This window comes from Polyodon spathula, chromosome 5 (genome assembly GCF_017654505.1).
Source record: "Polyodon spathula isolate WHYD16114869_AA chromosome 5, ASM1765450v1, whole genome shotgun sequence".
NCBI lineage: Eukaryota > Metazoa > Chordata > Actinopteri > Acipenseriformes > Polyodontidae > Polyodon > Polyodon spathula.
In genome coordinates, this window is record NC_054538.1 from 32,946,803 (window position 1) to 33,018,891 (window position 72,089).

General features: G+C 38.0%; 2 protein-coding genes across 7 annotated transcripts in view; one reads left to right on the forward strand and one right to left on the reverse strand.

Annotated features, from left to right (window-relative positions):
• The first annotated feature begins 49,109 nt into the window (after positions 1 to 49,109).
• On the forward strand, positions 49,110 to 60,209 carry LOC121315861 (TATA box-binding protein-like 1). Of its 3 annotated transcripts, none has more exons than XM_041250389.1 (8): positions 49,110 to 49,216; positions 49,895 to 50,152; positions 51,287 to 51,472; positions 56,302 to 56,384; positions 57,226 to 57,289; positions 58,584 to 58,687; positions 58,781 to 58,875; positions 59,187 to 60,209. In XM_041250389.1, the coding sequence occupies exons 3-8, from the start codon at positions 51,338 to 51,340 to the stop codon at positions 59,264 to 59,266; spliced, it is 561 nt and encodes a 186-aa protein (XP_041106323.1). In that variant the 5' UTR covers positions 49,110 to 49,216; positions 49,895 to 50,152; positions 51,287 to 51,337; the 3' UTR covers positions 59,267 to 60,209. The 3 variants fall into 3 exon arrangements, with proteins under 3 accessions (XP_041106323.1, XP_041106324.1, XP_041106325.1); XM_041250390.1 differs by having other exon boundaries at positions 51,292 to 51,472; XM_041250391.1 differs by lacking the exon at positions 49,110 to 49,216 and adding an exon at positions 49,230 to 49,349.
• A 10,935-nt stretch (positions 60,210 to 71,144) lies between these two features.
• The window catches only part of LOC121315862 (serine/threonine-protein kinase Sgk1), a 7,297-nt gene continuing 6,352 nt past the window's right edge, over positions 71,145 to 72,089 (reverse strand). For all 4 annotated transcript variants that reach the window (XM_041250395.1, XM_041250394.1, XM_041250393.1 and 1 more), the window contains exon 11: positions 71,145 to 72,089. This exon is cut by the window's right edge and continues 90 nt beyond it. In XM_041250395.1, coding sequence (XP_041106329.1) covers positions 72,012 to 72,089 — 78 coding nt within the window. In that variant the 3' untranslated portion in view covers positions 71,145 to 72,011.

Sequence of the window (72,089 nt, forward strand, 5' to 3'; positions counted from 1 at the left end):
ATGGTGGGGGGTTGGGGGGGGGGGGGGGGGGTGGAAGGGGGGAGAAATGTGGAAAGGTCCAAGGGGGGGGGGGGGGGGGGGGGGGGGGGGGGGGGGGGGGGGGGGGTGGGGGGGGGGGGGGGGGGGGGGGGGGGGGGGGGGGGGGGGGGGGTGAATACTTTTGAGAGCCATATAACTGGTAAAATAATTAATTGTTCCTGGCAGTGGACTGTCTCTGTTTAGTGCATGCAAGAACTTGCAGAATGGATACAACTGTGTTGTGAATTGTAATAAAATGCATTTCAGAGCAAAACATTGAATGACATTTTAACTTTCATAGCTTTCATGCCTCGTCAAGCCCAAATAATGCATCTTCATTTTGTAATAAGTTGCGATGGTTATACACCTTGAGAGAGTTGCGGTTGATTTTGTGTTAATTCATGTAAATTTATACATTTCTGCAGCGCTGTGATAATTGCAGTTTCTCTGCAACTCTTTTAAATTTCACTCGCTTGCGTTTTTATGCAGAATATTTGCAACGCAAGCACAGTTGCGAGAAAGATGAGAAAATTTCCAAGACCTTTGAATATTTGCACCGGAGTGCTTTACTGTGTTACTCCTTTTTTCAAACCATCAGTACAGTTTCCTGCTTTGTTGCAACATAAAATGATTTTAATTTTTGAGACATAGTTACACAGTGCACATTTTTTATTAAGAGTTGTCTTCACTGTGGAGATGGGTCAGAACGCCTCGTCCCACAAAGCGGAGATAGGTGTGTTGCATGCCCAGGCACCATATGCAGAGTAGGTGTTTGTCTTCTGGAGGGAGTATCCTCCCACAGTATGTGCAAGGGTGGAATTTGGACATATCTTGACATGCTGGAGTAAAGCAACGAGGCACGGAGCATCCTCTCACCGAGGGAGTCGAAGCATTAAGGCACTGTGGCTCTGAACACCGAAGGCGCCGAAGCTCAGAGGCTCTGAGGCACCAAGGGCACTAGGGCACTGAAGCAGAGTACGTCTAAGCACTGTTGGTTGAAAACCCTTAAGCCCTGAGGTGTTGGGGGCACCGAGAGCACAACGGGCAATGAGGGCACAGAGGGCTTAGATGCCGGGAGCGTTAATTACTAGGGGTCTGAAGCACCAAGGTATCAAGGCTCTGAGGGCACCATGGGCAACAAGAGCACCAATGCAGGGATTGTCTAATCACCAAGGAACCGAAGCATCAAGGCACGAGTCTCTGAAATAAGCCGGCGCTGTCAGCTCAACAGCTGGCTACAGCACAACAGGGTCCTGGTGGAGGAATCGCGGGTCTCCTTTTCTTTTTTTTTTTTTTAACTGCGAGGCAGTACAAGAAAGAAAAATACACACACACACTCACACACACTCACACACAACAAGGAGCTGTGGGGGTAGAAAAGTCTCTGCGCTAAGGGAAATATGATTTTTTTTTTAAAGCTGCAAATAGCAAAGGAAAAAACACAAAGCACCAAGCGCTGTAAAGTTAGAAAAACAGACTACAATCGCAAGTGATGTAGCTGTTGAAAAAAGGCATTAGACATAAAACAGTACAAGAAACAATTGTGCTGCTGACAACTTTCTCCATCCTTTAAAATTGCCCCTCTGTGACAGTGAGAGAAAGAATTTGAGATGTAAGTCTATCTCTCGACCAGGATGGGCGCTAGATAAAGTTGGTAGTATGCCTTCTCCAAGATTGGTCAACTCGATGGTAGGACGAAACCTTAAGTCAGGCATATCAGGGAAAGGGTGTAGCTGCATGACTGAGGAACAACTCCACTGTGATCAGCTGTGGTGCGGGTGGTGATTGGATAGGGCATGGCACCGCACTGATTACACGGAAAAGTTTTACAGAACAAAGGGGACACAGCTACATGAGTACAGCTTCTTACACTGAATGCTAATGCAGCTGGAATATTTTATAACTTGGAGCGCAGGTGGACTACCATACTTGAAAACTATGTTTATTTTGTGTTTGAACTGTTTATTTTGGGACTGCAACCCTGTTTGTGTGCACCCCTCGTACTATTGCTGGTAGAGGGGTCGAAATCTAGTTAAAAAGCCCTTATTTTGAACTGGACACCTTCCATACACCACTCACCTTCCTGACACCCATCCAAAAAAAAAAAAAAAAAACTACCAGGGAGTGAAATTCAGTCCCTCCCCTATCCATTGATATGTTTCCAACCTGTTCGGCAAAGTATGGTGGCCCAGTAAGTCAATAAAATGAAGCACTTTTTTTTATCGTGTTTACCCAATCATGGTCCCAGAAAGACACTTGACTACGATTGCGTATACAAGATCATGGTCTCTTAAAGGGTTGGTGATTCATTATTTTTGTGCTTATGAGAGGTCCCAGCATCTTGTACCAGCATGGTCCAGAAATCACATACATGAAATAACCAGAGACTCCAGTTCACCCAGCAATCACTTTATGTAGTAACTAAGGATTGTAGATGTTGTTTTTATTATTGTCATTAAAGTCTATTACTTAACATAAGCATATGTCAAGATTCTCAAAGATATTTATTCTAAGTCATAATTTGCGTAAAAAAAAAAAAAAACACCATTTGCAATTTTAAAAAAATGCCAGTCAACTTCCGACTACTCACAGACTTCTAAATGAAATGTCTATATTGTTTATTTCTGATTTGTTAACTTTTGGGTGAATTTTACGATCTGAAAAAAAAAAAAAATGCTAATAATATTTTGGAGTAAGTAGCTATGAGAATTTAGCCCATGCTGTCAATAATAAGCAAAATAGGCAACAGTAGCCAGGTGAAATATTTTGTACAGTTGTTATAAAGTTACAATTAGATGTTGTTATTTTAGGTGTCTGTGTTTGCTTTAATATATTGTATAAGAGAACTTTTAAGATGGAGCTGTTCAAAATTATTGATAGGCACAGACACATGCTTGGGACTGTTTATTGCTGACTGACAGAAAGTTCTACTTAAATCCTATCTTAATCTGAACTTGCTAACCTAATCAGATGTAACCAGACCCTCTGGCTTAACATACCCAAATAAACCTTACACACCTTTCTAATAATAATAAAAAAAATAATAATTACATTCCAAATTCCAAGCATGTAAGTGATAGCAGACAATGGAAACAAGTAGACCAACTGGAATCTGCACAGTGTACCAGAAAATGTATTTATAGGCTTAACTGTGTTGTACATGAGGAGACAGGACTGATCAAAGAATGACCACTGGGATTTGAGTGTAAACCTTCCCAGCTTTCCCACAGGGCTATGCACATGCAGCCACAGGAAGGAAAACGGTGTAGAAAACAGCAGGAGGATCTTCAAGGAGGTGTTGAAGAGGTTTGTAGTGATGATGAGTCTGCTTTCATTGCCAACAGTTCCCTGGGGACCAAACAGAGGCTCTGAATGTCCATCCAGCTCTGTGCCCTCTTGTGCTGCCTGTAAAGGGACCATGAAAGTTCCTGTCAGGACAGGAAGAATATTTGTTAGCCAATTAGAGGCCATTAACATACCGTTCCGTGCTCCTGCCCCTCCCACTCCCCAGATTCTAAAGCTTGTGCTTCATTGTATAGGTATTTAAAACCTGCTAAACATTTGAGTGTTGCTGTGTAGTAGTTATGGCCAGTTCCAATTAACGAAAAAGACCTACCTATAATCTGCAGGTACCAATTCAGATTTTTTTTTTTTTTTTTTACTATTATTATGAATTCTGTCATCTTAAGTCAATAAGTTGAATTTCAAACTTGTGCAAATTAAATACCAAGATCAAGGTCCACTCTTGTAAATGTAAAAATTATATATTTGATTGTGATATCCAAGATATGAAAAAACAAAACCAGCATAATTAATTTCTATTTCAGTATTCTGTACAAGCCTTGTGCTGGTTCTGAAGCTTCTGAGTCTGTGGTGTGACATGTACACCTCTCCCATTTATAGTCTCCTTATAAAAAGGTGACCCAAAGGGTGTACAGATACTGTACCCATAATTTGATATTCATCTACGCTAACTTTGTCTTTCTTTAAAATATTTAAGTCCTTCAAAATGACTATATTGTGTGGAAATACACTTAGTTTTTATTTTGACTTTACTGGTCCTAATCCCATTATTCTAAACAAAAACCCCACAGTATTTTACTTCAAACTCACTGATTTTATAGTTGATGAGTGTGAATTAAATTCTCTGTCAACCAAAATTGACTTTTTAAAGGTATTTTCAAAACACTTGTTGCATAATTGCAATATTGTTAGGACTGACTGTGTGTAACTCAGAAAAAAAGTACTTGCCAGTAGTCCACTTGGTCAGTTTATTTCCTTGTACACTTAACCAGCCCTAACGCTATTGCTTAATAAAACAATAGTGAGCGTCCCTCTTAATTCACAGGCATTCCAGTACAGAATCTGGATATGCTGTAATTAATCCAACATAAAGGATTAAACTTTTTAATCCTCATTACAACTCCAGCCTCCACTGAACAGAACTGGACATTAATTCTGTATTTATCTTTGATATCATTATTTAATAAATCAAAATGACAAGATTGTGTTGAAGAAACTGCTGTATTATATTCACGTTACTGGTTTCTGGTCCTTTTTGCTAGCATTCCAATGATAATAAGGCAATAGCATGTAGCTATTTTAGTTTCTTAAGGACTCCTTGTTTTCTAGGACATAACACACTCCTTTTCTTTCTTTTTTTTTAATATATTGGCTACATTTGTTATCAACAAACACAATCTTTAGTCCTTTATTTTTTAAAACATTCACAAACTAAATTAAAGATGTTTGTCACAAGATAATGAATGGTATTGGATGGATATCTGGTACAGAACAAGTTTCAGAGGGTTTGTTTAAATGAATGATCATATTCGGATCAATGTTGGACAGGACACTTCCTGCAGTGGGAGCACACGTGCCCAGATGGTGTGTTCAATCTTAGATTTAGTTGTTATTTTTCCTACATTGATGAAAGGTTCTGAGGAAGTTTTTTTTTTGTTTGTTTTAATAAGGTAAATCTCATAAGAAAGTAAGTGTTTGATTTGATCGTCCGATACCTCAGTTCGAAAATTAACTGTACTAGAGAATCCACCAAGATTGCGATAAAATAAAATGGGGGAAGCATTTTTTAAATAGCAGTCGATAAATGCCAGGTACTGTATACATTCCGTAGCACTCTTGTATATAAATAAAAGTTGTTGTTTGGTATGGATATATTATTTATGTGTAATCATTCTATATTGTTGCATGCTTAGATCATTATTTATTTTGTATAGAGATTTCTTAACACATCTAATTTTTTTTTTTCACAAGTTCATGAGGTACAGTAGTAATCCTGGTAAATAACAAAACAGAAACAACAATAGAGGAATGATAAAAAAAAAATTTAAAAAAAATTCACACATATTAGGATGTTAAACTGAAGAACAACAATATTTTTTTGTGATGGGTTGAACATTGTTTTTCAAAAGTAACATATATTTTTCAAATTTAAATTGTAAATTGTATATTCAGTCATTTGTTAAAGGTTCGTATTCCAGTTATATTTATTTTTTAAAGATAATGCTGTAATTTACAAAATAATTACATCCTGATATATTAGCATATCAGTTTTAAAACAACATCACAAGGATTACACATAAAACTTTATAATTGTATCACTTGTAGAGCGCATTCAGACACTATTCTCCAAGGTGAAGAAAATAAGCCATCAAAAGTTTAGGGTTGAAACTTTCAAACTTCATTACAGTCTTCAATAGATTTCAAAACAAATCAAGAACTACATAAAGAATTTGGTTATTTTTGGTCTGTGCAGCATAAATGAAACAGACAAATGTTTCTGTCAGAATGTCAAATGCCTATGGGCCTAAATTGACTTTCTTCCAGGAAACCTTGAAGTTAGTTGAGATTTATGCTACTTTCATTGTCATCTATTAAAATATTCAAAACGTCTGTTTGTATAAAGGTTGACTCGGGCCCTTTCAAGCTTTTATGGTGCACAACTTATATCATTAGGAGTCTATCTTAAAGGGCCAACTTGTTCTCAAACCAGAAAGCCAAACACAGCTGAGATGCAAATCCCATTGACAAATGAAGACTGTGGACAAAGATCAGAGATAACGTATAACAAATGGAATTTCCAAACACCCTTTCTCAACACACATGCACCTGATAAATGAAACATTTTCAAGTAGAGATGAAAGGGACTTAATCAAGACTCATTTACGCACAATTTAACATTGATGATAACTGGCAAATTAGTCATGTTTTAAGCACAGAATATTCCATACTTCACATTTTAAATAATGAATACAAATTCCAGGCTACCACATAAGTGGACTTCTTCTCAAAGCATTTACCCCAGTCTGTGGCACCCCATTGTAATTAGGACAAAAGTCAGGGTTTATCAGTATTATTATTATATATATATATATATATATATAATATATATATATATATATATATATATATATATATATATATATATATATATATATATATATATAGATAAAATTATACATTCCACATAGAGGTGTGCTGAGTAACAAATATAAGTAAGTATCCGTAACAAGCATGATGATTTTTCAGAGAAGGAGTAATACATGAGTACACAGCTTATTACTCATACTCATTTTTTGAGGTTTATCCTTGCCCATATACTACCAGCATTCAAACTGTAACTTTTTGACAACAAACTAATTTTAAAAGGATGCTAAAACACTGTCTGGTCGCATAATGAGTGCCAGATATTTGTTTTTATAGCTTATTTAGATCCTTGCTGGTCTGCTATTGTTACAGTCCCACTCTATAGTGGATCCTCTTCTGTTGCACCGACCAAAGGGAGATTTGTTACGTTTATTTAAATAAGTCAGTTTTGATATATTAAATACAGTTGGTGTGACCAGAGCTCTCTCTCTCTATCAGCAAAACCAACGTTCCTCGGGTATTTGTGTCAAGGATGGCACAGACACTTTGGCGTATGGTGGAAAGCAACCAGTGCAATTTATTTACAGTAAACAAACAGTCTTTTTTTTAATATTCCAGGTACAATGTGTAGGAGCTGCTTGTTAATTTCCATTAACCAAAACAAACAAACAAAACAAAAGAATAATACCAGCCACTTCTCACTCTCACTTCGCTAGGTTTCAGACTGTGATGATTAAAACAGTCAGTGAGTCAATAAAAGGCTGATGACCAGGCCTAAGCAAAGGCCTAGTGACATTCTCTGTCACAGTTGTTTTTGTTGTTGTTTTTTTATTAAATAATCTTTTAATAGTTGAACAAAAAAAATCACTCTTTAAATAAATGATGTGTTGAAACATTTTTGCATAAAACACATTATCTATGAAATAAATGTTGGTTGATTTACAGGAACCCTGCCTACTTGTGTGTTTTGATAGTGGGACACATCATGTGCTTTAATACTTGCTTCTATAAATGACCAAACTAAGAATGATTCATGAAAAAGACACATAGCTTTAATGCAATTATCCATTTATTAAATTGCAAGTGTTAATAAACAGAATAGATATTCAATAGGGATGCTTGTGTGCATCCACCATATCCAACATCTATTGCATTAATTTTAAATAGATTTTATTTATTTTTATGCTCCAACATCCATCAAACACATATATGGGTAATTGTATATATTCTTATGTTGTTTTTACATTCCAGTGACCTGAATGGTCTGATAACTGTTATTAGAATGATAGTGGTTTGGATTATAAACACAACCTTCAAATAAGAATGTTATCCTAGGTTTTGAATGCATTTACAGCCAATTTACCTCAATCAACAGCCAATTTGCTTATAAACAACACATTACTTCTTGGCTACAAATGAATCAGTTTAGAAATACCACGTTGAACAAGAAACACATTGGATTAAATTTGCTTGTTTTCATTTCACATGTGTTCCATCTCAGAACTGTACATCAACCGCAGATAAAATCTCGGATTTTAATGATTTTAATTATTTGCTGGTCTTACCAAATGTAATTCTATTTAACACTATATTAAGTTTGTTACCAGGAGAGTATTTTTTTTTATTATTCACCTGTAGGTAAAAAAAATCTGCAGAAATTACTACTGAAATTTGGCAAGTTACTGCATATAAGTAGTCTTTAGAGCCTTTTGTGGGTGGGAGGTTTAAAAATGTGTATTTTAACCCTTAGCGGTTCATTTATTCAGCGCTTGTCTTGCACGTCCAGTCCAATTTATTTTCACACGTGCTGTTTATTTTACATGCACTGTTTAATTTTTTTTTCAGAATAAAACAGGTTTAAAAGGCACTGCATAGCAAAGAACACTCAGTACTGCATCTCCAGCCAAGCCCCACCCCTTGTTCACTGTATTATACGCCTTATGCTTGACGTCTTTTTGAGATGCTGTTGGACAGGGTCCGACATCAGATTGGAAAGGGTTAATATAAAAAAGTACTTTTAAAAATGAATGCTATGCATGCACAGTTGGTAACCGCTTTTGTGTATTTCTGACTGGACCTGTAACAATACAATCATTTATGAACACTCTCCAGTTTGAACAACAGCTCCCAAAATGCAGAACGAATGGCTGATCATAACTAACACTTCAAGCTTTTCAGAAGCGTAACAAAGCATCATATTGTTGTTAGGGAAATGTATGTATTCTAATATAATTCTATATTTTTCTTGTATGTGCTGAGTTAATCCTGCATTCTTTCTCTCATCTCCTCTCACTCAACTTAAAATGGAAGCTTCAAAAGAAACAAAGAAAGCAGTCTGCCTATCTACTAGCCAGGGCCAAGAAGAAATGAACACGATTGTGTTGATTCGATAAGGATACCAGGCCAAGTGGCTCAAGAAAGTGCGTCTGTTTTTCTAAATGGTCAGACTCTGATAAAATGGCTGTATCTAGCCCAGGTGTTAATATGTCTATTGAAATTTATGAGTAACTCTAAGTGGATTAGAGAATGTCTTTAAATTAGCTTTGCCAGTCAGCAAACCTTTAAAGTGTTTAGATGAGTATACATAGTTTTCATAAAACTTTCTAAATACAAGATTGACACTAACATTGTGTTCATAAATTTCTTAAGCTAACAATACCAAACACTATACACATTGTGATGATTGTTGTCTGTCAAATTGTATTTTGATAACTGTTGGTATGATATTAAGGATTGAAAATATTTGTTTTGTGCCTTACAATGACATTTGGCACATATATGATTAAATCTGTAAAGAATAAGTTACAATTTAAAACGAACAAATAGTACTTTATAACCAAATATAATTTGTGTTACTCAGGCTCTGAGTAGCCATATATAATAAGGTATGGAGCTATTCATCTTTTTGTGGGCAACATGAATATGGAGGTTTTATAGAGACAGGAAGGAGCACAGTGGAGTTATTAATAAAAGAAACTTTTCTTAAGTTACCTTTTAAGGAGATATTTGATGGACAGCCTTATCCAAGGCATGGACAAGAATTCTTTGAAGATCAAGGACACACCTTTTTCTAAGGACAACTGCCAATGAGGTTACATTTTGGGTCAATCCCAAATGATTGGCTGGTGTCTCAGAACACCCATCTCATGCCAATTTTAAAAGACTGGAAATCGAATGATTTCTGGGTCTTGATTTTTCCATCCATTCAAGTTCTATTCTGGACCTATTCTTTGAAGAATAGGTCTAGGAGTTTTTGTTGACTCAGAAATGTCTTCATCTAGGCAATGTGGGGAAGCTATAAAAAAGGCTAACAAGATGCTCGGATACATTGTGAAAAGTGTTGAATTTAAATCAAGGGAAGTAATGTTAAAACTGTACAATGCACTTGTAAGACCTCATCTTGAATATTGTGTGCAGTTCTGGTCACCTCGCTATAAAAAAGATATTGCTGCTCTAGAAAGAGTGCAAAGAAGAGCGACCAGAATTATTCCGGGCTTAAAAGGCATGTCATATGCAGACAGGCTAAAAGAATTGAATCTGTTCAGTCTTGAACAAAGAAGACTACGTGGCGACCTAATTCAAGCATTCAAAATTCTAAAAGGTATTGACAGTGTCGACCCAAGGGACTTTTTCAGCCTGAAAAAAGAAACAAGGACCAGGGGTCACAAATGGAGTTTAGAAAAAGGGGCATTCAGAACAGAAAATAGGAGACACTTTTTTACACAGAGAATTGTGAGGGTCTGGAATCAACTCCCCAGTAATGTTGTTGAAGCTGACACCCTCGGATCCTTCAAGAAGCTGCTTGATGAGATTTTGGGATCAATAAGCTACTAACAACCAAACGAGCAAGATGGGCCGAATGGCCTCCTCTCGTTTGTAAACTTTCTTATGTTCTTATGTTCTTATCTATATATCTGGAAGCTACAGAAGATGCCTTGTTGGGGAAAACCTTCTTCAACTTAAGATCTTCGATCTGCCTTGGAACAAAACTTTGAATTGAACTGCAACCGAAAGACAATATCTTTGAAGAGGATTAACTGCAATTGACTTTCTACGTGGGATTTTAAAAGAAAAATCTTCACACATTGGTCTTGGAAATCTAACAATTTGCAACGAAATTCCAGGACTCTTAAAATCAAGTTTTGCACATTAATGGACTCTTTTTACAACTGGGCTTGCAAAACTTTGAAACATTCCTGCCTTAAAACCTTTCTTCAAGCTCCACAAGGGTAAATATATAATTCTTAACCTATCAAGAGTTGCCTATAGCTATTAGATTTAGAATATCTATTATGTGTTGTCTTTGCTTATCCATGTGTGCTAGATAATAAAATTAGTTAAAAATCATTATTTCTTAAATTGTCTGTGTTTTGTTTGAAACAAGGTGCACTTTTACAGAAAGTAATCATTCATGATTTAATCAATTCAAATTAAGCCAGAACTGTGAATTACTATTGGAGTAATGCATTGCTGTAGTTTAGAGCATAATTGGTGAACTATAGTGACTAAGTTCTTTAATAGTAATTTGTGAGGAAATCACGTTGTGATATGACCTTAGATGTAAAAACATAAATATACACAACATTGTACTGTATAGAGCAAGTAAATACATAATAAAAATCAAGTCAGTCAGTGATAGAAGGTGAACGAGTATTTAAAACCTACATGTACACTTAGGCTGAGAGACTTTCTGCCATAGCAGCTATAAATAATGGGGAAACATTTACATTACATTATTTACATTACATTAGGCTTACAAAAATCAAAAACACTCACCCATATAACCAAAAAAGCCAGAAGAACTTCCAAAGAAATCATTTTTGTTTATTTGTAATGTAAAATAAATAGCTATGCACTTTTATGCTCTAGTGTAAAAAACATGTAATGTATAGAATTAAAAAAATATCTTGATTAGCTGTTATAAAACAAAAACATGGAAATGCCACACGGAGGAGCCTACCGAGGGTCCGCTGCTGCCATCGCCTCCCGAGGGTCCGCTGCTGCCATCGCCTCCCGAGGGTCCGCTGCTGCCATCGCCTCCCGAGGGTCCGCTGCTGCCATCGCCTACCGAGGGTCCGCTGCTGCCATCGCCTCCCGAGGGTCCGCTGCTGCCATCGCCTCCCGAGGGTCCGCTGCTGCCATCGCCTCCCGAGGGTCCGCTGCTGCCATCGCCTCCCGAGGGTCCGCTGCTGCCATCGCCTCCCGAGGGTCCGCTGCTGCCATCGCCTCCCGAGGGTCCGCTGCTGCCATCGCCTCCCGAGGGTCCGCTGCTGCCGTCGCCTCCCGAGGGTCCGCTGCTGCCATCGCCTCCCGAGGGTCCGCTGCTGCCATCGCCTCCCGAGGGTCCGCTGCTGCCATCGCCTCCCGAGGGTCCGCTGCTGCCATCGCCTCCCGAGGGTCCGCTTCTGCCATCGCCTACCGAGGGTCCGCTGCTGCCATCGCCTCCCGAGGGTCCGCTGCTGCCATCGCCTCCCGAGGGTCCGCTGCTGCCATCGCATCCCGAGGGTCCGCTGCTGCCGTCGCCTGGGGTCTCCAGCATTGCTTCACCTGGGGTCGCCAGCTCTGCTTCACCTGGGGTCGCCAGCTCTGCTTCACCTGGAGTCACCAGCACTGCTTTGCCTGGGGTCGCCAGCTCTGCTTCGCCTGGGGTCGTCAGCTCTGCTTCACCTGGGGTTGCCAGCTCTGCTTCGTCTGGGGTCGCCAGCTCTGCTTCGCCTGGGGTCGCCAGCTCTGCTTTGCCTGGGGTCGCCAGCACTGCTTTGCCTGGGGTCACCAGCACTCCTTCGCCTGCGGTCGCCAGCACTGCTTCACCTGGGGTCATTGCCAGTCCTGCACGGCAGCAGGAAATTGGGTGGCCAGAGCCCCACAAAGGGAAGCTGCCGGCCATGAAGAAGGGGGGGAGAGTAGGAGACCAGCTCCCCCCACAGCATTTTCGCTGCCGGAAATAGTGGCCGGGGCCTAGAAAAGAGAGCTGCCGGCCATAAAGAAGGGGGGAAGGTGAGGAGATCACCAACAACACAGCTCTGACTACCACCCCTGTGCCACATGTCTGGACCTTTGGTCACTGGGCTTGACTCCCAGGTCGAGGCATCACCTGGCACAGGAGGTCACCTGGTCTCCTCCTCTGCTCCCCCTGGTAGCCCAGACGTTGCTCCACTGTCGCCTGGGCTCACACCTCTGCCTGGGGCTGCAGCCGACAGGTCGCTCGCCTGCTCTCTCGATGCCCTATCCATAGCACCTGGGTCACCTGTCGCCAGGTCTCGGTCCCGCCAAGAGGGCGCCGGACCTTGGACTAACCTTCTCTCAAGTATGGGAGGATAAGGACAATAGGGGACTTGAGGGAGGGTAAATGGCTTTAAGGGGGGGGGGGGTAGCCATGGTTAGCAGCGTAGATGGGAAGCCATATTAAAAAAAAAAAACCTGTGCAGAATGCAACGGAGGGATTATCAGATAATTGATAGTTAGTTAATCCCTCGGTCACTAATATAAAAATCTGCAGCTCTCGGCACTCGAGATGGGTGTTCGAGAGGAGGAACGAGAGTGAGAGGGGAGAGAAAATGAAATGAAGAAAACAAACAGGATCAGTGACAGCTGTTTTGCCCAGCCTGACCTATATGGTTTTGTGTGCGAGATTTGTTTTTGTTTGCCTTTTTATTTTTGTGCTCTGTGAGCAACGTCTTTTTGTTTAAATAGTTTGTTTTGTTATTTTTGTCTTTAATAAAAAAGATTTTTTTTTGCCCTGCAGTACTTGCCTGTGTGTTTTGGTTCCTTTATTCTGGCCTGACGTCACTACAATGTCATTTCTGTCACACCTCCTTAAAAAAAAATACTTAGGCCTTAGGCTAGACATTTTCAGAGATTCAGAATCACAATCAAATATACGCCGCAACTGGAAGTAGACTACAGGGTCCACTTGGATTAAACCGACAGAACCTGAACACACCACGGATGTTTTCTGAGAATGGAATGCTGAGGTAAACGCTTAGCAACACAAACTAGTCATGTGTGTAGGGCCAGATTTTTTCATAAAGACTGTAATAAGCCAATTCACACATTTCAGTAGCTGACGTCATATTTTTATGTCCCTGACCCTGGGTGAAAAACAAAACAATGTGTTGGGATGCAGTGTTTTACTTAGATCTCTTAGAACAGTGTGGTCTCCATTGCACATGTGTATGACTTTAGAAATTGAAACTGTAGTAGATTCAGGTTAAAAAAAAGAAGGAAATTCAGTAATAAAACTTTGTTAAAATAATGTTAAGGTTGCAGTTCAAATTCACAAAAGTCGGGAAATGGAACGTTAAGGCATGAAAACTTAACTCATCCCTATTATGCCTATGTGTCACATCAGATACGATGTCATACATGACATCAGTAATGACCAATCACATGATATTCAAACTTGTCTGTGCTTACTGCTGTTACTTCCAATGCAAAACCAGGTGCACTTGCCACTATGCAAATACTGAAGTGCAACATGGCATTGCCACATTTATCCAAGACCATTGGTTTCCAAAATGCATTTCAATATGTATCTCACTCTATTTTTTTTTTCTATTTTTTTTTTTCTAGAACAGTGCCATGGAGAATGAGGACCAAACTCTGCTGTTTTGTCTTGTTATTGTCATATGAGTTCCTAACAACAGTTGACTGCATAATATTCTGCAGACCAACAAACACACCCAGGTAATGTTCTTCTGGTCAGTTTTGGTGATTGTATTTTAGTAGTATTATTTGCACTTCCTGCAAACTATACTGTATTTTAATATTAATATGTCATTGTAAACCTGTGCAGTACTGCCCTGTAACACCTATAAGTCCCCTTGGATAAAGACGTCTGCCAAATAAATAATAATATGAAAAGCGTTGTTGGTCAGGATATAATAAGATTCTTTTGATGCTGGGTGCTTAATGTGACTCCCCCCAAGCCCTCTACTTTTTTTCTGCCTCCTCATTTTATTTGGCCATAATGTTATATTTATTGAAAGTTTGAATAGTTTACAAAGATTTAGTTAAAATATGTATAGAGAAAAATGAAATAATGTGAGTAATTGCTGATGTTTACCTTTCCATCGCTTCTGCTCTTGAGTCGTGCATTGCGCTGTTTACAACTATTTCAATACCAGCCTTCAAAAGGAGCATTTTTTGGCAGCTATGAAGGAAGTAGAAAGTCATTTGACTTGACACCTGGTGACAATAAACTTGGATAAAGTCATCTGACAAATAGATAGATTACACTGTGTAACAAATTATTATTTTTTTTTTGTTCCTGGGTAGTAAATGTTATTTCCTAATTGCTTATGCCTCAAAAGTATAGAACATGGCTATTATTCCCCACAAACTTTGCTTTTGTGACCAGGACAGTGATATTTCAAAATATCACTATTTCCAATGGGAAAACGGGCAAATGTGTGTCTTTTCGTTCACATAAAGTCAGAAAAAACAACACATGAATCCAAATTAACATGTATTTATACTAAAGTAATACAAAGATGACTACAAAAGATTTAGAAGTGAGTAGTTTTTCGAGATTTACAATTATACTGTAAATACGGTATAATTGTAAATCTCGAAAAACTACTCACTTCTAAATCTTTTGTAGTCATCTTTGTATTACTTTAGTATAAATACATGTTAATTTGGATTCATATGTTGTTTTTTTCTGACTTTATGTGAACGAAAAGACACACATTTGCCCGTTTTCCCATTGGAAATAGTGATATTTTGAAATATCACTGTCCTGGTCACAAAAGCAAAGTTTGTGGGGAATAATAGCCATTTTCTATACTTTTGAGGCATAAGCAATTAGGAAATAACACTTACTACCCAGGAACAAAAATTGTGTTACATAGTGTATTATTATTATTATTATTATTATTATTATTATTATTATTATTATTATTATTATTATAATAATAATAATAATAATAATAATATGAAAAGCTTTGTCAGTCAGGATATAATAAGATTCTACTGCTGCGGGGCTTAATGGGACCCCTGAGTCCTCTGCCTTTTTTCTGCCTCCCCATTTTTTATTTATTTTTTGGCCACCAGCCAAAAGTGTCTGAAGATGGTCTGTTCATGTAAGTGGTACAATAAGCAAACATGTGAGCAGTGTTTAGCCAGCTGTTGTGGTGAGGCACCAGGAGGTTTCCATCTGTGGACAGACTAGTGATCCCAGTGTACCAACAGCTCTAGAAAGGCCTGCATGGGTCCTCTTACTACGGTAGCAATAGGTCTGTGAGACAGCAATTAGAAATAATAAAATTAAGATAAAACAGTCAAAAAGTCCAATAAACATGTCAGTAGAAAAAACTAAAATCTTCTCACCACAGAGATACGTACTGCAACATTTACTGTAACACATAACGACTTGGGGATGGTGATATTGTGGTGTATGATTATTGGTGTAAAAATGTCCACAAGAACTTGTCTGTGTTTCTGTCTGGCTTCGAGACTTGAAACATTAATTCTCAAACAGCTGCACTAAAACTAAAACTATAACATGGGGATAACGCAGTTCATGGTAAGTGGTTTTATACAGAACTGTAAACCCATAAGAGATATACCACATGACAGACGAGACACAGCAAAACAGACTAATTAAAAAAAAGCCGCCCGCATTATTGTTAAGGTGAACTACACCACTGCTAACCATAAAGTCGCCCTTCAGCCACTACTTTCTGCCGTCTTGGAATCCACAGTAACAACTGACCTGCTCCCTTGCAATATTTATAGTTAAGGATAAACACGTTCATTAACAGTTACACGTGAAATGCGGGTTTCCATGCGGAACTGGGCGTGGATTTTCCAGTGTGTTTTGTCATTTACACGAGTAAATGAGATTTACCCTATCCCTCTCTTTGGCCGTTTTTTTGGCCATAAACCTGATTTAGTAATTCTTCACGTGTAAGTTGACCTGCATGGAAACCCCATGAATGTCTTTAACTGATCAACTCAACATCTTAATGTGTGTGTTATACTTAGTTATTAAAAAGATTTGAGATAATGTATTTATCACTAAGGTTCTTAACATAATTCGGTGCCGCCTTTAGCTAGTAGTTGATTGATATTACACTGTAGAATCAACTATAGGTAAGGGATACCGTGCAACCTGTTATAAAAATAGTAAATTCAGTGTGTTCACTTTAAGAACTAACTTTGACAAAGAGGAAGTCTTTTCCAACTATGTAATCTCTGGATGACTGATAGTTCCACTCACAGAACTATATAGAGAGAGCAGAGAGACAAGATGGAGGATTGAGTGAACGTTATTAAAATGTGTGCTATTTAATAAATGACCAGTTCAGTTTCTTTTTAATAAAAGAAAACCTGCTGCCATTTCAGAAACTTGATTAAAGTGTTTTGTACATTAAACTGGAGTTTTTATTGTTGTTTTTGTATGCTTCGCTTTTAGAAATAAAGGACTGCAGACATACTTTTTAACTCTTTCAGGATCAAACATTTTTGGCTATATTTGACTCTCTTCCTATAAAAAATACACTACAAATCTAATATTTACAGTAGCATCTTGGAAACAGTGTCCTTTTTTTCAGGACACTCCAGGGAACATTATAAAGTACTTCACAAAACATACAAACGTTTCACAATTTCTTCGATACACTATCGTTTGTTTGGTTTTTTTTTATGTTAAGTATTTTTTGTTATTATGTTTTGTTGAAAATTTTAATTACAAGGCATTGTTTCACCTGAGTGACTGTAGTGACATAATACACATGTATTCTCTTCTTTATAAGCAATAATGGACATTACTCTTGATTATTTTCTCAAAATAAATATTTATGAAGAAAATAATAGTTATTCATTCCATTATTATCAGTCATAAGGAAAAAAAAAAACATAGCTGATAAATTTAGTTCGTGAAATAGTTTATGCTTATATCCATTAGTTTCTCTCATACTATAATCCCATCTCAGCTTTCCTCACTTGGAGTGAAGCACTCCTTTTGATGGACACTGACTCCGCCCACTCATTGGCCCATCAGTATCCCATTGCATTCACACACAGGCACACACAAATAAACTGACAGGCTGGCAGGCTGCTCAAGTAAAAAGGGAGTGTGACACAACAGCACACAAACATCACACCAACACAGTAAATTCCCAACCCTGTCCCCAGTCCATTATTAAGTCCATATTTTCGCTTGTATTGCGGCTGCCTCGCCTTACAATATGAATACAAGGTAGGTAGAAATGTATCGGAACCCTAGAGGTCTCGCTTGCTCCCGCGACAGACACATACAAAAAAAAGATCTTTACGTACTTATTTGCAACTGGCAGAATAAGTAACACATATTCAAAAAGGCATTAAACTTTATGGTGTGCAATAATTGCAATTAGTGTGCATATTTACTATTGCAATTTTATTCATTATAATATGTGATTATGGTAATGCATGCTGATGTATTTAAATGAGCTTCCAGCTCAGAATAATGAGATGAGCTTTATTCACATAGTATTTACTAAAGGATGTTAATTTTAGCGAGTGCATTGAAGTGGTAAATTATTACTGCATCTGGAAACCAGAATTTTACCAGACTTTATTTTGGCCTGAAAACTAGTGATGTACAGTTTGTTCTTTTTACTGACTCACTTCGTTTGATTCATTCAGTTTGTTCGTTTGATTCACTGATTCATCATCGTGAAATAAAAACATCTTGCTGAATTACTTGGTTATGAAAATTTGTTTGAATGAAAAAAAAAATTAATATATTTATATATTTATACACACACACACACACACACACACACACACACACACACACACACACAGTATATGTAGCTCTAATGTACATGAAAAATTTAAATGTCTATATAAATTGTATGTAGGCCAATATATTTAAATATACTACTTTACACAAAAAAACATTACCCCCACTGCAAGATTCTTAATCCATAAATATGCAGGCATGGTTTCAATCAATTAATCAACATATTACTTAATTTATTTTATAGTACAGAAATACAACTAGAAGCAGCTTTCCTATAACACTGACATAAAACCTCAATATCACAAATGTTACCTAATGGGGGAAACAGAACAGTAAAAAAAAAAAAAAAAGTTCTATATAATGCTGTTTTAATATTTAACTTATATTCCAAAATATAATGTTTTTAACAGTACTGAAAAAAATTATTCAATCAATTTTTATTATCACTTTTCAATCTTTATTTTATATCACGCCTTTCATAATGGACCACCGTCACGAAGCGCTAACAACAAGAAAATCCATAATACTTTAAAAGCAGAGAAATGCATAATAGATGATATACAGTTAAAAAAAAACTGCATAATATATTAAATACAGTACATAGTGCAGAATGCATGATAGTAACATAATATGTGAAATAGTAGCAGCAACACAGCAGCTAATAGCAGATATCAGGCTTAAAGAGAATGGAAAGCAAAAGAGAACAGGTGGGTTTTAGAGTAGATTTAAAGCAAGAAACGATGGGAGCATCACACACCAAAGGGAGAGTGTTCCAAAGAGTCAGAGCCATGAAGCTAAAACTTCTCCAAGTGTGGTGCACTTTTGCTTGTGGATAACAAGCAGGCCAGAGTCGGAGGACCTCAGCTTGCAGGCAGGGACATAGCGGGTCAGCAGGTTGAGGAGGTACTCGGGACCTGTGTGATGAAGGGCATTGTAGATGAGCAGGAGAGTTTTGAAAATAATCCTGAACTTTACAGGTAGCCAGTGCAGCTGGGCAAGATGGGGGGGGGGGGGGGGGGGGGGGGGGGGGGGGGTGATGTGCTGACATTTTTTACATCTGGTAACGATCCTAGCAGCAGCATTTTGAACTAGGTTCATGGTGCATGCTGGGAGACCACCATATAGAGTTGCAGTAGTCGCGTTGAGAGGAGACAAATGCATGACAAAGTATCTCCGCATCTTGGAGGGAAAGGTAGGGGCAGAACTTGGAGAGGTTTCGAAGATGGTAGTAGGAAGATTTGACCACGGAGAAGATGTGGCCATCAAAGAAGAGGTTGCTGTCAAGAAGTACACCAAGGTGGAAGGCAGCAGCAGACAGTTTCTGAGATTCAGGGCAGCTATATTTAGATTCTTAAGTTGAGTTTTAGATCCCACTAGAAGTAGTTCAGATTTGCTTGTGTTCAGTTGAAGAAAATTGGCAGACATCCAGGCCTTGATGTTTTTGAATGCAAGTCAAGAGCCGGACCATGACAGAGGGGCTACCAGAGTTGAGTTTTAAGTAGAGCTGGGTGTCGTCAGTATAGGAGTGAAACATGAGGCTGTGTTGGCGGATGAGGTGACCCAAGGGAAGCATGTAGATATTGAAGAGAAGGGGCCCAAGAACAGATCCTTGGGGGAAACCACAGGTGACTGGGTTTGCAACACCACTGCATCCAGCATAGAAAACAGACTGTGTGCATCCTGATAGGTAAGAGGACATCTAGGAGAGACAGGTTCCAGAGATTCCAACATACTTCTGAAGGCGGTCAAACAGAATGCCATGATCTATGGTGTCAAAAGCAGCCTATACTGACAAGTTGTGAAAATTCAAATAGTAAACAGTATCACTATGAAATGTACCTTTTTATGACTTTGTCTGGACTCTTGGCACTTCTTTTCTGGCACACTTGATGACAATGCTCTAATTCTAATGTTCTAATTCTGCAACTTTTCCACATAATGCCTGTTGATGCAGAATCCAGTGTAAGAAAATTGGTACTTTTGCATTTCTTTTTTTCCAGCACTTTGCTAGCCAGTCCACTCTTTTGTCCAGTCATATATGATGCACCCTCTGTTGTAATCCCAGTGATTTCCATTACATGAGAGTAGATGTTAAAACTTCATGCTGATTTGAACTTGGCTCTCGCCAAGATAAGCACCAACTAAGACGTAGCTTTACAGTAAACTAATGTGATCCATCTGCATCTCCATCCATTTGCATTTCTTTCCATCTGATGATGTAGATATCCTTCTGTCTGGTGTTGATGGCTGAAGTGTAATGCTGGCTCCAGGGATAAGGTTATGTTGCCTCCCGAGTGCATCAGCACACACAACGGCTAAGATGCTGGCTCCAGTGATCAGCCACAGTGTGCTCTCCCCAGTGGATCAGCATGACAACCGTCTGGATTGGGCTAAGTAGGGTACATCTCTGAGGTCTTCAAGTGAATACCTTCCATGCTCTGTGTTTCGTTGACTAGCCCACGACACCTCAAGAGTTTCTTCAACTCAAAATACATTGCTTTGTGCAGCATGTCCTAGTGACGTTGTATGTTATAATCTTTCATAACTGCAACCGTTGCACTTCAAGTCAGACATATTTTGGCTTGCCATCACAATTATTCATTGAACAAATAATCACCTGGCTAATGATTTAGGAATTTTCTGTGTTCCACCTCCACCTTTCGCTTCTGTGACATCTCCAACTACTTTTTGGCTACTGATTTCAAATTTTACACAAGCCTTCGCTTTGCTATTCTAATCAAAATGTTTTGTGCTGCTACATGTCTGCATGAGGAAATGGATCCTGTGTGCTATTTGATTGGCTATTTTACTACTTCTGTGAGCTGTGATTGGCTTAATGGGAATGCCACTCATAAAATGCAGACTGCACATGTTGAATATGCATGTTATATTCAATAGGAGGGTTGTTTTAAAGAATAATTCCAAAATGATACAGTACATTAATGCAATTTTAGAAACAAATAGGCGGGTCATTAAAAATTAAAAGGTTAAAAGGTAAGCAGTGCAGTTTCACTTTACATTGCCTCTGCCTGTCCCCTGCTGAGTGCTGTATCTGTTGATCGCTCATTTTCGGTCAATGTAAGCCACCTCCACCTTCACAGTAAGCTACTGACCAAAAGATATGCCTGGACTGCTGGGGCGTTTGATGTCACAGAGGTCGTGGGTAATTCTCTGACATTATCGTGCACATTGAATTATCGCTCATAATAAATGTAGTGTGCACGGTATCGTATGTAAATTAGGAAAATACTACGCACGTACATTAATGTGTTCTCTGTTAGTAAATGGGGCAGTACATTTTGATTTATCACTACTTCACGTGCGCACTAACTCCAGTTGTAGTGTACTTTTTTGGTGTGTAAATTGCAGGTTATTAAATAGGTTACAGTGAAAAAGAAAAAGAGGTTGAAATAGCGTACCTATCAGTGGTTAAAGCCTGGTTTCCATACGCACTAATAAATTATCACTTTAATGCACATACCAAAATTAACATCCTTTAGTAAATATCACGTAAATACAGCTCATCTCATTATTCTGAGCTGGATGCTCATTTAAATACATCAGCATGCATTACCATAAAAACTGCATATTCATTCTGATTACCATAGCATGAAGCACTAAATTTAGTGCGCTCCATAATATGCCAAGTATGGCACGCAAGAATAAATAAAATTGCAATAAGTAAATACGGAAATCAGTAAGTGCACACTAATGGCAATTACGGTGCACCATAAAGTTTAGTGCCCTTTTGTAAATAAGGCCCTTTGACTAAAACCAGATATAACACTTTGTTTCTGACAATTTTCAGATCTCTCAATTACAATGTTTATAACATAATAAAGCTAGGTTCAAACTTAAGAGTAAACACACTTGTTAACAAAACATTTCATTGATTTGTTATTGTTGTTGCATTAAAGAATACCACATATTGGTTTTGGAGGTGTGTATATCTAAATGTTATACTTTATTTGTAATTTATAAATATAAAAGAAATGTACAGTTTAAGACAGATTAACCAGTTTTGCGATTATTCAGAGAAGTCTGTGGTGAAAGTCCTAAGAAAGTACTTTTCAGTCATGGAGAAGCACTGATGTAGCTCTGTTCCTTTTGCCTGGTTGCCATTATTAAATTATTTATTTTTTTATTCATTTCATTTGACCTTGTGTTATTTGGGCTAAACTCACCTGAGACATCAGTATCCTATGTTGGCATTGTTGGAGCTGCAGACAACTTAGAGGGAATGTGTTAAACATATGTATTTTTTTAAATATACATATTTTATATTATCAACTATTATTATTAATTATTATCTCTGTTTTTTTTTAAGTTCTTGTGAACCGCTCTGAACAACTAGAACTAAAGTTAATTTAAACAAAGCTTATTGAGCTCTATGATTCCTCTTGATAGGAGTAAATAGTATTTAATTAATTTTTTAGCTTGTTTGCACATTAGTTATGCAAAGTCAAAAACATCCAAAATCTTTTCCCCCAACATTATGAGTTGCGGAATTTCTATTTTTTTAAATTTCCCACTTGCAGGTGAACTTGCACAACCATTCACAATGCTTTATAAAAATTAGCAAGGGTTTTGTTTTCCCTCGCAAATTGTAAACATAACCATTATAGTTTTCATATTGTTGATTTATTCTGGTGGTCTAGAAAATGGTGGACTTTGGAAAACTTGCATCCGTTTTGTGATCAATTTTGTCACTTTCTGTAATCAGTAAATGTGGAGTCTGATAGTAAAACCAGTGTCTGCCAAAACAAATCAACTTTCACTGTGCTAGCTAATGGACAATGAAACTTTGTTTTCAGTATTCTTGACATTCAATACTTCATCAGTTAATGAGTTTTTACTTCACATATGCATTGACTGTAATGTGAATGACTGCTTTTATTTTAAAACATAAAAGTGCCAGTGTTTGGGTGCTTTAAAAGCTAATAATTTACTGTAACAATTGTCTTAAATAGAAAATGAACCTATTATAGGAAAAATGGAATAAACTGTTTTTTTTTTTTTATCTCCATTTAGAAGTCAAGAATCACACTGCAACTCCTCAAAATGACATTTGTAGAACCTTATTTAGGTTAGAACAATAACAAACTAGATATTGGGAAATTGTAATGGGAACAAACTGCTAATAAAACAGCATTGTTGAAAGTTGCTTCTTATTAACATCTTCTGGTGCTCTACACTTCAGTCCTTTGCTTGCTTGGAAGTTTGCCATGGCAGTTAATTAATCCAAATTGTGAGACATAAACTATGCTCATGACCCCAGTACTCTATACAAAAGAGAAAATGTGCATTATTTAAAGAGGCATACATAAACTGGACCTTACACAACAAATTCAAAGCTCTAAACAAATGTAATGTAACCTTTGAACCAAAATTTAGTGCTTGACCTACGAAGCTAATAAAATAAATCAAACCTCCTTCATGAAGCACCAAGCTGATACTATAACAATGTAACATGATGGTTACAAATCCATTGGAATTCCACGTAGTGGTTCTTATTACTGTGGTATCCTATTAGATTCACAGGCTTTTCAAATGCTAGTCCAACAGTGTTTTATTTGAAGTCATTTAAATTTGCATCTATGACTGAATTTCTGGTTCACACAGTCATGGAAGTATACACGGTCTAACGCACACACCTGGAACTGACTGCATCAGAAAGACATGATTGTTTTCCAAAGTAAGCTACCAAGGTAATGACAGATAACCTGTGTCAAGGAGGAAAAGGTTTCTAGCAATACTGGAAGAAAAATGTAGTTAAACAAAGGCCTCCAAGACATTAGAAGGGGATATTATGTCAAAACATTTGTCGATTTACTTTATTATAGTTTTACCTGATAGAGAAAATGGGGACCAAAAGGAAAAATTGTGTTCAAAAACTCTGGTACTTTCCAGGAGAAGTGAATAGAACTATTATTATTATTATTATTATTATTATTATTATTATATTATTATTATTATTATTATATTATATTTTATCATACAGCATAGTTTTACTAATGAAAGTAATGAATGCAACTCTGGGGTATAGTGGAATAACATAATTGTTCATGGGTAGAATAAAATCCAAGAAACACATACTTTTTGAATTATGGTGCTTTTGTGCAATTTTAGTTTTGTTCTTTTTGTGATTATTTTACTGTAGCTGTAAATTTTGTTGCAAATAATATATTTATTTTGGACTCAAAAGCACTTAATTGAAGAATAAAATACTGTTTGGTGCAACAAAGGACATGGCTTCAGCCAGCCACAAACACATATATCTGTTAATTATGAAACTTGATATTTCACCAAGGAAAACACATGAATGAACAAAATATAGTTTTGTTGCTGTTTAGAATGAAACCATTAAAAAAATCATAAAGTTGACCCTAATTTATTTGTTGGAAGGGTTACACAAATAAAGAAGCACATGAAAAAGCTGCTATTTGTGCTTTTCTGCTGCACAATAACATCTTAATTGTATGATGTTGTCAGTAAAGCATCACAGCATAATTCTAACATACTCAAAGCAAAATGAGAAGAAGATAAATGAAATACATTTGAAATTTGCATATAGGTGGATCAGCGGTGTGAGCGTGCAACCTCAATGACCCTAGTGCCCACAGAGAGCAATAAGGGATCTATCATGTTCAGGCGATAGAACCTGGAACAAGTATGTAGGGTAGCCTAGCTGCATCACAGATCTCAGTCATGGAGGTAGCCACATCTCTCGTGGAATGTGCGGCTATCCACCCAGGCGGGGGTAAGCCAGCACCATCATATGCAGCCGAGACTGTGTCCACAATCCAGTGCGACAGCTGTTGCTTCAAAAGGGGATGTCCCAGGGTCCGTGTCCCATAGCAGACGAAGAGCTGGTCAGACTGATGGAGCGCTCTCATCCTATCCACATGACATCGGAATGCCCAAACCAGGCAGATAAAATTCAACTTCCTATCCTCTTCCAAAGCAAACGAAGGAGGATTAAAGGACTCCAGTTCCACAAACTGATTCATGTGGAAGGCTGAAACCACCTTGGGGAGAAAAGCAGGGTTTGCACGCAGTGATCCTCTGCTACCATCATCCCATACGCATGCAGGAGCTATGCACAGACAGCACCTGCAGCCCACTAACCCGCTTTGCGGAGGTGATAGCCAAGAGGAAGACTGTCTTCATGAACAGATGCTTCAACTCAATGGAGCATATAGGCTGAAACGGGGCCTGCGTGAGAGCCTCCAGTACAACGTCAAGGCTCCATTCAGGGAGAGTAGCCCTCCCAGGAGGAAGCAACCACCAGACGCCTCAGAGAAACCAGGAAATGCGCACCCGGAGACACTGAGTATGGCAAGCAGAAATAGCCGCTAGGTATACCTTCAATGTGGAAGGTGATCTATCAGCCTCAAGCCGATCTTGCAGAAACTGCAAGATGACAGGCATGGGACAAGAGATTGGATCATGACCGTTAGTACGGCACCAATCTTGGAAATATTTCTACTTCGGTAGACAGCGACCTAGCGGAAAGCTCCCTAGCATTCTGCAGTGTACCTGCAGCCACGTCTGACAGCCCTAAGGCTGACCAGCAGTCCCTTTCAGGGGCCAGACCCATAACTGGAGCCTGCCCAGCTCCGGGTGCCAAAGTATGCCTCTCGCCTGACTGAGGAGATCCCGGCAAAGCGGGATCTCCCTGGATGGGCTGTTCAATAGCTGGCACAGGCTGGGGGCGACTAAAAGAATTGACACCTTCTCAGACTGAACCTTTTCGAAAAAGGCCCAGAGTAATGGCAGAGGCGGGAACGCGTAAAGGAGTGCTCTGAGCCATACATGGGCTAGGGCGTCGACGCTGAGTGGACCGCCAAAGTGGTAAAAGGAGTACTACAGGGGAAAAGAGTCGTCTCTGCCAAGGCGAAGAGATCGACCTGCGTCCAAACCATTCCTAAATGCACTGCACCACCTGAGGGCGGAGCTGCCACTCTGACGGATGCGGACCCTTCCTCGAGAGGAGGTCCACCGCCCGATTGACCACGCCTGGGACATGCGTCGCCTGAAGGGACATCAGGTTCCATTGGGCCCAAGTCAAAAGCCTGAAGACAAGGTGATGTAACCCCAGGGACCGAAGGCCACCCTGGTGGTTGACATATGCCACTACTGATTTGTTATCCGTGCGGATCAATGCATGCTCATTACGCACCATGGGTAGGAAGCGCTGGAGGGCAAGGAACCCGCCTGCAGCTCCAGCATATCGATATGCAGGGACGTCCAGCGGCCTGACCAGGACTCGCTGACTCCTCCGCCTTCGCAGACCGTGCCCCAACCAGAGTTGGAGGCGTCCACCATCACTACCCTGTGGTTGGAAACTACTCCCATTCGGACGTCTTGTTGCAGGTGAGAGGTAGCCCTCCACCAGCGCAGGGCCACCAAGCAAGCAAGACACACTGTCAGCCGACGGTGTCCGTCGTGCTTGGGATGCAGGTGAAACACATTGAGCCACGATTGCAGCGGGCGCATGCGCAGTAAGCCCAGCCAGATGGCTGATATTGCTGCGGCACAAGACAAGGGCCACCCTCGGTCCATATCGAAACAGGGAGAGTAGGTGCTGGAGAGCTGCTACTCTGTCATCCGAAAGGTAAGCTTGCTATTAATTGGCTCTAGTATCGTTGAGGGTGAGACCCAGTCTCAAACAGATGCTTCATCACTAATAGCTGTGTGGGCCACTGCTCCTTCCTGCGACTGGCAGATCAATCAGTTGTACAGGCACTTCATCACCCTGATCACTTGCCGCTGCAAGGGAGCGAGGGTGGCATCCATGCACTTTGAAACGTGTGGGGGTAAGGATAGACTGAATCACCGCACGGAAAATTCAGGACGCTTCCCTGTAAGGTGGAGCGAAGATACTTCCTGTGCACTGGACCCATAGGAACGTGAAACAGGATTTTTCGATCCAGTGTGATAACTCATTCGCCGGGCCAACAGCCAGGCGAGTCACCGTATGACTCAGCTGTGTATTGAAGCATTCAGGCATCGAGGGTGCAGATGCACCAAGAACACTGAATGAGGTAGAATACACTACTGGTGCACAGAAGCATCGGGGGCACTGAGTGTTATTGACATGCTGTGGCGCCAAGCACCAAGGCATGGATGCGTGAAGTCAACACAACCTGGGGTAGCGCATCGCATACACCGGGGTGGATACATAGCTCGAGTGACTGCGGTAGGCAATCAGGAGAGCAGTACAGGGGAGTGCACAGTGCTGCACCATGGTGCAGAGTAGCGATAACCTGGTCCTGGACTGCATGCAGTCACACCACGTGGCAGTGCATAGAATATGCCAGAGTGGAGCACAGGCTCAAGGAGCTGCAGTGTATTAGGCAGGAATAAAAGTGTACTGCTTTTTTTTTCTTTTTACTGCAAAGGCAGTAATAGGATCAAAATACAGGTTGATACAGCCATTTGGCTATGGGAGAACACATTCACCATGCCAGGCGGGTGACCAGGCATGCCAATAGACGGGCTAAAATTCAACTCAACAGCGGGACCCTGTAGAGCTGGGTCCCGGTAGAAGAATCACGCTGCTACTACTTTTTCTTTTCAAACTGCAAGGCAGGAATGAAACACACAACAGCAATTGTGAAGGTAAAATAACAGTCACTACGGCAGCGCATGCAAAAGATTTTTTTTTTTTTTTTTTTTTTAAACAGAGAGCAGAGTAGGCGGGCTGAAAACAAGCTGGCGGATTCAACTCAACAGTGGGACAAAGCAGAGCTGGGTCCTGGTAGAGGAGTCACGATACTACTTTTCCTTTAAACTGCAAGGCAGTAAAGAAAAACACATAAAATAACAGTCACCACAACAGCGTGTGCGAGTGTTTTTTTTTTTTTTTTTTTTTTTATATAAAAAGCTGAAAACAAGCTGGCGGATTCAACTCAACAGCGGGATTATTTATTTACTTATTTCTAACTACAAGGCAGTAAAGAAACAAATACACCACATCAAGCTGTGTGGGTAAAAAATAAGTCACCATGGCAAAGCGCTTTTTTTTTTTTTTTTTTTTTTTTTAAACAGTTCGCCGATTAGGCAGGCTGAAGCAGAGCCGGGGTCCTATGGAGAATCACGCGTCTCTTTCTTTTAAACTGCAATAGCAGAGGAAAACACAAAACAGCGAGCTCTGTAAAGTTTAAGCAGACTGCAGTCCCAAAGCGATGCAGGCTGTTACACAGAAAAAGAGTAAACACAGCGTAATGGCTGGACAGGGGTGTCTAGCCTGGACTATGTGCAGTCACACGACCAGGGCAGCACATAGCCTACAGAGGAGTGGAGCACCCTCTGGAGGCAGAGGCAAAGAGGCACTGTTATGCTAGGTCTGAAGCAGTGGCCAAGCACTGTGTGCACTGCGTGCACCGTGCAACCCGAGCACAGTGCGCAGAGTACCATGCCGCTCTGCGTTCCCACACTAGTGTCAGATACCGTGTACACTGTCTGCAACGAGCACCATGTGCACCAAGTGCCGTGCAGCACCGGGTATAATGCGCACCAAGTACTGCGTGCAACACGTGCACCACGTGCACCAAGTACCATGCACACCAAGTGCACTAAACACGGGGTAACAGATACTGTGCGTATTGTGTGCACTGAGCATCGCATGCACCAGTATAATGTGCACCGCATGCACCAAGTACCATGCAGCGCTGGGCACCGCTTGCACCGAGTACCTCAAGCACCGCGTGCACCGAGTACCGTGCAACACCGACATACTTGCCTGTATCGGTACTGCAAGTCAATAAGCACCTCACACACCGTGGTATTTAAAAAACACCTGGGCAGCTATGCATGGTGCCTACCCTGACCGCGTGGTCACACACCTGAGCAGCGCATAGTGTACATCAGGGGTACCGGGCCGAAGCCACGGTGGGCGATTGACTTGTTACAACACAGTAAATACAATACAATATACAACAACAATATATATTACAGTACAGATGGGGGAGAGCACACTGTGTTTGACTGCAAGGTCTACACACATGGTGAAAGGCCAAGGCAGCCTGAGTACGTCTCAACTCAACAACGGGGAAAGCCTCGGTGAGGAGTATACGGCTGGTCCGGCTGTAAGCAGCCGCGCTGCAGTTAGTCCTCTGTGCAAGCACGGGGACATGCAGCTACAATCAAAACAAGGCCCGACCACCGGCCCGCAGGCAGCAGGTGGGCTAACTCGACAGCGGGGACAAGGCAGGCCCAGCCCCGTGGAGTAACAGCGCTCTCCCAAGTAGGAAAGGAGTGAAAAACACACACAGTTCTTAACAATAATACTGACTGGCAGTCGACTAAAAGACGGCAGACAGAAGAGAAGCAGCCTGACACATGGAGCGAGCAGGCGCTGATAGAGGAAACAGAAAAAAGACTACGAATTAAGAGCTACTGATTCCAGGAAAGCAGCATAGCCAGCTTTCAGCCTGACGTGCAGAACCAGCAGCAACTCAACACAGCTCTTTTCAAGTAATAGAAAGGGCTCAATGCAACACAGAGGTCTTATCGTACCATCTTGAGAAGTGAAAAGAAGGTGAGGCTCCCCTGCGTGACGGATATGTACCCTCGGTAGGCGGGACCGAGGGGGTCACCGAGGGGAGGGGGCCTATTGGCAGCTGTGACAGAAAGAGCTCAGTGACACCTACCAATAGGCAGACGTAAATCCCATAATAATGTTTTGGTGGCCATCTTTGAATTGAAAGGGAACTGCTTTTTATCTCTGCAAACAAGAAATTATCAGAGAAAGAGTGTTGTAGAAAAACTATTTTTTATTTATGAGTTGTGGAACCGTGTTAAAACTGATGAAGCCTAATTTTAAAAAGTATTAATTTATAATTGAGCTCACAATGGCAGGCTTGTAGACTTTTTGAAAAAAATGTGAGCTTGCTCACCAGGTGGGTTTTACCAAGCTCACACAGCTCTTTACTATTACTTTTAGTTACAGGTCAGTAATCTTCACTTCTTTATATTTCCAACCAAAATAATCCACTGCCAAAGCTCCCGTACATGTCAAAGCATAGCTTGTGTTTGGTCTGCCTTTGCTTTTTCTATAGTTGATTACAAAGATTTCCCTTCAAGGTTCTTTGAGCACACAACAAAGACAGATGTGACTGGATTGATAAATTCTGAAAGTGAGAAAGTCAACTGGGTTCTACTATGTGTCACTATGTTTTAACAATGATGCACTGTGTTTTACTATGCTTTTACTGTGGCATACCACAATCAAGTTTCGTAAAGGAAATCCAGGGATGGCCACATTTTTGTTCTATATATTTTCTAAACAGTTAGACCAGACATATATTAAATAATTACAACAGACACTTACCACTGAGAGGTAAAACCAAAGTCTTATTGTAAGTTCACACACTAGTCTCTACTAAAGGATTGAAGGGTTTTCAGGCAGGAAATCTATAGAATCATTAATACAAGTTCCTAGTGCATCGCATTTATTCATTGGTCAATCTACAAGCCAATTACCTACTTTGCAAACGTCCTGCCGTGCTTTCGAATTATCACCTCCTCACCAACCACCACCAGCTTGCTCCCAGCCTGGGGGGGGGGGGGGGGGGGGGGATTAGCATACATGCTCCTCTGCCTGATGCTTTTTGAACACGTCGCAGAGATTTATTATTTTATTGTATATTTTTTAGCAGGCAACACCGGGATGCTCCAAGGGATGAGATTATTATTACTCTACTTTTTTTTTCAACCATTGTTCAGGTTCATTGCTTTTGGATATCTGTATTATAATAAAGGTAGTTATTTAATGAAAGATTGTCCTAACACAATTATTAATAATAATAATAATACATTCAAACTGTTAAGGACAGGATGGGATAAAAAAAAAAACTGGACTTCAATGGTTTACTGTTCAATTTTGCCATTAAATCATCCTCCACATGAATAACTGGGTTGAGAAGTATATGTGATTAAAAGGAATACCAAAGATATGTTTAATATGTAAATCTTAGTGGAGCCATAATGAGCAGGCAATAACCCAAGGAAATTGTCTAGAATATAAAAGGATTACATTTGTATTGGGGTAGTTTGAACTATATGGTACAGCTAATGAAGAAACAAGAAGGCATCCCTTTTTACACAATGAATTAAACAGAAACATTAAATAATGATATTTTAAATATTCCAGATAAAGTTGAACGCTGGAAGACTAAACACTCACGCTCTTTAGATTTTTCACTTGCTACAACAGTGTCATTGTAACAGGGGGAATGTTACCTGTGTGGGTCGTCACTGATAAGAAGTCAGACACAGAACATTGGGTTTGACACGTCGCACAGGTGGGCAGGTTTAATAACAAACTGGTGCTGACACTATGGTACCAATAATGGTAGCCCTAGTGCCGAATTTAATAAAGACAAAAACAAAACAAAGCTAATAAATAAAAGTTTGCCCTCAAATGGTGAACGTTACTCCCACTAAAAGAGGAGTCCTGCTCCAGTACCCTGCTACACCAGACAACGCTCACTATACTTATTTGGGATAAACATCCCTTAAACTGACCTACTTCTAGTGCTCCTGGAGTTCTGGCATCTCCTGGCGACTCCGGCTCTTTCAGACGGTCCCAGCTGGGCAGCGCCTTTACGGCATTGTCTGGGAGTTGAAGGTTTCATGCAGTAATCTTTTCCTCTGGAGCGGACGCTCTCCTACTCAGCATGAACAAATATGGGAACCTCAGCGTAGCTCACGTCAGTTGGTCAATGGTGCTGACTCTTTCTGAACAGGCTGTCAGCTTCCTGGGCGCACTCCTAGCCAATCAGTGGCTCCCAATTGTAACAAGCCCCAGCCCTGCATTCCTCCTCAATCAGCAGCAACACAGATGAACCAGCGACGAAGTCCACCCTGTCACAGTCATACATCAGCAACAGGCCCTTTTTGGATAGCACACTTAAAAACTCTCACATTATTTCCACAAGCTTTTATGTTGGCAGGCTAATACTAAACCTTAGAGACAGATTAAGTTTGTCCTTTCTGTTAACAATGATTACTTTCAAGGGAGTATATTTTAACAGAATAATTATAATTGTTAGCTTTGCCTTACTCCCTGTATCTGGAGTCCAAAAGGTGATGCATCACATCTTTTGGACTATGATTATGGTGACTTCATTCACAATGTGACCCTTTTTAACCAATTAAAAAACCCACCTTGGATAAGGTTTATTCTCAGTTGTGGACTTACCACAGGTCCTGTATTTGCTTCTCTGCACTGTATGGCTTAGATTAATGGACACTATGGGTGAATAATATGTTGTTTGATTAATAAAGTTCCCATATGCTTCAGTGCCACAATTCTGTAACAGACCCATTTTGAAATCATCCTGCTTCACTGCACAGTACCAGGTTACAAAATCAACTTGTGACAAACCTCCCTTTCCTATACAGAGCACCAATCTCATTGATTTCTCTAGACAGGGACTGATGATCCTCTGCCATCCTTGGGAATTTTAGACTAAACCTAAGACGTAAATAAACTAAACTCATTTTGCAACTTGAAGTGTACTTTCATGTATATGTATGTTTATGTTGTATCTTATTTCAACTGCTATCTGTATGCCTTTCCCTCAAGAATATTTTATACATGGGGGTTTCTGATGGTGCATCCGGTAAAGGCACTTCACATGGAGTGCAGGATGTGCCCTATAGCCTGGACATCACCGGTTCAAGTCCAGGCTATTCCATTGCCAACTCTGGACGGGAGTTCCCAGGGGGCGGCGCACAATTGGCAGAGCACTGCCTGGGGGGGGGGCTTAGGTCAGTCAGGGTGTCCTTGGCTCATCGCGCACTAGCAACCCTTGTAGTCTATATATATATAGCTTGTAGCTTATATATATATATAAGCTACAAGTTTCAATACGCTAATGCACCATTTAATTAAACATACAAACAAAAACAAACAGTACAAACACTAACAAAACCACATGATCAAAACAAAAGGTTTGACAAAAATAAATATACAGCAAAACACAGAACACAGAACGCGAAACGCTACCCTTCACCACGAGGCTGATTCCAGGAATTAATGTCACAAGCTAGGAGAACAGGTTAAAATAATGAAGTCTCTTCAGCCTAGAAAAAATAAGAGAAAGAGGGGACTTGATTTGAAGTCTTTAAAACCATAAATGATACAGATAAAGTTAACCAAAGACACTACTTCAGATTTAGCACAAGAGAACAAGAGCGCATAAGTGCAAGCTGAGTAAAAGTAAATTTAGAACAGAAGATAGGATGCACTCTTTTACAGAGTTTTAAATTGTTACAAAACTACTTAGAAATTCTTTTTAATCTTGTGAGTGTCTTGTTATAAGTTTTGTAGGGTTAACAGTGTGTTTATTTTCCTTTCCCAGAAAATGTACTTTAGTTTAAAGACATGGATTAATCTGGTCAAATGCAGCATCATTGGCTGTCTCTGCTTTAATGAGGGTCAGGACTGAATGCGAGGGGGTATTCAATCAGGGCTGAGGTGTACTTGCTGAAGGTAGTCTTATAGCACTTGACAGGACTGCCTCACTATAGCCCGAACCATTGCCCTTCTCCTTTTACCCTTTCACCTTTCCTGAGACTGAATTACATGTCACAAATTGCTACCTCAAGAAATATGCTGAAGGAAATATGTAATAATAACAACATTGTTACATCAATTGAAAGTCAATTTCAGTATTCATTTTTTTTCTAAGAGTACCTTTTCTGCAGTTCTAAATGGCACGTACATGTTTTGTTTTTTAATGCAAATTTTGTCCACAAAGGAAAAAAAAATATTGAACTGCATCATTAGACACAACACAGATAAACTGAGAATAAGTGAAAAAGACATTTTAAAACCGTTACTAAAAGGGAAGATTTGGGGAGTTGTGACTTTCTGAAATATTTCAATCACTCCAGTCTTAACTTTAGCATGGACTAAAAGCTTGACAGTCCTTTAATTTTAAGGATTAAATTATAACCATCTTATAAAGTGGCTTATAATATACTATATCTTTTTCACTTTGGGGGTCAAGTATAAAGCAATGACATTTTTTTTTTTTATCAAGGATACATTTAATAACTTGGCACTATTTAATAGCAAGCCATGGCACTATCCCTGCAAAGGAGATCCTCACATCCAGTTCACAGAGCAGACAACACAGGGTTACTAATGAGAGGCTTCACTGCTGCTGGGGAGCCTATTTTCCAAGAATATTTTCAAAAAGGCCTGTAACCTTTGGCTGACACCCAAGGAGGCTATTAATTTAACCATGAGATACTCTCCAAAATGTTAAAAAGTCAGCAGAACATCTTTCTTAAAGCAGCTCATAACCTCCATCAGGAACTCCCTGAAACATGGAACGAACAGATTGAAAACAAATATAATGGCTCACTTATGAACTTCCGATGCCTGGCACTGCTTCAGCCTCTCCTTGTTTCAACAATATTGTCCGTATAGCAATTCCTGGATCCCGTTTTAATGTCTTACTGCCCTATGTTCTATAAACACGTACTGTATCATCTATCACTAAATATTTACAAGTGAATTGTAAGGGTTGAGTTCTGTGCCAGGGTAGGGGGATTCATTCCATTCAAAGCCTTCACATGATGGATTTGTCTGTGAAGTAAACACCCAAGAGCAGCTCGAAGAATGCCCATAACATATACAATAAAAACAGAGGGAGCAGTTGGAGTATAGCAACTCCAGTATCAGAAAACAACACAGTGGCCATAAATGTATGGGCAGTGTTTAAATGTGTTTTTTTTTTCTTTTTTCATCATTATTGGAAGACAAAAGTCACACTTTAGTTTAACCGGGTAACAATTAACTAGTGAATAATTAACCAGTAACTGCAGAGGAATTCACAAAGTACTTGTATGTAATGAACAATGTTAATTATATTTTAAATAGAAACTAATGTCTGCTGTATTTTCACCTCAAGTTCAAGTGTAGTGTAGTCGTTGTGCAGTATTTCCGCTTGCACGACTGTTCAGTGTCAAAAGAGTTTGGAATGCCAAGAAAAATTCTTTATAAGTAACAGTTCACATTCCAGAAATGCAGAAAAGCTTAACTATTCAATTGAAGTCATTGAGGGCTACGCTTTAGTTTGATTGAGAAGTTCATGGATCTCCCATAAAATGTACTGAAAATAAAAAAAATGTCAACAAAAAAAATATAAAGGAAAAGATTAAATAGGTCTTTGTTTTTAAACTATTGACACAATAAAAAGAGCAGTACTAGTATGTTTGGCTGGTAAATAATGTATACTGTTTTATTTCTTCAATAATATTTGAAGGATGGCGGTCGATGGCCTTTGGCCTCAGGAGCTAGTACTGTAACTCACTGACACATTTCTGGCAGGGAATGTAAGTTTGTTGGGGATGGAGTTAAATCTATCCCTGCCAGCAATCACAGGTGTGGCCATTCCCCAGTTAGGTAATTGATGCTAATTGGGGAGTGGCCACACGTATATAAGGAATGTGAAATCTTTTGTTACACAACAACACATGAAAGTGATTAACAACTGTTATAGCATAGTATTTGAAATATTCCAAATTACAGAATAAAATACAAGCAGGGAACCAAAAGAGCTTCAACACAGTTTAAAAAAAAATAGCAAGTGCCATTAATTAGTAAGAAAATGGATTTCAAAACCTTTGTTTGAGCTTTGTTCTTTTTTATTGTATTGTAAAAAGCTTGAAGAATGTATCGTAATGTATCTGTTCTTCACTGATTCTTTCAAGATTAGCAAATGACTGGAGTTTATTTATTTTTATATATATTTTGGGTCTGTCTTTATCTGCACTTCAAGGGGCTGAACATTTAACGACAGCAGCAGTAGATGAGATAATTCCGGCACGGATTAAGTCAAGATGGAGGTCATAATTGTTAAACAATAAATGAAACATGGACATTACAACATTGCAAACAGTGAGAATTAATAACAGGGATGGTACAGACATGTTTCTTCCCAGAAAGTCATTTGTGCTGCGTAAGGCATTATCATTTAGTGAATAGTTGCTCAATAAAGTCAGTCAAGCCTAATAAAGGTAGTAGAGTTTTCTTGCGCAAATTGTATCAAAACATAAGGGGGTTAACAGTGAGCTTAATAGAATGGATTTGCAAGACGAGTAAAAGCGAAAAAGTAAGTAGGATTTTTATTTTCTTTAAAATGTGATAATAAAAATAGCAGGTCATCGAGGAGCCAAAAGTGAAGCAGCTGAAGCTTTTTTCTCACATCCTGTGTCTGTCAGTGCAAGACCCCATCCAGGGGTAAGCTCAGCTCTACTATCAGTGGCAAAGACTAATTAGCTTTTGTTTAACACGATGACCCCCTCCCACCTCTGCCTACCACCCTGCAAGAAGGTAACCAGCCAAGTAATCACTGTGAGATTCATTGTCAGCAGCAATCGTTTGGCAAACTACCTTGTTTTCCCAGCAAATTCAGCAAGATTAGGTGAATTTGAGTATGAGATCATGGCAAAGGCAGTTAACCCATATTACAACATTAAAATAAATCAAAAGCATGAAAGTGTTGTCTTTTTACCAAAATGCTTGATTCTTATAGTTTTATTTTGGCTAGCTGAGTTTGCTGTCAGGTATACAAAAGTTTATATGGTTAAAATCTGTAGTAATTTTAAGCATTAAAATTGAATTTTACATCTTGTATTTGCAGGCCAGTTATGCTTGGGGTACAAAATAATATGCAATAAAGAGTCTTTATGGGAAGTTGTTACCACAACAACCATTTTTAGGTTACATCAGGTTTATAGTAAGGTTTACTGAGAGTGAAGTGCTGGCATTTGCACATCTTATTGAATTCATGATATTAATGGTCATATTCTGTACTGACAAAAAGCATGAGAATCTTTGGTATAAACATTGACGGTTTCCTTGTTCTTTGTTTACAGAGCAGTCTGTGATTTCTAAACTCTTTAAGAATGGTTACTTTAAGCTCGTACATCTTTGGCCTTTTAATCTATTGCTATAGAATAAACACAGTAGGCTGCAGGTGTGTCTAAAATGGAACTGCTCACTATGTAATGTCCAAACGAAATTAAATGATATTTGGTTCTGAATGGGTGCCAAGAGAAATTTGTAGACGTGGATGTTTTTCCAAAGCGGGTGACGTGAGCATTGGCTGATTGTTCTTCAACTAGATTAATGCTAGCCCAAAATGAACATCTAAAGTAGTAAAATAGTTAATACCATAGACAGTTTTCACATTTAGAACTATACAGTATGAATGGCTTCAAGAATTTCAAGAAACTGTAAATTAGACAGCGTATTTTTGGGAGGAAGAACATCCAGTATAAATGTTGTATTACACAGTATACAGTAACAGTGCAGAATTTAAAGTGCCTGTGGCCAACAAAAGTTTCCTCTATCTTCTCTGTTGTGCACTTCCATTTGCTATATACAGTGCATATAGAAAGTTTACATCCCTTTCCAAAATTTTGACATTTTGTTGCCTTATAGCCTGGAATTAAAATGCATTAAAATCGTTATTTCTTTCATTTATCTACACATCCTACCCCACAACTTCCAAGTGAAAAAAAATATTCTAGAAATTTGTAGAAAATTAATTAAAAATAAAAACTGAAATAGCTTGGTTGTATAAGTGTCCACCCCCTTGTAATAGGAATCTTAAATTAGCTCAGGTGTAACCAATCGCCTTCAAAATCACACACCAAGTTAAGTGGCCTCCACCTGTGTTAAACTGTAGTGATTCACATGATTTCAGGATAAATTCAGAAGTTCCTGTAGGTTCCCTCTGCTGGGTAGTGCATTTCAAAGCAAAGACTCAAACATGAGCACCAAGGCGCTTTCAAAAGAACTCCGGGACAAAGCTGTTGAAAGGCAAAGATCAGGGGATGTGTATAAAAAAATATCAAAGGCCTTGAATATCCCTTGGAGCACGGTCAAGACGATTATTAAGTAATGGTAGGTGTATGGCACCACCAAGACCCTGCCTAGATCAGGCCCTCCCTTCAAACTGGATGACCAAGCAAGAAGGAGACTGATCAGAGAGGCTACCAAGTGACCAATGGCAACTTTACAAGAGCTACAGGCTTTTATGGCCAAGACTGGTCAAAGTGTGCATGTGACAACAATATCCCAAGCACTCCACAAATCAGGCCTGTATGATAGTGTGGCAAGAAGGAAGCCATTACTCAAGAAAGCCCACCTTGAATCATGTTTGAAATATGCAAAAAAACACTCAGGAGATTTTGTAGCCATGTGGGAAAAAGTTTTGTGGTCTGATAAAACTAAAATGGAAATTTTTGGCCAAAATGCAAAGCGTTATGTTTGGCGCAAACCCAGCACAGCGCATCACCCAAAGAACACCATCCCTACTGGTGGTGGCAGCATCATTTTATGGGGATGCCTCTCATCGGCTGGGGCACTTGTCAGGATAGAAGGGAAAATGAATGGAACAAAATACAAAGAAGTCCTTGAGGAAAACCTGCTGCCCTCTGCAAAAAAGCTGAAACTAGTACGGAAGTGCACCTTTCAGCATGACAATGACCCAAAGCACACAGCCAAAGCTACACTGGAGTGGCTAAGGAACAAAAAGGTAAATGTCCTTGAGTGGCCCAGTCAGAGCCCTGACCTGACTTGAAAATGTGTGGCATGACTTGAAGATTGCTGTCCATCAAATCTCCCCAAGGAACTTGACAGACCTTGAACAGTTTTGTAAATAAGAATGGTCAAATATTGTCAAATCAAGGTGTGCAAAGTTGGTAGAGACCTATCCCAACAGACTCACAGCTGTAATTGCTGCCAAAGGTGCTTCCACCAAGCATTAACTCATGGGGGTGGAGACATATTCAATTATGATTTTTCAGTTTTGTATTTTTAATATATAATTTTTTTCTCAATAAAAAACTTTTTTCCCCTTAACAGTGTGGAGTATGTTGTGTAGATAAGTGGGAAAAAAAATCATCATTTAAATGCATGAACTCTGAGGCACTGACACAACAAAATGTGAAGAAAGTTCAAGGGGGAATAGGCTTTCTGTAGGCACTGTAGGTCTCTGTGACAAAAAGACAATGATTCTTGGTGGTAAATCCCCCTCCCGACCTGTGAGGGTGCTAAGTAACGGGAACAGAGTACCCTGGACTACTTGGCCTGACACTTTGTTCCGAGGGTTAAAAAGAAGTCGGTCATTTAGAAAAGGGGCGGAGCTTTGGTATACTAACTCATCGACCCGGATAGAAAATTACGTGGCAGCTGCGGATTGGAGGAGTGGCTGCAATTGTTTACCAAGGTGTCATGAGTGATGGCATAAGTAGGGGTGGAAGCAACGTAATCTGTTCCTTCATTTTGGTTATTAGACAGCTAACACATTCCGGAGCTGTCGCCAGAGGCCAGCACAAACCCGGAACAGTACTGCACTCATATCACCATAAACTGTATTTGTACCACAATCACTAATTCATGCACTAACAGACTTGTGTATGTGTTTTGTGTTTAATGTGGGGATAAAATTAATGGTACTATTATTTCAGGACCAACCCGAGGATTGTAAAGTAAGTAATGCACGCTGCTATGTTATTTACCAGCTTTATTATTTACTGTTTGTTTTGCCATCAGGCACTGGACATAAACCAAATAAACCAAACCTTTGCACCTGGATTATAATTTTCTATGTGTTCTTTGAACACATTATTAACCACTTTGCCACAGTCTCAAATGTGCAAACTCAATAATAAACTATTATTTGAAAACATGAAATCTGTTACTGCACCGGGCTATGGAAGGCTTTCAGTTTGCTTGTCTTGTTTTTAGGATGTCTCATTTTATACCCTAGAATATTTCACCTCAGCAATGTCTTCAGGGTCAAAGGTTACAGACTGCAAAGCACGCCACTCAATAGAGGAAGCTTTTGGTTATTTAATGGCAGGAAAGAGGGCATTGAAAGGATGCGGCCAGTTTTGCTTTTAATTCTCACATATCAATTATGTAAAATTAAACTTTCAAAACTGGTGCAAATTAATACAAGACAATATAGGCTTGAGTAAAAATAGGTTTATGCAAAATGCATTTCCTTTAAATAAAAGTCAGTTTTAGAATGTCAGCAACTAATAATGGCCAGACTTTACTCCCTCTTTACCTGGGCATGAGATCTGAACTGTTCTTGAAATGCGGTGAGCTCTACACTTTGTTAGGTATTTGAATTTACTGCTTGAAGGAGTGTAAGTGGTATACGGTGGCTGAAGATATTGTTTATATTCACTTTTCTTTTTAGCAGTAGTGAATTCCAACCAGCCGCTGTTTCTATTTCGAGGGTGACCGTACAGAGCAGCTAATGAGTGGGACCAGAGGCTTAGTTATAGACCTAAGCCTAGAGACTGCTTGAGATGTCTGTATTGTGCAGTTGATGAGGAATGTCCTCAGCAGTTCAAGGCATTGAGGACTAATAAATAACAAAAGTGCAAGTCTACCTCATTACCCCAAATATTAAATAACATACCTCTGATGTTGTCCCAGCATAAACAATGAAACAAGGCCCTGATGTGGCAGCCCAGTTTAAAGGCAAAGCCAAGGTCAACAAGCCAGCTGGGAGAAAGGGAATGTTCTAACAGCCACTGCAGCAGACACAGAGGGAAAAGCCTTTAATATAAAATGGCATATTAATTTTACACTTCAGGGGAAATATATTGAAATGGCCAGATGCGTTCGATTCAAATTTGGAATTCAGAAAGGCAGCCTGCATTGTATCTTTTTCTATCTGTCAAAAAAATGTGAAACGGTTGCTAAAAGAAGACCCTTTTAACCCCAAACAATTTAAAGAATGAAGCCTCAAAAGATTTTAATTTTCATGGACACTGAGTAAAAAAAGAACTTTTTAATAGAAGATTTCTGTAATGCTTTATTTTTTAGTGTTATAAAGAAGTATTTAATTGATAAGCAATTAACCATTTGTTGAAACTTAGTTAAATGTTAATAATCAGTCAATAGGTAAATGTAACCATATGAAAATAAAGAAAATATATTATTCCTAACCCTAAAAAGCTATGCTTTACATGTGAACTGTGCTATTGCAGTGAACTCAACAAATCGTGTACAGGACTGATTGCACAACCCAGCAGCTGTGCTGTTCGCTTACATGGGAATCGTTCTGTCTGCAGCCTTGTGTTTTACTGTTTGGGACTATGAATGCAACTCTGCAGCAGCAATGTCCCCTACCAAGCGGGAAGCACAGACGGGGATTAAGGGGGGGTTCATAAAACCTAGTAGGCGTGTGTCTGAAGGAGTGTTGAATACTGACTGTGTGCAGCAGAGCTTTGTACGCTGGGGCAGAGCAAGCCGTGAGGACACAAGAGGTCTGTGATACCCTGAAGGAAAGGGGCTTAAAAAGAGAAGGAATAAAGAAGCGGTTACCTGGAGTCAGTCTGGTACTGCAGGCAACAGGTGTAAATGTGATAATAGTTAGAGGGAATTTTAAGATCCCACAGTGAGTGAGATAGGGATCAAGAACAGCGTACAAGAACTGAGCTGCGGTTGATATCTGCACCTTTCTTTTGTAGTTTTATTATCAGTGTTTATTTTCTCTTTCACCTTTTGTCTGAATATTATTTGCAGCACATGTGAGTGCAATACAAACTGTATTTATCCCTACCACTGTGGGAACACCCTTGGGAACTACAGCATTACCGTTGTCGGTATCTGAGCCACGGTACAAGAGCGCCATCTACTAGATTAAATAACGAAAGTGTGCCCAAGTGGCATTTCAATTAAAACGTTTGACTCCTGTGTCTTAGTGAATCACCCACACCCTCCCACAGGGTGTTATACAAATAGCAGCATGCATGAAAGCCGGGTGGTGTGTTAGAGAAGTGTTGTTTGTAGTTGCTGTGAAGGACCTGCTGAATTGCAAGTTGTTCCTTCTTTGATAATTTCTTACAATATCATAAATATTTTTGCTGTAGGAAACTACCCGTATAAGTCTTAATAAACAGCCTCATGGTGGATACACACAAGTACCTTGATTCATGACGCCAGAGCCTTTATAAAGTTTGAGGAGCCAAGGTCTGGGGGTGAGGGTGCAGCCGAGGAGGGTGGGGGTGGTGAGGGTGAGGGTAAGAGTGAGGGTTTAACCCTTTATTTCAAACAAACATCTCACAGAGTATACACAGAGTATATCCGCAGCTAAACATTGTGTACTATTCAACTGTTTTTCCTCCCATTGTGCACATGTTTCTTTTGTTAAAAAGTGAGGGGACTCTGCTGGCTGTGGCACCCCTGCCCCTATTGTATCTGTTGACCTGTAACTGAACTTTAATAAATAGGTAAGCGCATGTGCCATTCAAAATAATGTTACCATGATTTCTAATATGTGAGTGTTAATGGAAAAAATATTTGTCCTACAACCTTTTATTTTTTTGTATTTCAGAATAATGATAATAAATTAAATTGTGACATGCAAGAAAGAATAAAGGCAGGAATACATTTCAAAACACATGTACATTAATTGGAGTTACAATTTACTAACATGTATTTAACATGTCTGGCTCTCAGCACACAATTTGGGGATTTCATTAATATTTATTCTCTTTTGTGGAATGTATGTGACTATCTTATGTGTGTTACAAGCCATGAAGACACTCTCAGCCAATCAAAATCAGAACATTCCAGTAGATCTTATATAATTGGCATCTCGTGCTTGGTAGACTACAAACTGAGAACAATTCTAAAGAAATGGACAACGACATTAATTATGTACGGTGTTCTTATTTTTAAATTAAAACAATATTGATAAGTTAAAATGTATTATGTACAGTTGACCCTGTCTCTTATGGTATAAGAGGCAATTTAATATGGAAAGCGTTTCATGCTGTTGGGCAGAGTAATCCAGTTTCAGACCCATCACCAGGGTGAAAAATCCCACAAATCAACAGCTTCGCGATTCCTTTAAACAAGAGAGAGTTCCAGAGTCAGACTTACACCTGCTAATCACAGACAAAATGACAGGAGACAAGACACAAAGATACAATACAGGGAATGAGAAGAAGCAGAATATGAGATCCTTGGTCCCTACACCCATTTACACTTTTCTTAACATAATCAGTTTACAATGCAACAATGCACTCGTTCTACATTAAAGTGAAAGAGCACATATTTGTTCAATGTGGGAGCCAGTTTAGGAATCACAACTTTGAAGAGGAGCAGTCTAGCCTTGTGGCTCAAGTTGAGAGCTATGGGGTCTTCGAGTAGAAATGCTGAATTAAAATCTGTGCCAGCCCCAATTTATTGTGTAACCTCAAATAAAAAATATGACTTCCTTTAGCCGTCCCATCTCTTCAAAGTGTAAACAACATGTGACATTTCAGTTGGGGTAAATTATTTTTTATTTACTGAAAATATTTCACCAGGACAAACTCTTGAGAAACAAACGTCATGTTACCAAGGAGGTCCACAACAACAGCAATTAATCACATGAAGTTCTTTCCCATTGGGAACTCGCCAAATTACAGGACAAGGAACAGGACTGGAAAAAAACCATGACAGACAGAGAAGACCCAAAATGATTAAAATCATTTAGACAGACTTGAGGATTTAAATCTCACGTAAAGCATAGTCAGACTTTGGGATTTAAACTTCATGTAAAACATAGTCTCTCAGGCCACAGGTTTCTGTGATTATAAATACAGTATACATACAAAATATTACATGTTGCTGTGATTAAAGCAAGCAAAGCTAAACATGTAGCAGCTTAAATACTGTCATCTTGGGTAGTCATCCGAATTTGAATATCCCAGTTCCACTAACTTCTTTACTTAATAGGTATGGGAACAGACACAATATATTTTGCACAATTAAATCTGTTTGGCATTTTCATTTAGACCTGCCAAGGGATATGATAACAGTAACTTTGGAAATAAAACAGTTGTTTTTAAAAAAAAAAAAAAGTATATATATATATATATATATATATATATATATATATATATATATATTTTTTTTTTCTTCAATGGAGTGAAATGACTGAATAGATGTACAGGAAATGCATTCAGTTGTATGATGAGACTGAAAACGTAATGTGGTAGAATGGCTGACGGTCAAGGCAGACAATGGCAGGAAAGCACTTACAAAGACTGGAGGCTGCAGTTTAAACACTTTTTGCACACTTTTATTCTACAGAAAATAAAACTAAAACAAAAGCCTAAATCCATTAAGGAGCACTAACTAAACTGGTACACCAAACTAAAACTAGTATGGGACCGCTAAGCAGTTTACCCATCACCAAAACAGATACCTGTTTTGTAACACACAGTTGTTTCCCCGTACTGACAGTAACCAACACACAGACTCCTGATTCACCCACAACCAACACACAAACTCCTACTTCACCCACAACCAACACAGACAAAGACAGACCTTTATACACAAGGACATTACTCTAATTACAAACACTTAACCAATAATTAAATTAAACAATCCCCAAGTGCAACCACGTGATTCCCATTCAGCTAGAGGCTTTTGGGTCCTGTACTTCCCTGTGCACTACAACATTATCATATATACTGTAAATACCCATTAAATACACAGGCAGGACTATCGCCCTGCTACAGTATCCTTTTTTACAGTGTTGACTTGGAAGCGTACTGTCAATGAGGTTGTGTTTGATTTAAGAGTTCTGTTAACCTGCTTTACAGAATTTGTTGAACAAAAGTCAGTTCATGCCGACAGACCAAAGGTCACATGAAAAATATAGACAGGTTGAAATTTAACCAACATCTTTCCTTATGAATATACTCTGTGCTCTGTACTGTGGTAAACATGATCATTTTAAAAATACTGTGAATAAAGGGACAAGTACAGCAGCTGCAAATTCTCAATCACTATTACCACTTAAAAATGTTATATGTGCTACTTGGATTCAACCAAGAACCGCAAACAATGCAAAAAGTCCAGATGTTCCTTCTAGAGTATTTGGAATTGGACTGTTTATCTGAACCACTGTCATTGTAACAGGGGAAAAATAAATAAACACTGATCCTAATGTAAACTTCAAAAGGTGCTTTCTGGCATATTCCAAGTCCATTGGCCTTTTAAAAAAATGAAGCATAACCACAAATCTCTTTAATAGAAATGCTGGAAGACCTAAGGGTTGTAAAATCAAAATGGGTCTATAAGGTTTTTGGCATTCCCGTTAAAGCCATTATTAATGTTGTTTTCATACTGAGCTGAAGAAATTATGTAAATGTTTTTTTTTTTTCTTTCCCATGCCTTATTTGTATAATATTTATTGAAAACTAATTGTTTTGCTTTTATCAAATATCTAGGTCCCATCAATTTTTTCCCAAAAATGTTATTGCATGTATTGTGTTTGGGTATAGAATGCAGTAGAGGCTTGGTGGTCTAGTAGTTAAAGAAAGGGGGGCTTGTTATCAAGAGGCGCAAGGTTCCAGGTTCAACCCCCCTCAGCCACAGACTCACTGTGTGTGATCCTGAGCAAGTCACTTAACCTCTTTGTGCTCTGTCCTGTGACTCTGCAACAGCAGTTGTGATGCATAGTTCACTCCCAAGTCTCTGTTAATCACTTTGGATAAAAGCATCTGCTAAATAAAAAATACATGGAATCATAAGTGTGCCTTAGCTGTAACATTAACAGACTCATGGTTTTGTTTATTTTTCGTATTAAAAAAACAAAAAAAACAGCTGTAGTGATGTTTATTGTTTATAAACAATATCATCCATTACTAAAACAAAAATTACCTGATGAAACCTTATCTGAACCATTAGCAAACCATAGAATTACCACCAATAGCAACACAATGGATTTGGAACTTGTACTGCACTGCTATCCTGATATAGAAGCAGATTGGCACTGATAACTTGCCTGGGTACTTTTTTGACATATATCATTAACCAGTATGTACAAAATTAGAAAATATTACCACTGTTGTACAAACTCATACCAGTGCAACTGGTGAGAAGCTATCATTGCTTTTACATACTTACATTCCAGTTTTATTGCTGTACAAAGGAGCCGGCTATGCTTTAGAGGGAGAGGTCCCGGGTTCACGTGCGCCCTCCGCCTGTGTGTGGATGGCCTCGTCCTGTGTGATGCGCTTGCCTGCGAGAACTGAGGTTCACTATACTTGCAAAGTAGAAACTCTCTTATTAATATTATTTAATGAACTCATCATTTAGCAGATGCTTTTATCCAAAGCGACTTACAGAGACAAGGGGGTGAACAATGCATCAACAACTGCTGCTGCAGAGTCACTTACAATAGGACGTTGGTTTTATGTCTCATCCAAAAGCTAACAAATCCAAGCATTATGGATAAATGTAGGTGGCAATTTGAAGAGCTAACCAGAGAAGCTCACTGACTAATATGAAGGAATTACGTGACTTTTAATTATGGATACTTATGGCCATTGGACGGCAAGTTATAGCAAGATAACTCAAATGCAATTATTTGTTGACGTTAGTGGTAATTGTTATTATTATTGTTTTAAACAATTTCCCACAGAAAGCACAGCAACCAGGGGGAGGTACCTACTTATAAATATTACTGTTTACAGCTGCCTTGTAGTACAGAATCCAAAAGATGTTTTACAGTATTTGACAAATGATCAAATAAGTATTTATGCTTTTTCATTCACTTTTTACATATTTGAAAGTGAACACATTATTACATTTATTTGTTATTGATTTGTATTTTGTTTTATTGTACTGAATATATGTTTAAGTAACCTTGACCTAAGTCCCTAAGAAAGGAACTCATCCCCAGTGAAAAAAGACAGGCCTTGAGGTAAGTTTCAACAACAACGTTGCCACACCCATTCATGTTGTTTATGCATGTTTGACTGTATTTTGTTTCAACAATGCCATACAATTAACTCCCATTCAACATTCAATCTTAGTCTTCTGGTATTCTTTTTATACTTACTATAGCCAGTATTATCCTTATGGGCCAGGGTTTTCTGGTTTCCTTTCCTGCGATACAGTATTAAGAAGCACAAACTCAAATATTACGACTTCTGTTTTATATTTAAGCCCGTCTACGAAGGCTCTACCATGTGGTAGTTGACCATGACTGCTGTTATGCATCCTGAGCCAAACTTGTAATGATTCAAAATGTATCTTTCCGCTGAGAAAAAAAATGTAAATAGTCCAAAAAATGTTCACATGTGAAAAAGAATTACATAAATAATTAGAAAAAACATATTTTTGTTTAGATGTAGTTTGTGTGGACAGTGCCAGATACCTGAATGGAGCAATAGTAGTAAATTGTCCGTGACTCGGTTTGTTGTTGTTGTTGAAAGCTGCTGAATCTGAGCTCCAGTCAAGCTGATGCTGACAGGCTGTGAGTGGCAAACTCCACAGTTGCAGGGAAAGGACAGTGCTTTTGACAGTGCAAAGTATCGATTGGCTGGTTTTGGTGGACAATAAAATACATTTTGACCAATGGTGCCTTTGTTTAGTATTTGCAGTCCAATAGATGTGAACTGAGCTTTCATTGCAGCAAGTCAAAATTAAAAACCCGACACTTATGCGGATTGATTTGAAGTTTGATTCACAGTTGATGCTGTGACCGTGACATTCCAGCAGGCATCTACTGTCTATTAGAAGTAGACTAGAGCTGGAAGCTGATTGGCTGATGATACTGAATCATTTTCTAACTAGAAACACATTTCATAGTGCTGTCTTACAGGTTTTGTAGCATCTTCCTTGATGCAAAACTTGTAAGTCATTAGGAGAAGCAGCTGATTGGTTACTGACAGGAAAGAAGGTTGATTCCATTCCAAATTAATTGACAATGAAAATACAAGACTGTCTGAAGCAAGGCCTGCAAATCAACATTTCTTTAACATACCATAGTTCCAGTTAGCAAGTCTTAAAATGAAAATACATGTTTGTTTAAACATCGATTTCTTTCAAAACTAGACATTTGAGACCTACATAGTGAATGGATGACAACATATGTATTTATATTGTTAGCTACAATCACTTTTAAAAGGTTAATAAAATAATTCCATACTGTATAAAAAGATGTGAAGATTTTACTATGAAATTTAGGTAGCTATTAATAGGTGAGGTGTACTGTTCAATTCAACCAGACATTAGCAGTGCTAAAATTATAATTAACATAGCATGCTATTAATTTATACTTTTTAAATCAGTATAACTGTATCATTTGAGCTACTAGATTTTTTTAGCTGGCATCTTGTATAAGACTTATACTTCCCCCTGCTGGAAGAAATATGTTAATGGAGTAATTTGGTAATTATAATGACCACATTATTTTACTACTCCTAGAGGACAGTTACAGAATTCAGATTTATTAACTGTAAATGTGAATACTATTATATATTCTTGTTTCCAAAGTCCTATGTCCACAATAGGAAAGACAAAAATTAATTTATTATAAAATGTTTGCTAAAATAAACAAAAACGTAGCTATTTCTCCCCTTTGTTTACAGTTTTGTTTTGTTTCCCTTAGCTACATACCTCAAATAGCGATTTACCCCCTGCTGCAGCAGGTTGTTATTAAGCGGGGAGCCGAAGGTTACGGTTGGAGTAAAAATGATTCGTGGAGGGAGAGAAGTCTGTGGGTCTGCAACTAAAACTACCTAAAGTAAACAAACTGGAAGGCCAACAATAACTGGTGTGTGATGAAGCAGAATGCACTGGCTAAACTACAGATGGTGTAGTACATATCCAAGAATCATATTTTAGTGTAAAGTTGAAAATGGTTATGGGACAGTGCAGCATTTCCATTTTTTACACAGATTCATGAAGAACATGCTTAGATCAGTTAACGAGGTTTGAACAAATAACCTTAAGGTTATTACTTTTTTAAGAGAGCGAGAGAGAGAGAGAGAGAGAGAGAGATTTGATATAAAGAGGTAATAATAACACTGCACAAAATACATGCAATGAGTACTCCACAACGGTAGGCGACGCTAATTCTAAAATCTTAGAATAATTTGATCTTCTTGAGACCGCTGTAGTTCCTTCTGGAACTAAACAGTCCAGAGCAGGAAACTGTTACAGTATTTGCTTGATACGTTTTGTTAGTTCTACCGCCTGGGTGATGCTGATGGCTTTTGTTTTGTGTTGAGAAGGTATCTCTTTGTGAAATGTTTTACAGTGCTGTACAAAACATTTTAAAACTAAATCGGCGATGGAGATCGTTGCTGTGTCCAGTAAGCTTTAGTTAGATATAATCTGATTTCATTTGATTTGTAATGTACCGAGGTAAGAAGCGTTTTCCCCATATTTCCAAGCGAAATAAAACCAACATGGTACTGAGGCATATCTAGTATGTTTTAATCAAGCACTAAAACGTTTAAATTAAATGAGTGTAAAGTTATATTTTAATACAAAATGTATAACTCACCTGCTGCTGTATTGATTTGAGTACCAGTACAGATATTAGTACATTGAAAATACATTCTAGCTATATTGTTATTTTTTGTACAAGCTGGATGTAATCAGTTTGTATCCCAAAACGATGTTTTTTTTTTTTAATTTGATATTTTACCGAGGTAAAATTACAGGAAGTGTTACTGTTTATTTTGAGCAGCGTCATTCAAGTGACGCACTGCTCCTGCCGGATTAGTTTACCCGTGAAAACCGTTTCTTTCCATGTTTTTCGTATAGACTTTAGTTGGAGACAGCTAGCTATATGAGTTTGTGGAATTACAGCAAACAATTCAGAGGCGATGACAGATTTAATTAATTAGATGTTTATATTTGTTTTTATCAACCTTTATAATTCCTAACGCTGATGGTTTGTTTAGCTCTGTAGGGGTTCTGCGAAAGACGAGAAGCTACCGCCTACAGTGAATTTTATTGGATAACCTGCGAAGGAACGTTGGAAGCCGCCACTCCATTGGCTGAAGGAGGTGTCAGTCGAATGGTGCAGTCTGCCGGTGTCACGGTTAACCATTCCAAGAAAGTGAACCGTCAGGCCAGAGCTGTTACTGGGACGATTTCTAACGGTCTTTTCAACAAAGTACAGTCGGGAGACGAGTAGAAAAAAGCTACCGTTTAAAAAGGTTGCAAATGTCAAGATTTCTTCTTTTTTAATTATTTTTATTTACTGTTGTAACATTTAAAGTACATCATAGATGACTGCTGTATGGAGTACCTGCTTTTAAATAATCGTAATCTATAAATAGTGCCTTTTATAGTGGACCACCATCACAAAGCACTTTACACAGGATGGAGCACAAGGAGGTTAAGTGACTTGCTCAGGCTCACACAGTGAGTCAGTCAGTGGCAGGGGTCGAATTTGAATTGGTGATCTTCTGGTTATAGCCCTGGACTTTAACCACTGGACCACACTGCCTCGTTAGTTGAGCGAATTTAAAAAGTCACAGGAGAGACATGAAGTTCCTAAAATATTTAGCGTTTCTGGTGTATGACCTCATTTAGAAATGTTTAAGGACATTTCAGAAGAAAGGATACGTAATCAGCTGACACAGCCTGTTATACATTATATTGTAGCAATTTCAGTTAACACAGACAGGTGTTTCACACAAGGCAAAGCAATCCACTCACAGACGGAGGGTGGGTGTGAACCCAGGACCTCTTGCACTAAAGCATAGCGCTGTACAGAAGAGCCAGCTGCTTTGCTTATGTCTTTGTGTGCCTGTGCATGCTACAATATAATTACAATAAATGCCTTTTTCAAATGTAAAAGTGAGCTATCGGTTGCAAAGATGGGATATGAACCAGAATTGCTTGGCTCATAGCCTGGTTTTCTAGTCTAGGCTACACTGGCTCACTAAATTCTGAAATAAGTAGTACACAGAAACAAAATCAGTCAGCCACTACATAATTTCGCCATTTAAAATGTACACCCCATTTTTGTATATATCTGCAGTTTAATTATGGTAAAATAGCTAAAAAACAAGACAATGACATACTTCTGCTTGTAGTCATTCCATGATTGTTTCTGAATAGTTGCACTCAACTCTCACGCTCTGACAAGTCTAGTAGTGATCACATGGCAGCATATCATGAGACCACATTGATGAAGCTATGTATAGAGATTTGTATATGAAATGCTCTCTTAAATGATGTCTTTCTTTTTCATTGTACTGACACCTGTAATGCCTGATTTATATTCTTGACAGGTGAGATGCGTATGTTAACAAACCTTTTTTCTCTCTTCTTTTTTTTCTTAGTACAGTACCTCTTGGTATGTTGCTTTGAAGATCTGACACTCATCATTCCTAATGGAACCAGAGGACGATGTTGCACTGGACATTATAATCACAAATGTTGTGTGTGTTTTTAGAACAAGGTGCCATTTAAATCTAAGAAAGATTGCACTTGAGGGATCAAATGTGATCTACAAGCGTGATTTTGGGGTAGGTGTTTTGATTTTGTGACATTTTTCTTACAAACCTTATAAATGGTAGTGTTTTCAAGATTTATTATTAATATGGTACTTTAGTATTACAGACTGATGAAGGGATCGACATTAACCATGGCCCGGTGGCCCGGGGTGGTAGAGAGTGCTGTTTAGCCGGTAGTTATGTAGCGCCACAGGCCCGACTGGGCCGGTTACATTTAACTCCAGGAAAATGGGCCAGTGTGTCAAAAGGCTGAAAAAGGCAGACTACGTACCGAAGTGCTGTTTTGGTACTCGTTCCCGCTGCAAATTTTTTACAAATCAGGTTTTCTACAACTAAGCAACCAATAAGCGAAAAGGAAAGAGCTGATATCAATAAATCATAAAGAATGTTTTACATTGAACTACAGTCCTGAGTTAAAAAAATAACTCCAAGTATCTTGCCTTTTCTTATAGTTACTATGTTCTTGTGCTTAACATTTAGTATGTCTTTATTTTCATCATAACGTTAAATTACCTTTCTAATTTTAATGTTACTCAAGTTTGGATTACTTCTTATAGCACTTGCTATATACATGTTAAATGGCTGAAGTAACATATATTGAAAGGCTTTGTTTAGCCACTTTCTTTTGAGATGTGGGCTCTCTTTGGTTACCATACACAGTTAGAAACATACTGAAAATAAAAACCGTCATGAAAAAATATAGAAATGTATTGGGCCAGATAAAATTGCATCTGGGCCAGTAATAACACTAGCTCAGTGGCCTGAGGGGGGCCAGTAGTTAAAAATCTAAACGTAGAGCCCTGCTGATTTTGAACAAATAAACCAGTGTACTGAAAATATTACACTTAAAAATACAGCAAATAAGAGAGCTTTGCCTGCTGTATGTCACATATCACAAACTAACCATATTCATGATCTCAACTGTAACATTGAGTTCCTACCATGGTTTATTCTGCTGCTGCGACAAAGATCCGAATATCTGAAAAAACATTTCTTAACACGGATTTGAAGGCAAAAAAATAAATAATTCCATGTCTGCCAAAAATTACATAATTGATAGAAATTAGATTTACCACCTTACCAGAATTAGCGTGACAGTTTATATTAAAAAAAAAAAGAAGAAAAAAAAAGCATGTTGAAAAAGAGCACAAAAAACCTAGCAAAAACAAACAGAAGTTGTTCTTGATCCCCTATTTACTGTACTCTGGTTGTCAAAAAAAAGTCTAGATTAGAATGTGCATGCAAAGTAAGTCTATTGGGGTAAATTTCTGTCTTGCAGGTGATACAGATCAGGTACATTGCTCCAGAATACACCACATTTCCAAGTCTGAAATGTTTGTCATGATAGACATTTTCTTTTTATGTTATGATTCTAGTTTTTGGTATGTGGAATAACATTTAGTTTATTTGAAGTATTTATTCAAGTTAAAAAGTAAACCTTACTTTACGAAAATGTGTCTAAGGCTAATTTATTGCAGTGCCATGACAGTGGCAGAGACTATTAAAATAAGTGCTGGGATGAACACAGGATTTTCATGTTCGGATATTCGCTCATAATTTAAATATTCATTCGGATATTCATTCATTTTCAAAAAGCAATAAAAGCCATTGGTAAGAACGCATCAGGCGGCCGTGGCACCTGTGTGTGCCTTTATTTTACATTGTGTAGGCCTTACTTTACTCTAGTGAATTAACTACAAAACAAAGGATGCCAAATAACAGTTCACGTTAAACGTTGTTTTGTTTATTCTTGAAATATATTTTTTCATTCTTTGCCATTGCTGTTTCTCCACAGTAAACAGTGGCTCCAGACACGTTTTCATAAAGTAATAACATGTTTACTTATGCCTTTTTGTAGCTGAACAAGCAAACGAAACTGCATTTAACTGTATTTAAATTTAACTGTAAACACTTCAAATGAAACAAACATGGAAATAGCATTGTAAAATGAAGGAATAATGCTCATTGCTAAGGCTGTACGTTAAGTCAGATTTCATGATTTCCGTGAAATTCACCCATTGCTGTGTAATATGTAGTTCCCAGTGAAAATTCAAATTTATGGAAGAGTAGTGTAAAAGTACATATTTTTATCAGTTAAAAATAAATACAGCAAACATTTGCCTTATTGACGCACTACTTGTTACGTTGCATTTAGGAACCTGGCAGCTGGTTTAGTTTACTTCCAGTAAATGATTGAACACCTCAAAGATCAGAAATGTTTCTGCTAAATATCACTCTGTCCAGTACAAGAAGGGGACTTTTCATGGGCCATGTTATTTTTCTTTTGTTTATGTTTTTATTTTATATTATAATTCACTGATAGTGAAAATGGAATGCCTTTAAAAGGTGGATATAAACGAAATATTCTCAGATTTAGCATTTACTGTTTTTCAGGTAAGCATTTGAATATTTAGGAACATTTGTGGTATAACAACTAGAGAAAATTGTACATTTTCAATGTGAAATGCTTTTTTCCTGCTTTAGTAAATATTAGTTTATTTATGAAATATCTTGAAGTACCTATTTTTAGACTGTAAAATAAGAAAAATACAGCCCAGTTTGTTGCAGCTAGATTAGACACAGGCTTTTACAGCCTTGTCAGCCCTGTTTGAACCACTGTGGATGAGGCCTGGATGGTAAAAGGGATGTGTCAGAAAATACTTTCTCAGCCAAACACTTCAACTGCACTCGCACAGTAAACATTATTGACGAGCACAGCAGAGGCTATGGATATCAGCAGGACTTGGGAATTAATGTATACACACGAGGGATGAAATGCATTTTATTTTGTGACAAAACAACTAAACGTGTAAAAGAGCCTAAATAAATAATTATTATTATGATTTTATCCGAGGCCTGTGCCTCATATCTGATTACAGGCTTGATATTGAAGCCTCACGGTTCATATCTGATTACAGGCTTTATATATATATATATATATATATATATATATATATATATATATATATATATATACACACACATACAGACACACACACACACACACACACACACACTTGGTTAATAAGAAAGCAAAATACAGTCAACCTTGGTTAACTCGACTGGTGGATAACACGATAACGTGACTTATTTTGACAGACAGTTTTGATCATGGATTTTTACCATATAAGATATATGCATCCTGCCTCTTTAAATATTTTACGCTTTACTCGTAACTTGACACTTATTACCAGTACCGAAGGGATACAGATTAGTGGATAACTCGACACCTGAACTTCCAGAACCTCCTCAAACTGGATAAAGCCATCGCCGCACTGGACACAGTTCAGGGCCCCGATCTTCGAAAAGGTTCGCACACTGCGCAGAGGGGTATGCGTGTCGCAAATGGCCGTTGTGCCGAAATTGTGCCAAGTTGCCATATTTGAAATGTCCTTTTGTGCGTCACAATTAATTCTGCGCTGTGCATAAATAAAATGTATGCATCGCGCAATATGGGGGGAGTGGCCAACAATATGCGTGATTCTGGTATATTCGAAGGTATGCGCCAAGCACAAAACCAGGTTTGTGACGCGCAGAATAAGGATTGTTAAAGGACTGCGTTAACTCCGTGCACACTACCATTCCAGCACTGACTACAAACAGGCAACAATGGGAAACGTGGGTAGCATGCAGCGTGTCCATCGACGTGTGGCTGTGAATGATGCAAGACACACCCAGCATCAGCAACCCTGACATAGGCGAAGATATGCTGAAAGGGTGTACTGGCCTCGGCACACATATGAGGAGCTCAGCAATGAGCAAATCGTGTCCAGGTATCGTCTTGACTCATATATGCCACCTGCTGCATGTTGACCTGGCCAGAACAAACCTGCGCAGTCGTGCCTTGTCTGAGCAATTGGTACTGTCTGCCTGTATGTGTTTCCTGGCTACCGGGACAGCAGTGTTCCGCCACCTCCACCGCTTCATAACCGCGCTGCTGCGACGTGCTGAGGAACATATTAAATTCCCCAGTACCAGAGCAAACAGTGAGGAGATAATGCTGGGTTTTTATGAGGTCGTGCACCTGCCGCACATTGTAGGTGCAATTGACTGCACCCGTATTGCTATCCGGGCACCTGTTCCAGTTGTCCTGTTCTATCAGGATTCCAGTTGTATTCGGAATAGTGGGAAATTTGAATAGCTATTCCATGCCATGTAAACAGGGTATTCCGATTTTTTTTTTCTAGACAAACGAGTCGTCGTTTTATAATATATAAGACAATGACTTTTGTGCCCAACAAAGCCTTTGCAAAAACTGCACAAATATATTAGTACGTGTATGACCCCAAACTGGTTGCCGATTATGCAATATTTTCCTTTTGTTGTTTGTTAGTAGATCAACAGTCAATACCAGTAGATATATATATATATATATTTATTATCCTTGTCAAATTGAGATTAAAACCGATTTTACAAGTGAGACCTTTCCAAGCAGGCAGCAGCAAGTCAATCAGACAACAAGAACAAGTACACAATAAAATACAGTTAAGACACAGGCAAATCACATTTAAAACAACAACCAAAATACGCAAAAGTACGTAACTCAACTACTTGAAACAATGACAACTCTCAGTCACGAAATCATACAGTTTACTCTTAAATTGCAATAAAGATATCTGGGTCTGCAGCTTTAGTTTGGACTGGAACTCATTCCAGGACCATGAGGCATAATAAACAAAGGATCCTTTACCAGCCTCAGTACGCACATTTGGGATTTTAAAATGTGCTGAAGCTATGGTTACTATGGGAAGCAATAAGGTATTCATTTCAATAAGTATATTCATATAATTTACATTGAATAGCCTAATCTGATATGTGCAATTTTTTTTCTCTCCCCACAGAAGGTTTTAATGAAACTAAGAAAACCCAAAATAACTGCTTCAATATGGTCCTCAGGGAAAATTATTTGTGCTGGAGCTACAAGGTACGTTTGTAAAGCTAGAGAAGGTGGTGGTGATTTTAGACAAGACCACAATTCTGTCCCAGAACCCTTATTATAAGAACAGGGAATGTTATGATATCTATAGAAATTAAACGCTACCAATTTGATGTGATGCAGCCTAAATTTGTGTAATGATAATCTGCCTTTTTAAGTCCATGTTAAATCCATTCCTTATTTTATCTGCTAGCTATTACTCTGCAGAAGTAATAATCCCATCACATATGTTGTGGGACACCTTAAAAAAATATATTCCACTTGAAACACATTACACAATTGGGATTGATTTGGTAAAATGATTAACAGATAAGAAAGGTGCTACCAAATACAGTTAATTATAATGAACAGACTTGCAAGAAGACAATTTCTACCCGTTGGTTCAATCCAAGGACAAATTAAAACTGCCACCCTTGCCCGCTTAAATAACTATCGTACTTTTATTAATATAATGAAATGCTGCTTTTCTCTGTCCTGCCTTATGAACTTGGTAAACAACAATTAAAAAAGAAAACTCGGTCCTGTTCAATTATCTAGTTTCTTAGCATTGTCAGAAGCAATTTTTTAACGAGTGGTATTCTGTTTCAGGAGAAGCAGATGGTTTTGGTATTATAGGTAGTCAAATTATTTGAATGCGTTTCAGATTATTATTTTTTTTTTGTTGACTTTTTTTATTTCACTTTTTCAAATGTTAAGAGTTGATTATAATAAAATAAAAGAGTTAAGATGGTTTTTTTTGTTGTTTGTTTTTTTTCCTCCAGAGTAGAAGCCAATCCAGGTGGTTCAAGGTATTCTTAATAACCTATTTTTCTATTTCCAATTTCTTTAGTGAAGAAGAAGCTAAATTGGGTGCCCGGAGACTCGCACGAAGTCTACAGAAACTAGGTTTTAAGGTTGTTTTTAATATTTATTATATTGTGTACTGGATTATCAATTGGGTTGAGTGAATTTTAGAACTGGAAACACACACACAAATACTGGAATCAAACAAAAACTGTATATATAGTTAACATTTTTTGTCTAATGTAAAAACACCAAGAGTAGTTCAGAAAATTGATTTTAGTGATGTATCATAACTTGTCACCACTGTGTCACCATTAAATTGAATGTACTGTATTGTTAAAAAGCAGGTAGATGAAATAGGTTAGATTCTCAAAGCTAGTTAATCCAAAATGTAAGATTTCTAAAAGAAAAAGAAAAGAAACACCAATTTCATTTCTTAAATTAATAAAAAACAGTTTAAAGCATGATTTGCAGGGGACTAAAAATCAGGTGTCCTCAGAGTTGGTCAAAAACAGGATGTCTAATAACCTCCCAGATTAGTTTTCATCAAGTAAAAAGTCGGTAAATTCCAAATGAAATGTGATGTTGTGGCCTGAGAAGGCGCTTTTGTGCATGATTTGTAAACAATGAACTGGGTGTAAATAACTCATTTTGTTGTACCTTCTTTTCTAAAGGCTAGAATAAAAATTTAGTCCCTTGAGTGATAGTATGTATTTGCAAGTCGACAATTACGTTTTGTATTTTCGCCTGTCCCCAGTTTGGTTGTGGACAATTGTTGCGTTTTACTGAACTATAGAATCTCAGGACAGATCATACCAATTTTCATATTATATCATGGTTTATTGTAGGCTGGTATTGCTTTGAGGTGAATATCCCAGAAATGATGTATCAATTCTAACAACACTGACATGGTCGATTTGCACAGGAGTGAAAAGACACAGGACACCTGAGTTTGAAATTTTTCAGAAGATCCCAATGTCCTGTAAAAAATTGGAGGACCTCTTGAGAATTATCTGTAACAAAAAGAAGTGGACGGTTCGCACGGGACTGAATTTCACCGATGTTGGTAAAAATATTGAAATCGGCTGTTAATGCAGTGATTTTTAGTCCCGTGTGAATCAGGCTTAAGACTACGTACAGCCCCTTAAATTAAGTATCAGTGTTGTTTATTTCTGGTTTGGTAACTTTATTGAGTGTTTACTTTGTGTTTTTTTTTTTTTTTTTTTTTTTTGCTAATTACAATTTGGAGTAATATGATTCTTATTTTAACCTTTTGATGCAATTAGCATAAAATGTACAAATGATCAAATGTAAACAAGTAAAACAAAATCTGTAATATTCTGAGGAAATCTTCAAGCATAAGTGTGTACACATTTTTATTTTATTTATTTTTACTTCCAATAGGTGAAATTTACAGAGTTTAAAGTTGTAAACGTACTGGCTGTATGCACAATGCCATTTCAAATCCGACTACCAGAGTTTACAAAGAGCAACAGACCCCTGGCCAGGTAAGTCTTGTATGACCACTTTCACACTTGGCTTTGTTTGTTTGCTCACGTCATCATTTAAATTAATTAACTGTGCTTTTTTTTTTATTTCAGTTATGAGCCAGAGTTGCACCCTGCAGCATTATATAGGATTAAAGATATTAAAGCTACACTACAGGTCTTCTCAACGGGAAGCATTACAGTAACAGGTAAAACAATATGTTTCTCAAACATAAGCTCATGCTACTTCTTTTAAGAGCATTTTAAGGAATAAGTTCAGCTCAGCATCGATATATAAAAACTTAAATGTGTTATGTTGTAAATGAAATATCTGCATAACCTAAGAACACAAATAAAGCACAGGTAACTTCAAAATGGATGGAAATTGATTAATATCATAGCTTATCACTCTGTTAAATGTTTTTTTTTTTTTATTTATAAATGATTAGGCATAATAATATAAACTGTTGGAACTTGTTACTTTAATATTGTTTTCTTTACTGTTTTCTGTTTTTGCCAGCACCAAATGTACAGATTATCGCCACCGCTGTTGAACAGACCTATCCACTTGTGTTTGAATGCAGAAAGATCCACATGTAAACGTATAAAAAAATAAAGCACCTTTGCTGCTGCAGTTTCCTGGAAATGGCATTGAAATCATTGCAGACTTGGTAATACAAATATTCAAGTCAGTGATACAATTCTTTTTCTTAAGTATTTTATTAGTAATATTGTATTGTTCAGTGTTTACATGACAAAGCTGCTGCTTTCAAAGACTTCTCTGTTATTGCAGTAATATATTGGTTCACTAACAGGGCTGTAATGATGTGCACTCTTGTAAACAGTCAAATTCTGTATGTGAGCATGTGGCTTTTATTTGAAAAATGTCTTCATATTTTAATGCATGGACACCAAAGAAGCAAGCCTTTCTATTTTGTTTTAACAATACTGTTCTTATACAACACTTTCTCTACATTCTTTTGAATGTATAAAGTAACTACATTTTAATGTTATTTTGTGTCTATATAAATAAATGAATTTTTTTCAATTGAATATTTAAAGAAAGGAGTACTCAAATATAAAACTAGAAATTTATTAAACATGTTTTAGACAGAACCGATATATTACCATACAGTACAATTAACCTTCCCCCAAATTCTCCAAATTGCTATCCTAAATATTTGTATATATGCAGTACCTTATGCTTCTTTAATAATAACATCTTATGGCTTGTCACTTTGTGCAGTACATTTATGAAGACGCTGTATGAAAAACATTTTAGATATACTATTTAATTTTTTATTTTGTACAATAAAAACAAATATCTGAAAGGAGTGTGGTTTTATTTCTTTCATTCTTCCGGGGTCTATTTTCAAATCTCAGTTTAATGAATTCTGGAACAGAAAATGATGTACATTTACAGTCATTATTGGCTGTTGTCTTCATGTTGATTTAATAGGTTAAAGAGTATCATTCCTTGGTAGCCCGATTCCTTGACTGGCTCGGTTCTCCAAAGCCGGGAAAAAGCCTGTTTGGGTCCAAAGCCTTTTGTTCTCTATAGTAAAAGGACAATCCAAAACAAACAATATAAGCTACTGGAGTAAGTTAAGGAAATCACCTTGGATAAATGCATTAGCTAAATTATTATTATTATTATTATTATTATTATTATTATTATAATAATAATAATTAATAATAATAATAATAATAATAATAATAATAATAATGAGATTGTGAATAAAAGTCGAATTACAAGTACAGTACCTATCGGTGGCATGCTGGATCCAGTATTCTGGCTATATCCTATTCGTTGAAGATCATAGCACACACCAAAAATAAAAAAATAAATAAATAAATAAAGCGTATCAAAGTTTCAGTTTTGTTTCATTTGCAAATATTAATTTAAATCTTGGTTCCTTATTTAGAGATATACGAGCCAACATCAGCAGCAGTTATTTATTTATTTATTTTTTTAAAACCAGTATTTAATTGTATAATGAAGGCAATATAGCGAGGATGTAAATAGTATATCTACACTCAGCTGACGATTTAGACTCGGGACTGTAAGTTACAAGCAAGCACTATATATTTAAAATAAAATTACCGGTACATTTTATTAATCACATTAAAGAAATGAAAAAAAATCGATGTTAACATGCTACATTTATACACACCATAGGGGCTAGAGTCTGTGATGATCGTATTTTATCGTATTCTATTTTATTTTTTTTCCTGGGTTGGGAAATAATGTTAACGATTTAATAAAGGTAACAACAAGATAGCAAAATGTGAATCTTGGTGAGCAGAGTACTGTAGCTTGTAATTCCAGTCGGTAACTTTGTTTAAAAAATCATAACCTTCAATATAAATGTATATATTTTGGCTGTCGTAGTGTCCATTTTACCCCCCGTTTCACTGGAACAGAATGAGTCATGTGACATATACCAGTGCACTGACTGGATAGGCTAACCAAGATCATGCAGCAGTCTCTTGACACAGGGGTGGTACCGACAGACTGGAAAATTGCAAACGTAATACCGATCCACAAAAAGGGAAACAAAACTGAACCAGGTAACTACAGACCAGTAAGCCTGACTTCTATTATATGCAAACTTATGGAAACTATAATAAGAGCCAAAATGGAAAATTACCTATATGGTAACAGAGTACTGGGAGACAGTCAACATGGTTTTAGGAAAGGGAGATCGTGCCTAACTAACTTGCTTGATTTTTTTGAGGATGCAACATCGATAATGGATAATTGCAAAGCATATGACATGGTTTATTTAGATTTCCAGAAAGCTTTTGACAAAGTCCCGCACAAAAGATTAATTCTCAAACTGAACGCAGTAGGGATTCAAGGAAACACATGTACATGGATTAGGGAGTGGTTAACATGTAGAAAACAGAAAGTACTGATTAGAGGAAAAACCTCAGAATGGAGTGTGGTAACCAGCGGTGTACCACAGGGATCAGTATTAGGTCCTCTGCTATTCCTAATCTACATTAATGATTTAGATTCTGGTATAGTAAGCAAACTTGTTAAATTTGCAGACGACACAAAAGTAGGAGGAGTGGCAAACACTGTTGCAGCAGCAAAGGTCATTCAAAATGATCTAGACAAGATTCAGAACTGGGCAGACACATGGCAAATGACATTTAATAGAGAAAAGTGTAAGGTACTGCACGCAGGAAATAAAAATGTACATTATAAATATCATATGGGAGATATTGAAATTGGAGAAGGAATCTATGAAAAAGACCTAGGAGTTTTTGTTGACTCAGAAATGTCTTCATCTAGGCAATGTGGGGAAGCTATAAAAAAGGCTAACAAGATGCTCGGATACATTGTGAAAAGTGTTGAATTTAAATCAAGGGAAGTAATGTTAAAACTGTACAATGCACTTGTAAGACCTCATCTTGAATATTGTGTGCAGTTCTGGTCACCTCGCTATAAAAAAGATATTGCTGCTCTAGAAAGAGTGCAAAGAAGAGCGACCAGAATTATTCCGGGCTTAAAAGGCATGTCATATGCAGACAGGCTAAAAGAATTGAATCTGTTCAGTCTTGAACAAAGAAGACTACGTGGCGACCTAATTCAAGCATTCAAAATTCTAAAAGGTATTGACAGTGTGGACCCAAGGGACTTTTTCAGCCTGAAAAAAGAAACAAGGACCAGGGGTCACAAATGGAGTTTAGAAAAAGGGGCATTCAGAACAGAAAATAGGAGACACTTTTTTACACAGAGAATTGTGAGGGTCTGGAATCAACTCCCCAGTAATGTTGTTGAAGCTGACACCCTGGGATCCTTCAAGAAGCTGCTTGATGAGATTTTGGGATCAATAAGCTACTAACAACCAAACGAGCAAGATGGGCCGAATGGCCTCCTCTCGTTTGTAAACTTTCTTATGTTCTTATGTTCTTATGATTGCTTGAGTTGTCAGGATGTTGTCAGGGGTGTTACACAGGGCAATCCTCGCGGGATTTGATCACAAGCAATATAGCTGCTACTAGTAAATGGCATAGACAGTTACTGTTTGAGCTGCAGACCCATTTCCAGATCAATTGTTATTAATAAAAAATAATCGCAGAATTATTTTTGTTCTTCCGTGATACTAGCAGAATTCCAGAGTTTTCAAAACTTTCATAACGGAGACATGATTTTTCAAGCATTTTCAAAACCTGGAAATCAGTTTGGCATTTTTCCATACTTTTTCTAGACTTTCACTCTAGTGTACGAACCCTGGGCATGGTTATGTGTTTACCTGCCGCTCAGTGGAGAGGGAAAAAACCCTTCCTAAAAGTGGAAAACTTCTGCAGGGGACGAGCACCGGCCAAAAGTCCCATACTGTCCAGCTTGACCGCATTTTGACTGCATAACACCATACAATATTTGTGAAATAAGTCAAAAAGTTTAATTTAAAAAATTTGACATATTTGATAAGGTGCAGCTTAATTTACTTGTTGGTAAATTGTCGGCTTGTTTTACAAAAAAAAATAATGTTAAGAAAAACATTATACATACACAAATCTCCTTGGTGCTGCCAAAAAAAGCTGAAAAGAAACAATGAAAGAAGTCAAAAAAATTTAATGACCAACAATCACTGTGGTGTTTAGATCACAAGCCCTGTGGAAAGCTATTATTATTATTATTATTATTATTATTATTATTATTATAAAACCCATTTCTAGGGAGATAAACATTTATTTTTTAAATTATATTTACCGTAAACAACTGTGTATAAGTCATTGTCGTCGTCCCTTTTTCAGACAACAATTTCAGGAAAAAGCCTATAGGTCACAACGGTGCCCTTTTTAGGACCCCCTAAAATACTTAGAAAATAGACTTATACAAAGGTTTTTACAGTACATAATGTACTGTCTCTAAGCCAGCCAACAGTAGAAATAGTTACACATTTCATTTAAAGACTTCATAGGCCTCCACTAATGTATAAAACTAATAATAAGCAATTAACATGCAAGGGTAACATGGAACAGATATATTAATTTGGTCATTAGTTGTATTCAGTTTATTGTTTTGTAAGAATCTAATCAAATAATATTCAATACTTAATCATGTTTGCATTAGCTTAATTGTATTTGCCTCTGTAGACATATTTCCAGACATAGTGTGTCTCCTAAGGGATCAATAAAAGCAAATAATGATTTTGATTGTTTCTAATGTAATAAATTACATCTGTGGGCTAAAGTAAATCTATAACCACTAGTACAGTGAGTATTAAAGGTATTAGCTTTGGAAGCACTGTATTTGTTTTCTGTGGCCTTGTGTCCCCAGAATTAGCAGTCATTTTAATGTTTCAGCCTCCCAAAATGGAAAACCCAACCCTTCACTCTCTGACTGGTTAAATGTAGTGTCATGACGTAACATAGCTGTCATGTGATTCCAGGATTTTGTTTTTCACTTAGGGCACGCAGGTGATCTAGTCTGCAAGCAGTGCAGTCAGTCATTATTGTTAAAGGCAGAGTAGCATCTATAAAACAGGCGGCAAGTGGCGACAGCCACTTAGCCGGGCACCCTGTCCAGCTGAAAAGGCCTGTTGAGAACTCTGATCAATAACCAGTTGAAATCTGCAATTTGTGAAATGTTATTAAAAACTGGTATGAAAAAAATATGATGGGTTTGTCACCCCAAGGACTTGATTTGAAAAGCGTAACTAAGACATGCACTTAGGGATGTCACAGTATCAAATTTTGATGGTATGGTAACCGTGAAAAAAATATACCACGGTTATCGTCGTACCGCGGTATAATGTAATTTTTTTGTAATCCATTTTTTAAATGGCTATTTAAAGAAATACATCAAGTCATTTTTAACAAGAAAAATAACTTTAAAGTTTTAAAACAAATCCAACACACTGGTACTACAGTTCTGTCAGGCACTACCTAAACTGAAGTAGTGTTTACTCCAGCTCACACAGGCGCAGCAAAATAATGCTGCTTTTTTATTTCAAATTACTGTGGAGAAACATCAAAATATTAACATTTTCTGGGCTTAGTCTGGAATGATAGGGGGTAAGGATGTGACCACTGCAACTGAATACCTTTACCAGTTTGAATGGCATCCTATTAGCTAAGATGCAGTGCCCACCCACTGATCTCTCAGCAGAGTGCAAAAGACTGCAAATTGTTTTTGGACTGCATGTTAACACAGCAACAAACACAAATGAAAGAAGAAAAGTTAAGGTGGATATGATACCGTTCCAAAATTAAGCGGCATCTGGGGACTTTTTTTTTTAAAATGGGAATAAAATTGTATTAAAAAAACATAAATACCTAAAACGTTTAAAAAAATCTTTACAATACAGTTTAAAAGAAAAAAAATACAAGTGCCTGTAGCATCTTAGACTTGGTTATATAGTAGTAAATAGACTTTTTGATTATCTGCATTGGTGTGTGCTTACTGCGTTTCTCTTGACCGATACGCTAATAGCTACTGTTACTACTTTGGTTTGGTAAATTAATAGGAAGGCGTGATGAAAAGTTACAGTGCCTTGTTCTTACTGATATTTTCGAGTATTAGTGTTTCACTTACTGACAATCACTTTTGCTAGCGATCATTGTTTAGTAGGGTGGTTTATATTAAATACTTATTTAAAAGCCTACTCGGATAATCTCATTCATGGCAGCTTGCAGTGTTCATTAGTTAGTTCTAATGAACACAGAAGCTCACCGATAGACAAACAGTGTATGAAAAAAATGTGCCCATATTATCTTAAATCATGTGAACTCGGTAATCATGGTATAGAAAATGGCTGCGGTTTCAAAACCGTGGCAGTTTATACTGTGGTTTACCGTAAAACTGGTGTACCGTGACACCCCTACATACAACTGTAGAAATGAATTGTCCTCATGGAACAGAGCGAGAAGGCCAACTCATAGCTGACACCTTGTGGGGCTCAGATCACGACTGGAAACAGAAGGCAGAAAAAAATGGTTATTTTGCGAAACTAGAGAATATGATTTGATTGAAGAAGAGAGAGAAATAGATCATTTAGTACAAATAATGTTGTCAAATCAGCCCGGTCTGCACACAGTGAAACATGTTATTCAGTCCAACAGCCCTGTCTGCACACAATAAAACATGTTGTTCAGTCTAACAGCCCGGTCTTCACACAGTGAAACATGGTGGAGCCCCACAGGTACAACTATGGCCAACAGTTTTGCATCACCTACATCACCTTTTTCTTGAGATACAAAACTTTTTGCCATAGCTGTACTGCTACTTTATAGGTAAATTAGCACACAACTGTACATGCAATACTATAAAATACAATAAACATAGCCTCGATTTACAAAGGTCTGTACTGTCTGTATAGCAAGATTATATATCTATATCTATCTATCTATCTATCTATCTATCTATATATATATATATATATATATATATATATATATATATATATATATATATATATATATATATATATATATCTATATATATATATATATCTATCTATATATATATATATATATATATATATATATATATATATATACAGGCGATCCTCGACTTACAATGCTACGACTTACGATGCAAGGCACTTACGACTCTTTTGCATTATTACCCTGCTTCGACTTTACAACATCTACATGGCCAGACCCGAACCATGCGTCATGTGCGCATGCTCGGAGTCCGAACCGCAGCACCTTTTGTGGTCGGTCTGACTTAGTCTAACTGTTGTTTGTTTGTTTGTTTGTTTGTTTTTATTATTTGCCGTTAACAATGTCTGATAAGAGCAACTGACTCAAAACGAAACCCAAGCTGTGAACTCTGTCACACGATGAGGGGCTTAAATTCAGGCGATCTTATTTCCTGCTAGGAGTACCACATACACACACTGAATACGTAATTGGAAAGCCCTGAGTGTACTTTTAAACAAGCCAGGTAGGTGTCTGAATAATATACTCGTAATCATCGGGCTGAGTGTAAAGAGTTAAATAAATATTTGCATGAGTCCAATATAGCGGGTCATTTTTATCTGGCTGAAGAGTCAGGAACGTAACCCCAATTTATAACGTTGTTCCTATGGGAAAATGTGAATCGACTTACGACACTTCGACTTACAACACAACTTTCACGAACCAATTGTGTCGTAAGTGTGAGGACTGCCTGTATTAGTGTTACAGTTTATTACATATAGTAGTAGCAAATGGCATCAGAAAATGCACTGCTTTATCTGCAAGTACCGGATACTCTCCATCTCTCTGAATCCAAAACTCCAATAGTGAATGTCTTTTAAATTCTGAGCTTAATGTTTCATCGCAAGAAAGCTCCAACAAGCACTCTTGTGCCTTAGTGGAGAAACAGTGGGCAGCTCACTGATTTCAGTGCTGAATGGGTTACAAATCCAGTTGTTTGGTTCGGCTTCAACTGGAAAGTAATCTTCAAGCTGTTTCTTGAGAGCAACAAGATGTTCTTCAATGTCATTTTGTTGTTGTTGTTGTCAAGAACCAGTTCATTTTCAGACAGAAAACCTTCCAATGTTAGAAATGCGTTGAAGTAGTCCGTCTTTACACTACTTGCAATTAAGTCAAGTTTCTTTGTCAAATTGCATTGATTTTGCCTTGCACTTCCAATATAGTCACTGAAACTCCCTGCAGCCCCATGTTCAGCTCATTTAGGTGTGTGAATATATCGCAGAGGTAAGCTAATCGTGAGAGCCAGGATGAATCTTCAAAACAGCTTGTGAACTGGAATGGATGGTCTGTTAGAAATAGCTGTATTTCTGAATGTAGCTCAAACAAACGAGTAAGTACTCTGCCTCTTGACAACCACCGTACTTCTGTATGAAGAAGAATTTGGACATGGGCACTACCCATTGCATTGTACAGTACACTAAACATTCGAGAATTCATATGTCCTGCTTTTATGAAATTAACAGTCTTAACAGCATTTTCTTGACAGCTAGTACCTCTTGATGAATGCTACAATGCACCCATTTTACATTTGGTGCCACTTCATGGATACGTGCCACTACCCCACTATGTCTTCCCATCATTGCTCTTGCACCATCAGTACGCAGTGTTTCCAATCAATACCGTGTTCCTTCAAAATCTCATCTAATAACTGAAAAATATGTTCTGCGGTTGTTCTTGTTGGCAGTGAACGACAAAACAAAATATCTTCCAGTACTTTCCCTTCCCACTCATACCCGATGTATACAAGAAGATTTGCAAGGTTAGCGACATCAGTGGGCTCATCCGTTTGCAATGCAAAATACCTACTGCTGTTCACACGTTTCACAAGCATGTCTTTAACATTAGCTGCCATATCATGAATTCTTGAAAGAGGCACACAAATCTAACTGGTTTGCCATCTTCTCTCTGTACATTATAGACACAAGTTATTTAGCTGCAGGCAGAATAAGTTCTTCCCCAGTAGTGTGTGGCTTCCCTGCTTTGGCGATTTGAATGCTGGCATGATATGAAGCTTCCATAGCCTTTACATTTACTGTTGCATTAGCAAACAAACTTGCTTTTCCTTGTTTCAACTCAGTGGGTTTGCGCTGAAAAAAATCTGGTGGTTTATCTTTGAAAGCAGCATGTTTTGTCTCCAGATGATGCCGGAGATTTACAGGCTTCAAACTTTGGTTAGCCAGCATTTCGTAGCATAACACACATTGCAGCCTTGGTTCATCTTGTTCACCAGTCCATGTGAAGCCCAAATTAATATTTTTTTACAGTGTTTCGGCGTTTCGTTCTATTTTACTGGTACTTCCACTCATACCTGGCACACACGGACCTGCACTCAAATCCTCCACAGATGTGTGTTCGCTTGCTGTAGTCGCATGTTCGACTTCTGACTTTTCACTGCTCTCACTGTCATCACTGGCTTTATTATTTATTGTTTTCTTTTTTCAAAGATCCCATTTTCAGCCACAAATCCATTTCAGGAGGTTGAACAACTGCTATTAGCCTACTGCGCTCAATTTTTTGGAAAGGCACTGTATTCTGGTACAGTACGTTCCACGTGACAATGATGGAAACCGAATCATGTGAGCTCATTATCAGTTATGCTATGAGAATATGTGTAATAAATAATAATATCGTATTATATCATAATATGCATTAGCAACTTGTTTGTCTGGTTACCTTTCCAACACACACACACACACACACACACACACACACACACACACACACACACACACACACACACACACACTTACATAAAATATAGTTTCTACAAGTTGTACTACTTTTACTACTAGAATTGATATTTGTGTGTTTGTGGAACATCTAAAAGTTACATTTCATTAACACTAGAACTGCCTTTTACAAAACATGCTTTTATTTTGAATATAACCTACAATATTCTTTTTTTTTTTTTTTTTTTAAATCTATACAAGCCTGTTGTTATCTCTACTGGGTCTGGCAGCATTCAATTAATTTGTTTTGTACAAGGTAGGAGAGATTTCATCTTGAAGCTAGCCACAGCACTTCAGCAGAAGCATTTCAATCAGAAAACTGCAGATCTGCAGGCTGCAGCAGCTCAACCTGGATTCTGGGCTGTGAGTGACGCACACGCAAGATAAAGCATGTGTTACTTTAGTTTTAGATTAAAAACTACTTTTGTTTTTACAGTTTTTGTATGTGCATGTTCCTGTTTACATACTAGTTTTTTTTAAATGTTTATTATAGTTAAAAAAAAAAATAATAATAATTGAGGCAGTGCTTTATATGTGGTAAATCAGAAAATAAACTCTTTATGTTTAATTGTTCATTTAAATACAGCATTTCGGCTGTGCAGATGTTTGATATAATGTGCTTAAATAAAACTGTTGAGTTGTATCCTATAGGTTCTTACAGCTGTTTTTATTGTTAAAGTCGTGCTGCCAAAAGGATGTCCTTTTTCTGTTTCACCTGTGTGCATGACAACGTCACACAGTCAGGACTGTAGAGTCGATTTTCAAGGGCATAAACACCAAGCCTGTGAAGCTCTGCCAACATTGTATTTTAATGTGATACTACTTTGCCAAATGTATACACCAGGTGGTGCTGCAGTACTGCATATTATTATCCATGCATACCAAATGTCCTGTTCCCCTGTACTGTTAATTTTGCAGTTAATTTTGTAGTAGAAAAACACTAGAAAAGTACAGGAAAGTTATGGTTCTTTCTAAAGCGGTATAAACCACCCTCTCATTGGTCAGCTGCACCTTTTCTATCCCCCTTCACCTGGAAGCTGTGATGCTGTGGCCTTTTGTTTGTTCCTGGTAAGGACTTTGAGGTTGCCAGCCTGCTTCTGTAACTTGATACAGACATGAATGGGGACAGTTATCCTACCAGCTAATTCTTATATTTGAGCAAGACTTTTAATGAACACAGACTATGAGAAGACTCAGGCATTGTAAATAGACTTTGAAGTATCTTTGCACACTTCAGTTGTTAAGTTGATAGCTTTGGGTTTTACGGACAGGAAACTAAAGACCACTGATTAAGGTGCAAGAAGAAAACTGACTGTTTTGGTTTCACTTGAAGGATTACTACTCGTTGGTAAGACACTAACTGATTGTGAAGGAAGAAAGGGATATACAGTACAGTTGTGGACTTTCTGTAAAATACATTTCCTTTTTTGTTTTCTCATCTAATTCATCTAAACGTCTTGTATTATTTTTGCTCATAATAAAACCACTACTGTCCAAGCTTATATTTCTGAAATAGTAAGCTATCACACCTTAATTGGGACTTGGATCTTTCCTTTCTTAATTATTTTTTGTTTACATGACTTTACATTAATGGTCTAAAACAATCAATACATACCAACTTCTTGCAACAGCTTCTTGTCAACAGTATGTTCCTGGGAGAGATGTTTACCACTTGGCACACAAAAACTGGAGTGAGCTGGAATTAGCTGGTTTTCTTTAAAGTGGTTTCAGGGCTGTTTCAAACAGTGAATGCAGCTCTCAATGCAATACAGGGGTGCTTTGAAAGCACCAGTAATCATCAAGTAACCAATGTGCACAAGCAAGGTTATAAATATTTATCACACCAAAATAGATGTGCAAACAGTCTGCACATTGACGTAGAAATCAGTGTAGTGTTTCAAATCTGAGACATGGATAGCTGTAAATGATTAATTACACTTATATAATCGTGAAGGTTTTCTGTGTCAAGCAGGTCAATATATTTGTACTTCATTTAATTATGAAAAAATAATTACTGGATTTGTCAGCTCGTGGCTGACAATTCTCCACTGAAAACACTTCAGTTAAGAAGCTTAATAGGTCCTACGTATCTTGTTTCTTCAAGTGGATATCAAAATACTGGTTATATTTACAGTCTTTTATACTGTACAGCTAAACTGATTCTTGAATAGTGAGCTTTTTTTTTAATAATAAAAACCAAGTGTTAAAAGATTAAAATTAAAAGATGAAACAGTAAAAGATGAAACTTTAAAAAAGGCATTCACATTTATTGCAAACCTCTGGTCACAAATGATACATTTCTTTAAAAAAAAAAAAAAAAAAAACAAACAATTAAAATTACAGTACATTGCAGTGGAACATAGTTACTTGCAAGCTTCCTTACACTTTTTAAATATATGTTACAACTAGTTCAGTGACTCCAAAATATACAGAAACTTTACAATGTAATATGGAATGTCAAATATATAATGCCCATTTCACAACATATTCATACACATATAAAAACGGTGAAAGACTGGGACTGCAGAGGGGGCATTTTATTATAGTTTTGGTACAGAAACATTTATATATTACACAAACATTACATTTAGCAGCAATGCTTTTCCAAGCATTTTGTAGATTGTTACCAATTTTATTTCTGGATCAGCTGGCGATCTAAGGTTTTAAAACAATAATTAATCTACAGCAATTTCTCATATTCCAAATTTGGAATAAACAAGCAATGCCCACAAGTTGTAGTGTCAGTCCATTTTAAAAGTTGGTTTAATGTTCAACCCAGTGAACACAATGACCTAGTCCACACGCCACACCCATAACATTAGTTCCAACGAATCCAAAAAACAGACAACTCACTCTGCAGAACACACATTTCAGACCTTGTCAAGAAAAAAGGCACATAGCAGATCTCCTCTTGCAACACATTCAAATTCCACAAAAAGCTCATTGTTAACAGGTTTCCCTGGTGCGGGAGACACAGTGACGATTGCACCCAGGAAGACAGCACCAGTTATCTTGGGATCAAGTCCAAAGAAGAAACATCTTGTGCTCTTTGAAATCTTCGTCCAGCCAAACTGAAGGCCACAAGGCTGCCTCAAAAGATGTGCAAATTGCTTCTACCTGGTGGGCATGAAGCATGACCAATCCGTCAGTTTCAGTTTCAATTAATATTTGTTCGTTTACAGGTAAGAGTCCATAGATGGGGCATAGGAGAATCCCAGAAATGCTTCTGCTGCCTCTTTGATGCTGGCAGTCAT

What these genes read in the sequence shown, in the direction of transcription:
- LOC121315861 (XM_041250389.1), top strand. Translation starts at nt 51,338, where the DNA reads ATGGAACCAGAGGACGATGTTGCACTGGACATTATAATCACAAATGTT. An exon ending in ATTTGTGCTGGAGCTACAAG is followed by an intron (nt 56,385 to 57,225) that starts GTACGTTTGTAA and finishes CAATTTCTTTAG; the next exon opens with TGAAGAAGAAGCTAAATTGG. An exon ending in TACAGAAACTAGGTTTTAAG is followed by an intron (nt 57,290 to 58,583) that starts GTTGTTTTTAAT and finishes TACTTCCAATAG; the next exon opens with GTGAAATTTACAGAGTTTAA.